The 61,511-nt window shown below is 37.2% G+C and overlaps 2 protein-coding genes across 3 annotated transcripts; both read left to right on the top strand.

The window, feature by feature from the left end:
* The first annotated feature begins 14,007 nt into the window (after positions 1 to 14,007).
* LOC149843961 (uncharacterized) lies at positions 14,008 to 16,176 on the top strand. Its single transcript, XM_090001999.1, has one exon. The coding sequence runs from the start codon at positions 14,344 to 14,346 to the stop codon at positions 15,913 to 15,915; it is 1,572 nt and encodes a 523-aa protein (XP_089858125.1). The 5' UTR covers positions 14,008 to 14,343; the 3' UTR covers positions 15,916 to 16,176.
* Positions 16,177 to 28,544: 12,368 nt separating this feature from the next.
* Positions 28,545 to 53,780, top strand: LOC149843960 (uncharacterized). 2 transcript variants are annotated; one of them, XM_090000194.1, is made up of 9 exons: positions 28,545 to 28,815; positions 30,206 to 30,397; positions 30,578 to 30,657; positions 31,337 to 31,390; positions 51,503 to 51,763; positions 51,839 to 51,901; positions 52,190 to 52,258; positions 53,359 to 53,404; positions 53,492 to 53,780. In XM_090000194.1, exons 1-9 carry the CDS (start codon positions 28,782 to 28,784, stop codon positions 53,560 to 53,562), a joined length of 870 nt encoding a protein of 289 aa, XP_089856320.1. In that variant the 5' UTR covers positions 28,545 to 28,781; the 3' UTR covers positions 53,563 to 53,780. The 2 variants fall into 2 exon arrangements, with proteins under 2 accessions (XP_089856320.1, XP_089856319.1); XM_090000193.1 differs by lacking the exon at positions 53,359 to 53,404 and having other exon boundaries at positions 28,546 to 28,815.
* Positions 53,781 to 61,511: the final 7,731 nt, after the last annotated feature.

The following is a 61,511-nucleotide window of genomic DNA, read 5'->3' as shown; positions in this document are numbered from 1 at the left end:
TTAAATGATATACCTATCACAGGAGCCCGTGAAGATAAAGGTTGGGCCTGGCTACTACTAGATGAACGACCACTGTAACCTCCATGAACCATATTCTAACAAATAACAAATGTCATACAATACATTCAAATAATTGCAATGCATCAAGTATTACAATACATTCAAATTATTCACATCAAGTATTGCAATGCATTCAAATCATTTGTATCAAGTATTACAATACATTCAAATCATTCAGCCAATGATGTCCTAAAACCAATACTATGATTAATGAGATTAGATGCAAGTGCTTCTACTAAACAAGAATACCATAATTTTTCTGAATGGAAACAGAGATTGCCAGCTATGTACATAACTTCAAAGACATTCATAATCTTTTTGCTTGATTAAGCTGAAGAGTTTCATAATTGAGTTCCATGAGATTGAAAAGACCTTTAAACATGTGAAAAAAAGTGTTAATATTTTACAACGCTTTCCTGCTAGACAAAGGTGCAAATCTTAGGAAGCATTTCTGCTTTGTCAAAAAATTAATGTTGACTAGTACAAATTTAGAGACCAAATCACTGATGATAACGACAAACATACATCTAGCTTCTAATTTAGTGTAATTGAATGAAGAAAATGGGGATATTTAAATAGGAAACTAATCATGGTGACATAAGTCCAATCTAATTGATTGCAAAATTTTGAAGCAAGATCGTATGTTACTTTACCTTCAAACAGTCAATCAAAGACCTTATCCAAACTAACTACAGTAAGTTAACCAACTACATCGTTATGAATGCGTAGTGTGCCTTCAGTCAGCAAGGTTGATCATAACAAGAAAATTTGGGGAATTTGGGCTTTCCAACTGCTATAGGTATTGCAACATCTTCCGAAGCTAAAAAGAACTGGGACTAATTGGACTAGCATTTGTTGCACATATTGCCAAACACATAAGAAAGTATATACCACCATCAAATATAACACAATACAGGAATTCAAGCTTGCTTAAGAATTTGATTAAAGGTGCATCTGTAAGATCTGATAATCTATTGGAATCAGCTCACAAAAAAGTTCTAAATATTCAGCAATTTAGGGATGAAAAACTCTAGAAACTAACAAACAAGCAGAACCCAAATTCTACTGGTCCAGTCTCCCAGCCATGCAACCCAAATTCTACAGATGCAAGGGTACCTGCTTCTTCTCGCATAACAAGTGATGATACCTCACAAGGGGAAAATAATTACAACAGAGTACTCAAAATTTTGGAAGTAATGTCAAGGAATAAGATGGAAACATGAATAAACAACCCTCATAAGAGCAAGTAAAAGGCTACACCCACAAAATTTTACAAGTTCAATACTTGTATTTACCCTCAAGAAACAAGCCTAACAAACCTACATTTGAACTGCTGCACTGTACTTCTCTTAACAACACCTCTAGAGCACAACTCATTCAATAATTTCAATGCTTCTTTGGCTTCACCCTCATTTGCATTCACATTTTCATTAGAATTAGTTTAGTTTATGTCATGCTAGATATTGTTCACATTTTTTTATTAATTAGCCTAGTTTGTTTCATTCTTTTATTTGATCATAGTAGTATATAGTATTTTATTAGTTAGTTTATATTTGATCTTAGTTTGTTTCATAAATTGTTTCTTGTTAATTAGTTAGTTTGTTTTGTTAATCTATCTTTTAGTTAGTCAGTTTCATATCAGTTCATGTTAGTTACATAGTTAGTTATACCATTTTATCTTGTAGTGGAGTTTGTCTTGTATGTTAGTTTGTTTAGTGTTTTTGTAATTTTTTTATATTAACCTGTGATTTTTGTGTAGTTTTTCTTCACGTTTTTGTGTTCTGTGTTTTTCTTTTTGCAAAAAAACGTTTAGACGTACTATGAGCCTTACAATGAGCTCTCGAAGAGCCCTTTGAGGTCCCAAAAAAGTCTCCTCAAAGGGCCCTTCAGGCTCTTCAGAGCCTCTCAAGGAGCCCTTCAAGAAATAGAAAAGAAATTGGTGAAGAAAAAAAAGAAGAGAGATCATAACCACTGAAGGACAACGAAGGGACATAAAGCTCAAGCATAAAAGGATGTTTTTCTCCTTTATTTTAGATTATGATTTTTATTATTTTATTATTTAATTTGGGTATGTAATAAAACCATTTATTTATTTATTTAATCCCTCTGTAGAGGGCCACACTCAGTTTAGTTTTTTTGTGGAATACAAAGTACTTTTCCTGTTTTTTGAGTTTGACTCGGACTTCACCACTACTGTGAACCAGTTTTTATAATTTGATGTACGGTTTGCACAAACATTTTTACTCAAAATATATTTTTAAAATACTTTATTGAAAAAGTTACATCAAACTTTTAGAAAAAATGCCCCATTTTTTTCAAAAACAACTATTTATAGTCTTCTATTTAGGTTTTCAAAAAATCTTTCAAAAAGAGTTCATAAAATTTTCAGTAGTTCAAAAGACCTCTCTTTTTAAAAAAAATTTTAAAAACTTTATTAGTTTCTCCAAATTACTCCAAAAAAGCTCAATTTGCTCAAATTATAATTTGATGAAAACTATGAAAATTTTCATAAACAAGCGTTTTTAAATGATTATTGCACATGATCATGCTTAAAAATGTATGAATTTATTCATAAAAATTATGCATGATCAACTATGTTTAAGCCATGATTTAGTATGTAATTGGACCTAAATCATGATCTAGGTTGGGGTGTTGTTTGCACAAAAATATGGATCCAAATAGGTTAAAGTTGTGTCCTAGACACAATGTACAACTTAATCTTTGCAGTGATTGTTAAGACTTTAGGAATGATTGGAAAGAAACTAATATACATAGATTTGTAACTTTGCTATTGCTTTTCCATTAGCACAAGTTTTGCAAGAAACTAAAGGCATGTTTGAATAGCTCAAACTTTAATCCTGGCCATCGAGGTCAAATATGGAACGATTGAGGCCTATGCTAAATTTGAGGGTCATGCAAACATGCAGTCATAAAACTGATGATCTAAGATAGAAAAAATCCTCTAAAAGGCTTATGTTTTTGCTTTAAAGAGTGCATTTGGTGCACTCAACCTAAGTTCCCATGCTCTCATGTCAAAAGATCCCCTGGATGCCCCCAATCACCAGCTAGGGCATCCCAAACTCCTAGTGAAAAGCTCTATTTTTTTAGTTTTTTAATTATTTTTTACTCATCTCCTTCATAAGTAATTTACACATATAGGGATGGCAGTGGACCAGAGCAGGGACAGGGGACAAGGTCTTCACCCACGCCCTATCTCAAAATTTTGTCCTTCATCCCTGCATGGGTTTTGATTTTAACCTTCATCCCCGCCTCCATCCCCATTTCATGTCCTTCATCTCCGGTTCAAATGGGGCGAGGTGGGGCTTTGTTTCTCCCCGGTCCATTGCCATCCCTAAAGGCATTTAATTATTTTACTAATAGGGATTGGTGATGGGGCAGGGAAAAGCGTAAGTCCATCCCTGCCTCCATCCTCGCATGAGTTTTGATTTTAACCTTCATCCCCGCCTCTATTCTCGTTTCATGTCCTCTATCCCTGGTCCAAATAGAGCGAGGCGGGGCGGGGCTCCATTTCTCCCCGTCCACTGCCATCCCTAAAGGTATTTTAGTTATTTTACTAACATGGATCGAGGATGGGGTGGGGGAAAGCGTAAGTCCATCCCTACCTCCATCCTCGCATGAGTTTTGATTTTAACCTTCATCCTTGCATCCATCCCCATTTCATGTCCTCTATCCCTGATCCAAATGAGGAGAGGCAGGGCAGGGCCCCGTTTTACCTCAGTCCACTGCCATCCCTATCTACATGCCCTTGGATCACAAATTTTTATGTGTACATTTGGCTTTTTGGCAGTTAAAAAATCAATAGTAACCTTCAAAGAATCATACTTTTATGTCCAAAGAACAATATGATATAAGGGTTGATTCCTATTATTTTGACCAGGTTGAACACATGGATGGGGTCAGATTTGGTCCAAGCAACCTTCATGTTTAAGTAGGGGGTTTGGAACGCACGAGGGTAGTCAGTATTTTCTCATGATGTATATCTGCCTTATCTCATTTACAATGAGCTATGAATTTTTTAAGTTTAACACAAGTTTTAAGTGGAAAGCATGCCAAAAGACATTTGGATGTCATTAAGCTAGAATATGCAAACATTTTAACATTGTAATTTTTTTAAGGATATCATAATTTTTTTATTTATAACCCTAAGAAATCACACCCTACATGAAGACCTGGTCGCTCTGTCTCAGGCTGCCATACCTATGGCCATCATGTTGGTGGCATAAAACTATGAGGCTAGGACCCCGCCCCTGCAGCCTAATTTTTTGTTTGTGATAGTATGATATATCATAGCATGTTGGATAACAAAAGGGGAGAAAATATTGCAAAACCTCCATCTCATATCCAACCCATTTGGATCTCTATTGTGGATATTGAACTTGTACTCACATTTTTATGATTAAGTTATGAACTCATTGCAACTTTATCGGTCGTGATAAGTTCCCAATAAATGAAATTCATAATAGAATCAGTACAATACAATTATGTATCAGCTTATTTTCAAGATAAGCTAGCCTTCATTTGTTTTTCTTATTTTTTACTTTCACATTCTTTTTTATTATTCAACCATTTTTATTTATATTTTGGCCAAAATATTTACTGTTCAAAAAATAGTTTTGAATACCATGATATTTTTCTGCCAATAATATCTTGAGAACATTTGTAACTATGACCATTATATATTAAAAGAATGCCTAAAGAAGTCAATATGCAAAATAAATTGTAATGATAGGGAAGCAATTGCTTGAATTTGGGTAGTATGTGATCAACATCATATTGGACTACTGAGATGTTGGCTAAAACGATTCAAACTCAGATTTGGATTCGGATGGTGAAAAGTCACACCAAGTTTGTTTTTTTTACATGTAAACATATTCAGATATTTGTCAGATTCAGTAGCAAAAATTCAAAACTATATCCACATCCCACTTATAATTGGATATGTTTTTGGCTTACAAAATCCTATTAATAGCGTCAGATTCGTTCAGACATTGGATAAAATCCGATTCATTGACATCTTGAATAATAAGGTAATGTCTTAATATTTCAAAACTTTCTTTTTGGAAGACAAGGAATCTACTTGGAAATATGGCTACTAACAAAATAAGCGTGAGGTGAGGATAGTGATCACAAGCACACACGCAGATGAAGATGGTCATCACAAGCACACACGATATCACACGAGTAAAGAGCACCACACTTTCTCGTGAATGTATTGGCATTCCTGATTCACTGAAAATGAAAAATCAGGTCCAATCAAAGTGACATAATGGAGGGCCCGACAATGCTGTGGTAGAGAGTAGGATTGTCAATGGCCGAGGGGTGTGTTGAGGCAGCCATGAGAGTAGACATTGGCTTAGCATCAAACGTTGGTTCTTATTAAAAGCTCCAAGATGTATTTTTGTTGGGAAAGAAACAGGTCATTGAGATTTCAAACTGCCTCCAATCCAAGAAAATAATGTCTCCAAGGTCTTTAAAAGCAAATTGTTGCCCCAGATGTTGAATAAATGACTAAACTTTGGTAGGAGAATTCCATGTAACCAATAAATATAGTCAACATAGACTAGAACATGCATACAAAGTTCTCATTTAATCATAAAGAATAGTGAAGGATCCATGCGGGATCTGCAAAAACCATGAGACAAGAGATAGGAGCTAAGCCTCTGAAACAAAGCCCAAGAAGCTTGTCAAAGGCCATAAATAGCTTTAGAATGCTTGCAAGCATGGTTTGAAAGGTGAGAGTTTTGGAACCAGGATGAGTCATATAGACAGTTTCTTCTAAATTACCATTAAGAAACACATTGTTAACATCTAATTGGTAAACTAGTCAGCTATGTCCCACAACAACAGTAGGAACAATCTGGATGGTGGTGAGCTTGATAACACAGCTGAAGGTTTCGAAAAAATCTATTCCCCCATCTTGATGAAAACTATTAGCCACAAGATAGGCTTTGTATTATTCCAGAGAGCCATATGCCTCACGCTTGACTTTGTACACCCACTTGCAACCCACAAGATTTTGAGAGAGATAAGTTGGGATGAGGGTCTAGGTTTGGTTGTAGAGAAGAGCATCATAGTTGGTTTCTTGCGGCTTACCATTTAGGGTCTTGAGAAGCATGTTTGAAGGTGCTAGGTTCAAGGTCAAATGTGAGTTCAGTAAGAAGGTCTATAGGTAATGAATATAAAGACGCAGTGAACACCTTAGGCTTGAGAGTATCATCTTGGGCATGAGTGATCATGTAAGGAGTTTGCTGGGGAGGAGCAATGTTCGATGTGGGAAGAGAGCTATCAGGGCTATCAACAAGAAAAGGGTTAGAGGAGGATGCTGTTGCTAGAGATTGCACTATAGGAGATATGGAAGGTTAGCACTATCATTGGTGAGAGGGTGATGGCACAGCTTGGAACTAAACAGAAGAGATGGCAGACATGGTGTGAGGTTGAATAAGAGGTGCCAAGATGACAAAAGGAATAGATGTCTAACATGGTGAGTGGTTGAATAGGAGGGCTCAGGATGACAAAAGGAATAAGTGGGAAAGAACTAGTGGTATGATTTTTGCAAAGAAAGAGTCTCATAAAAAATAGCATGACGAGATACAATGGTTTTGTTGGACTTGAGATCCAAACAAAGATATACATGGTGTGTATAACTATGACCAAAGAAAAGATGTTTGGATCTAAACTCAAGTTTGTGATGACAGTACGGTCAGAGATTTAGATAGCACACACAACTAAAAGTTTCTAGAAATTTTTAATCGGGTTTCTTACTAAATAACAGTTCAAAGGAAATTTGTGGCCAAGGTTTGGGGTGCAGAGACGGTTTATAAGATAGACAGTGGTTGTGAAGGCATATGACCAAAAATGGGTTGGAACTCCAGCATGAGCCAACAAAGCATTACAACAAAATAGACTTTTAGTGATAGACTTTTCCATCACTAAAAGCCTCAAGGTCTGTCACTAAAAACCCCAAGAGTTGTCACTAAATATCCTGTCACTAAATGTTTTAGTGATAGTTATTTTAGTCACATGAGAGTACCCACAATGATGACTTTAACCGTCACTATAAGTCTTTTCTTTGAAAAACAACATAGTGACGGTTTCAGCCATCACTAATAGTCCTTTTTTTGCAAAAAAAAAAAATCAAATTTATTTATATTTTAACATATTTATATTTGTGTATTTACATAAGAGTTAAATATATTTACATAAATAGCAAGCATGTCTACATGCACAAACACACGAGGATTTTAATCTTAAAAGAAAATGGATTGATCAGTCAATGTTACTCACACACGCATGTCCACACGGGTGTGTGTGCTAACACACCACAAAAAAGATAATTTTATTGCAATGTTTACAAACTCTAAAGATACGCCTTGTCTAACATGGGCATATTTTCTCTCTGAGCTTTGTGTGTATGGGAAAAAAAATGCACATGCTCCGAAGATACACCATGTCTAACATGGGCATATTTTTTCTCTGAACTTTGTGTTATGACTAGATTTTCAGGAGATGCCTCAAGATTTATGCTTCAAATCCCAAACTCCACCTCATGCCTATAAGAGGTGCTTTCAGATTATGAGTTGGGTTCATTATGTTGATATGGAAACTTATGTAACTGAATAGTTTAGAAAAGTCAATGAACACATGTACATACTAGAAGGAAGGAGAGTCTGACATATGTCTACGCTAAACCCAAGAAAATTCACTCGATGAGGCCCACATGGTGGAGGGGGATATTTAATTGAAGGAACAGGGTGGGGCGTCACCCCCTCTCTAAATGTTTGTCAAGTTAGTTAGGTAGAGTCTAATTAAGTTTTTTTTCTCAATTAATTAAGATTTTTAATTAAGTATAAGTCATGACAGAGGTAAGACTCTAGAAGCCTCTCTTTAGTCTAATTCATACTTCACAGTCGGAATCTTTTATTGCTTATTGATTAGTTGAATTCATTGTTAGACTAGGACTTTACTCTAGACCTTCATGCTATTAATAAAGGTTTGGAAAACCCCTTTTAATTATAGAATGAATGAATATTTTATTCTCAAGGCTCTCTCTCTCTCTATAGTCGTCCCTCTCTCTCACTCACTCCCAAGTGTCCCTTCTCCCTGACATCTCTTTCACTCTCTCTCTTATCTAATATATGTGGAAACCAGAGCCTTCCTAGGTTGGTACTTCATCTCTTCCAATGGCTCAAGCCTTTCTTGTACCTATATCTTCATTGTACAATTATTCATATCTTGAAAATTGACGTAGAAGCCCTCTCAGTCATGATTCTATTGGTCAACCTTTCTTAAAAATATATCTCAAGTATTTATATCATTCTTTGAGCCTGTAACACCCCAATTTTTGTAACCCAAAAATGGTGAATTTTTTTTAATACCTTTAAATATTTTAACATATAACAGAAAAACTCATAGAATCTAAAAGTTGGTATGTTACTTCTCTTATTCATACATAACCATACTATTATGAGAACTTAAAATAAATAGATTTTATCTTACATAAAATAAATCAATATCCACAATCATGCAAAATATTAATTAAATTGTTCATTGCCATAAAAATCAAATAATAAATCAGAGTATGAAAATCTTGTAAATGCGAAGGAAAAGTAGACTCGGTTCCCATCGCAACCTCCCACCTTCGCATGTAAGCTATTCCTCATTACTTGAAAAATGTTAAACCATATAGGGTCAGACAAAGCATGTCTCAGTAGAGTGAAATATGCTAAGCTTGCAAGACAGAAATTCAAAGCAAGAATTTTAATAGAAATTTCAATAGAAATTTTATAGTTTAGCATTTGGAATTAACTAAAACAATTACACAACTAATCTTGCATGTTCAAAATTTAAAATTTTAAAAAAAGAGCATCAATTCATACATTCAAGAAATAAAATGCATGAGCAGTTAATATGCATGACTTACCATATGCAGAAGCCCTTCAATGTGTACACATATTCTTATCTTTAATTATATTTTCTTTCTTAAATAATGCATATAATGCCTAAGTAATGCACATATATCTTAAGTTATCACTTCTTAGTCATGATGATACAACATAGGCTTATATTCCTAGATTAGAACCATGACTCAGGTAGTGTTTTACATAAGGGGTGGCTTTAGCCTGGCCAGGCTCATTCACCAGGACAGGGTGATGAACATTAATACGAGAGAGATTCCCAACACCTTTCAACCCAATGCACCAGTTTTCCTCATGAATACCTTACACTCTGCGTTGTAGTCTAATGCAGAGGTTTTTTCATAAAATCGTGGGACGGGAAGAGCAACCTTCCGTACTTGAATCATATTTGCCCCACAAAGTTTTGTACCACCTACCACTCTATCAACAAGTATCTTTGATTTTAATGTCACATGATTACTTGATTACATATATTTTTTTTTCATGCAACATCAAAACTTGAGCCACTTTATGGGTAATGAAAGCATTCTTATAAATCATTGAAATATTTACTTAATCATACTTGTAACATAAACTTGAGCATATGCGTAAATGAAGATCTTATTCATTTTTATACTTCAGCTAACACATATGCATGTACATGGCCAATGCAATGAAGAATATGAATATGAGCATCCATCTCAGTGAAGCATTCATATCATCATCATATATGAGCATACTTGCAGCCAACACATATTCAGAATTTAAAATATAAACTTGCATTCATTGAACCCTTTAATCCTTGATCTTAATGTGTAGGCTTTATTAACTATTCATGTCATAGGCATATTCATATAAGCATTTTCATAGGATCAAACTTGCATATTTATTCACATATTATATGATATTCGAAACAAAAAAACTTACTAAAAAATATGCGAACTATGCATAGGTCGACCCTTGGTCTAAAGACCATTCTTGATTTACGAAACTAATAACTTTGACAGACTGTTATAGAGCTTACAAAAGAATTTATGTTAAGTGAACAAAGTTGATTTTTTCACAGTATAAAGAAAATTTTGTTAGCTTTTCGTAGCCGCAAACCGTTTATAAAAATTCTTCTGTATGAGGGAGTTATGAACATTTTACTGCAAACATGACATATTTTGTTCTGACTATTACAAGGTCTTGCTCAGTCTATGAACAAAGCCCAAAATTTCATAGTAAATGCAAAATTTTGTTAGCTTTCCAACGCAATAAATCGTTCATCAAAACTTCTCCGAACGAGGGAAATACAAATGTTTTACTAGTCGGAGGTCAAGCTAAAAACCTGAAATTCTGGATCTAAGCATTCGGGTTGGACCAAACCGAGTCACCCGAATCTGTACACCCATGATTTTTCTTGCATAATTTTAAAATAAAAACCATAATAAAATACACAGGTAGATCTGATATATTCTATCTGAGATAAGTTATATTTTTCTCAGCCTTTTGGCCAGAAAAATATGCCCATCTCGCATATGTTTTATTTTCTCAAGAATAATTTCGGCAAAATACATAATAAATTAACTAAAATATGTAATATACATAAAATAAAAATTTACAAAAATCTAAAAAAAATTACAGAATATCAACTTAATCATAATATATCAAAAACCATCAAATATTGCATAAATCTAACCACAAAATCTAGATTCTTTCTAAGTTTACCAATTTCTTTTAAAAAAAACTGATATTGCCAAAATCGTAATATCTCAAGATTTCGACCATAGAAATTCACAAAAATTTTACAGAAGGTCTAAAATAACATATTCTACCAATACAAATTGATACTTACAAGAAAATCATAGCATAATTTAAGTATTTATCAAATTAAATTTTTTTTTTCTGAGAAACCGGTTTTTTATGAAAAAACTGATTTCAAAGAAGGTTTTTCCTTTGGAAAAAACATCTTTCTCCATAGATCTGAGTCAAACCCACGGTTAGGAGGGTCTGATCATGGTCTAAACTCGTGAAAAAACATTAAAATCTAGGCCAAGAACTTCGTTCTTACAAGAAAAACATAAATCGCATACCTTTTATCGCAAAAACATTTTTTGAAGATTCTGACGGGTCTTTTTGCATGATCTGGATGATCCGCACCTTTTACTAGAGTGAAAAGGATCTAATATACTCCCTGGAATCACGTAAAAGTATTTCTTGAATCCAAGAAAGAGAATGGAAGGCTCTAAGGGATGTGGAGAAGAGATGAGAGAAAAGATAAAACTAACCTTATTAATCTTTTTCATGACGGCCTCTATTTATAAATCGACTTAAACAAGAGTATCATTTCTAATATAAAAAGTTAATATTTATTAATTTATTTAATTAATAAAATAAAATAATAAATTTTAAGACCTAATTCAATAAATTTTGAAATTACTTAAGATATGAAAGAAAAGTAGAAACTTTTTACCCTGTCTTGGGCTCTAGTGATAAGGTAACCTTCCAGGAGGCCTACAGACCTAAAGACTCATCAAAATTAGTCATTTAAATAGTCGTTTTGATAGCTCTCAAAACGTAAATTATCATGGTGGTCTTAGATTTAATCATACATACAAGAATTGGCAAAAAAATTTAGTCAATATCAAAAAGTGTTAATTTTCGACCTATAATTAAGCATAAACTTCGGTCAATAATAAAATGCTCAAATCAACACCAATTTAGGCATGTAAATAGTCAATTTCAATGCCCTCAAAATAAGAAACTTCAATGTTAGCTCTAATTTAATAGATAAGTCACTGATCAACTAAAAATTCTGTCAAAATAATAATAACATTTTTTTCAACCTTAATTTAACACTCAATTAAGTCTTAATTTAGATTTGAATCAAACTCAAATCTAATTATAATATTTTAGACATATTTTAGCTTTTTCAATTATTCTTGAAATAATCTTTATATCTTGAGACAAAAGTTCATAATTAATCAAAATAAAAAAATCAAGAATATAAAAAAAATAAAAAAAATGAGGAATTCACGATTATAGTCATGAATGCACCAATAATTCATCATTTATTAATTTTAATTATCAATAAAAAATCTTGGGTTTTACAGAGCCACTAGCATACCTTAGGATCAGTCTCCTACCTTTCTTAAAGTTGCTTGAGTTGTCTAGATCAAGACATCATCTGTAGAAACGACGCAATCCTGTTTTGTGGGTTATTTCGCCTTCTCTAGCCATCTGCACCTTACCTAACATTACCTAAAGGTGCATGACTCTTTCAGAGCTTCTTAGGACTATCATACAACCCTTGAAATTGATATCAACTTTAACTAAGACCCTACCCATGTTAGAAACCCAAAACACCAAAAGTGTACCCTACACATTCCACAAAACACGTAGTTTTAACCGTTTGACCTCACATGCCTCTCCAACCCCCCAATCTGACCTTTTTGACCCCCAACACTAGTATCGTACCTAAACACATGTTTTTAGTCTATCCTAGAACCTCAACATCATATGCTTTCATATTTGAACCAAATGTCATGATAAAATCGCTCATCGAACCCAAAATGGTCCTACTTGATTTAGCTGGATTGACCTTATAACTTTTTGTACCTCTTAAACTATCACCATTAAAGACCTTCAGCCCTTATCACACCGTATCAATCAGGGTACAACACCCAAGACACATCAGTTACATGCCTAAGAGGAGCAGAACCACAGGCATGATCCTCTAGCTTTCGTCAAGCTCCAACTAGAGTACACATTTGTTTCAAGCTCGAGGCTCCCTTCAAGTTCAAGTTCAAGTTTCAAGCCGTCAAATCTGGTTCTTAGAGAAGGTGAAATACCTGAACCGAACATATCCGACTTCTCAATGTATTTTGGGATCCATTGTAACCTTGCCCTTAATTGATCTCTTTGCATCTTTTATCGGGACCTGAATAGACTGCATTTAAGAAGGAACTACGTAACTAGAGTACTCTTTTGTTGCAAGCCCGAAGCTCCCTTAAGGTTCAAGTTTCAAGCCGTCAAAACGGATTCTTAAAAAGGGTGAAATATCTGAACCGAACCTAACGGACTTCGCAATGTATTTTGGGATCCATTGTAACCTTGCCCTTAATTGACCTCTTTGCATCTCTTACAGGGACCTGAATAGGCAGCATTGAACAAGGAACTTCGTAACCTTACAAGATTTCTAGATCCAAACCAGGGACGGTATTGGACATGGAGACCCCAACACAAAGGAGGTCCAGACCGGACATGAAAAAACAAACCAGGATCCAACTGTAATGTATCAAGAATCCGGACCCGGATGGGATCCAAACCAGCCCGAACCAGCCGTGATTCTCGTGACTCCTGACTAGTTTGCCACCCAATCAGGACAGCGGGGACAGGACGTGGACCTCGGACGTAAGAAAGCAAAACGCGTGGGGCCCACCACTGCGTGGGACACTCTTGCAGTCGGCAAAAGCGTAACTGTAAGTGACCGTTAACTACCCTTTTTGTATTTTACTTAACACAAAAGATTAGGGAATCAGATCAGGTCATGCTGAACATGAGCTTTTTGCTCATGCCAACATCGTGGCCGTCCGTTTTCATTTTGGATGAATGCCACGTAGCATATAACTGTTTCGTTGAGTTTTTAACTTTTTTTTCAAAATACAAAACGGACGGCCACGATGTTGGCATGAGCAAAAAAAAAAAAAAAAGCTCATGTTCAGCATGTCCAAAGATTAGGTTCCGACGATAGAAATAGAATGTTCCTTTTTTTTTTTTTTGCTTTCTTTTTATAATAATAATAATATGACAGCCTGTCACGTGAAAATATAGGCCACTATTATTTATCCATTGACCTGCCCTTTTAGATTTATTTTATTTTTTGAAGTTACTTAGTCCTGTCATTCCAGTTGTTGCTCTCATTTCCGTCTTACTAATTAAAAAAACTTTCTTATTATTAAATGCCATTATCAATTTATCATACCGTCCATAATACAACATTTTACACTGATACATAATACGGGAACGTAACCGGCATCACCCACCAAACCCCTTTCCTAACCTTTCCCCTCCCCACTTTCTTAGAAAGAGAAAACCAGAGATACAAAGAGAATCCAGGTGGGAAAGGGAAATACCATGGATCCCTTCTGCCTCCAAGCCCTTCTCTGGAACCGAGTCGCTTCTCTTTCCCACATTCCTTCATCTCTCGTCGGAGCCAACCACACCTCCGCTCGTTTCTGCTCTCGATAATCCTTTTCCTTCTCTTTCCCCTTCTTGTGAATCCACACACAGAAACAGAAGAGAAAGAAAGAGAGACCCGATTCTTTTCTTTTCCTTTCCAAACGGTAATAGACAGAATTTTTTTTTTTTCTGTGATTGTGGTAAAATGGAGCCATTGGGGGGTCACAAAGTGACCAGCCCGCTGCGGAGCGCCATTGTCCGCGTCCTTCTCTTCTGCGTTGTCGCCGTCGTCCTCCGGTTCGTCTACGTCGTCTCCACCGCCGACTCCCTCCGCGACGCCGTCGGCCTGTCCTGCGACTCGGGCGAATCCTGTTTCTTCTCCGCCTCTCCGAAGCTCAACCTCGTCAGGGACGGCGGCGACCGGCTCGCGGCGGAGCAATTCGTCGCCGATCCCACCATCCGGAAGCTCTGGACCAGCAAGGAGTGGAGGCGGAGGATCGACGCGCACTCCTCCCTCTTCCAGAACCTCACCCAGCAAGGCCTCCTCTCTCCGCTCTCGAAAGCGCTCGTTGTCGCCGGCGGCGGCGATCGGGAGGAGGCCGCCGCGCAGCAGGTCCTCGCATTGAAGGAGATCGGGGTTTCCGACTCGATCGGCGTCGGGAAGAAGCCGTTCCGCCCGCTCGTCGTCTCCGGGGATCCATTCCGCCGGCTGCCTTTCGAAGATGGGGCGTTCGATATGGTGTTCTCCGGCGAAGGCGGGATCGATTCGGCACGGAAGAATGCGGAAGCGTTCGTGGCAGAGATCGGGAGGACGCTGAGGCCGGGCGGCATCGCGGTAATCCGTGCCCTCGACGCTAATGATGTGTATAGTATCAATTCTTTCATAGATTTGTTCAATTGCTGTAAAGCTTTGAATAGTAGGAAATCTGGTTCTTTTACTGAATTCGTTTTGAAGAAACATTTAATTGGTGGCGATCGCGGCGAGGCCGGAAAACCGGCCGCCCGCGGCGGCGATTCTGACAATAAGAGCAGCATTTGCTCTGTTCCTCTGTGGAAGAAGGAACTCGTCGAAAAGGCAGAGCCTTTGATTATTGAAGAACCATTGAAACCATGGATCGCACTAAAGAGAAATATCAAGAACATTAGGTACCTCTCATCAATGGTGGGGATTGCATATAAGCGTAGATACGTTTATGTAGATGTAGGGGCTAGATCGTATGGCTCGAGTATTGGAGGCTGGTTCAAGAAGCAATACCCCAAGCAGAACCGAACATTCGAGGTTTTCGCGATCGAAGCAGACCACACATTCCATGAAGAGTATGGGAAGAAGAAGGGTGTGCATCTCTTGCCGTATGCCGCGTGGGTGAGGAACGAGACGCTTGTGTTTGAGATCAATGGTGGTGGTGATGGTGATGGGGAGAAGGGGAGGGGGATGGGTAGGATTCGGTCTGGTGGGGAGGGCACAAAGGAGGAATCAAAGGAAGTGTTGAAGGTTCGCGGGTTCGATTTTGCAGAATGGTTGATGGGGGTTGTGAGAGAAGGGGATTTAGTCGTGATGAAGATGGATGTGGAAGGAACTGAATTCGATCTCGTGCCGAGGTTGATCGAGACCGGCGCGATATGCCTGATCGATGAGATTTTTCTGGAATGCCATTATAATCGGTGGCAGAGGAGCAGTCCTGAGAGGACTAAAAAGTATCAGAAGACATACTCTGAGTGTTTGGATCTGTTTACTTCTTTAAGAGAGAATGGTGTTTTGGTTCATCAGTGGTGGTGAAGGCTTGGTTGGAGAAGATTCTGCCCATGCATGATCCTTTTGTTGGCAACTAGTGTTTCTCTGTTATTACTGGAAATACCTTGTCAGTTGTATCGTCCTTTCTTTTCTTTAAACTTTTTTGGTACAGATAAATGTGTTGATGTTAAACAAAGCTTTTACATTCTATAGAATATAATTCCTGCTTCATTTGTTGCATATTTTGTATTTGTTATTCCACACATGTATCAGCAAAAAAACAAAAGAAATGCCTGTTCATTTTAATTTTCTGAACAGAATGCCTGTTGAATTTGATTCGAAGCAATTCACAACTCTCCCTTGTCACATATGCATCATCTACTCATGCCATTTCGAAAGAACCTGTTGAAAAGGTTTCCTGAATCAGTGACTCTACATGTTTCCCTGTCTGTTTTGAAAGAATTAATTTCAAGTACATCATAGTTAAGCAAGTTCTTGAATTCTGTCAATGTATATTTTTCAAGTGTGAAATCCTAAAAGAACATAATTAACTACCACCAGTTCATATTGTTTCTTATTAATTTCTTAATTCTGCTTCCCATTAATTCAAAAGCCGATTCTTATTAAAAAGAGAACATCCATGGCATCAGTTCCACAAAAATAATAATAATACTCGCAAATGATATTTTATGGGTGAGATGGGATTGGGGCAGAGCAATGTTACCAGTATCGACCGATACTCATAGTATCTGTAGAATAATTTGACCATGTTAAGGCTACAGCTAAAAGCAGCATTTTGTTTGCTTTTAATTAAACACAACATATATCGATGAGTTAAAAAAGGGTTAAAGTTTGCTACACTCCTTTGCATGTATAAGGGACTTCACAAACTTTATTATTATTATTATTATTATTATTATTATTATTTTTGTGGAACTGATCCCATGGATGTTCTCTTTTTAATAAGAACCGGCTTTTGAATTAATGGGAAGCAGAAATATAATCAAACCAACATGTAGAATTCAGAACATTCCTATTTTTTCCAGTGTGATATAAAGACTTGTTGCAGATTTCGTACTGTTCTGATTTTTAATTATATTTCTGTTAGCTCATATCGGTCCCAAATCTTTGTGGTAAGGCTTCTTTCCTTAGGATTGGTTTTTATGTATGTGCATTTTCTACATGTGAAAGGCACGTACGGCCATATCCATCTTATTTATAAAGATTCTGGAGAGAAGTTGCTGACCCCTTTTTCCTAGATTCGACTCCCCCCATTTGGTGCCTTTAACTGGTGGGCTCCCTAAGGGCTTGGGTGTTAGTGACCCCACCTGGAGTTTACCTCACAGAGGGCGGGGCCCATTGAGTAACCCAATTCTGGTCGAAGGTTCCTCGCCATAAAAAAACAAAATATTGAACTGTTCAAATTTTTGTAAAAGTTATCGTTGCATTTGTTTCATCTTTTAGTGCCTGCTGCTGGTCATCAAATACCTATCTTTTTTTTTTTCTGATGAGGAAGAAAAACCCTCTCCTGTAACCAGGTCACTTAATGGGCCCGTCTCCCTGCGAGGTAAAATTTCAGGTTGAGGACATGAGCACCCATCACCAAATACGTGTCATGGATACCCAAGTTCAGAATGCTGTAGAATGAGATTTGATCATGTGGGTTGCTGTTTTTTCATTCTGTTTTTGCCTTAATTAGGTGGGAACAACCCAACTTAGCCTTTACAACTTATGTGTTTGTTTGACAATGGGGGCTCTGGGTGGTTGGTAGGAACTGTCAGTGCACGTCTCCTTTGTGGTGGGACGTTGCAGGTTCAAAACCCAGTGGTAAGTTGAATAATAACTGGTGGGGGTCTTGCCTAACCCCAGCTTGCCTTTCAAAAAAAAAAAAACTCCCTCTAGTCATCCTATGGCCACTGCAATTAATGAATCACAACCAAGCATTATCTTTCATTTGTTTATTTGATTCAGCTAAACTTATTTATCTATTTGTGATTTTGAGATTCATGCAATCTGATAATTACACTAAAAGTGAAGCAGAAATATACAGACATTCACTGAAGTGAAATGGCTTAGATAAACCATGCAAAAGTTTTATTCTGTGTACTGTGCAAAATTGGTCGCAATTTAAAAAAAAAAAAAATCGCTACCGATTTGCTCTCTTTCCCTTTCTTTACCCATGCCTGAGATTCTTGTTTTCTGCTGCGCCCAATTAGGATATGAAAAAAATATTATAAGATTATGCCCAGGATAGCATATACCTTGTTGTGTGCAAGCAAAAGCAAGAAATAATGCATTGGGCTAGCTGTTTCTAGGGATGGCAGTGGACCGGGGAAAAGCGGGGCCCCGCCCCGCCTCGCCCCGTTTGGACCGGGGATGAAGGGTATGAAACGGGGATGGAGGATAAAATCCATCCCCGCCGCGGAGGCGGGGCTGGGGTGGATGTGCACTTTTCCCCGCCCCGCCCCGTCCCCGCCCCGATCCCCGCCTCATCCCCGCCCCAACCACTTTTCCCCGCAATATCCCCGCCCCGCCTCATCCCCGTTTGGACCAGGGATGAAGGGTATGAAACGGGGATGGAGGCGGGGGTGGAGGATAAAATCCATCCCCGCCGCGGAGGCGGGGCGGGGGTGGAGGATAAAATTTTTAGGCGGGGCGGGGGTGGAAACCTTGTCCCCCGCCCCGCCCCACTGCCATCCCTAGCTGTTTCTATGGCTGATCTTCATGTCATTATTGACAAAGACGTTGGCTAGATATCTTCTTCGAGGACCACCAAATATCAATTTACTTTTATTTGGTAATATGGTCTAAATTCTATTGGGCCTCCATACTGGATCAAAATGGTGCTATATTTGGTAACTCTCTAAAGTATCCTGGACCATCAAAATAAGCAAGAATACTATTTCTCCATAAAAAGAGAGGACCATGTGAGAGTCACATCTGACAGTGAATAAGGCTCATTGTGAGCGCACCGAGGTATGGAGCCCCGTCGGTCATCGGCATGCAGGTGAGGACCACCACCCCCTCCCCCAATTTTACATTCATTTTCCTGTCTTTTGACCGTCGTAACCCATACAGACCGGAAGCTTCATAGCTGTAGTTGCTACCTTTCTGCCGGCAACCTTCCGATGGAAAGATTTAAACCATTCAGTTGCTGTGCATCAGAAACATGAGCATGGAAAAAAAAAACTGAGGCCCATCCAAGTGATTAGCATCTCATTCTTATAGGCTTGGAAGCAGTGGAGCTATGACAGTATGAGTTGAGATCAAAGGCGAGGTTAAGTGCCACAGCCAATCACATTACAGCATTGCATGGGGTCCACAGTTACAGAGTACATGCCCCACATGAAATGCTGTCGTGTGATTGGCTATGGTACATAGCCGCTCCCTGGATCCCTGCTCATGACAGTATTACCATCAGAGCACACTCTGGCCCAATCCCATCTCCTCCACAAGATGTTATTTGCGAGTATTTTAACTGCAGTACTAGTACTGGAGCGTTAGTTGCTTTCCTCCATTGACTGCCATATTTATACAAAATGATGTAGTGGGTCCTATGAATAATTTGACCATGCTAAGGCTATAGATAGAAGCAGCATTTTGTTTGCTTTAAGCACAGCATATATCGATGAATTAAAAAAGGGTTAAAGTTTGCTACACTCCTTTGCATGTATAAAGGACTTGCGCAATCTTTATTTTTATTATTATTATTTTTTTTGTGAAACTGATCTCATGGATGTAATCTACGTTCTCTTTTTAATAAGAACCGGCTTTTGAATTACCATATAATCTGAATTGTATATAGGTTTTATGGCCATGAAAAAATCAACGGCTATAAAAGCATTGATTTTTCTTGACTCAAAAAACCATGATCCAAGATCTATTCTCACTATACACGTCTATGAGGTTGGATTGATTCAAAACAACTTCGATCTTGAGTTTCTAACTAAATTGTAGCTACAATCGACTGTATTGACTATTAAATATATACTCATTAAAAAAGGGTGTCCATATAAGCATTCATGCTTTTGTGGCCATGGCCCATGAGAGCACATATGTAGGTAGTAGGTAGCCAAAGACTCCAAAAAAAAGAGTTGGAACTCTCCATCTTTCCCCTGTGGGTGGGGTCTTTGGAGGGGGTGTTCAAAGTCTTTAGCTAGTAGCTCCCTTAAAAGAGAAAAGGAGTTTGAACTCTTCACCTAGAGAGGAGATGTCATGCCCTAATTCTACTTGAGATGCTTTTTGAGCATCTTATGCCAACCACTATCATTCAACTCCCTCCAACCAAGCCTACTGTTTAGATTTATGGTGTATAATGTGGACAATGCTGTGAATGTTGTTACTTGTGGGATTCTTTTTCCCAGTTATCCAGGGTTGAGTGACAGGTGGGGATGAACAATCCCAGTTGAGAAATAGCAGCTGTGATTGTTGGTCACAACAATGTCGTAACCAACTTTCACAAGTTACAAGGGAAAAGCAATTACAGCTGGCAATCACAATCACAACTTTGTACTTTTCCATGCTTCATTAACCTTGAGAAAGTGTTGTGGTTATAATGGACAATCATAAGATCTTTGAGAAAATCCAAGAATCACATAGCATTGGAAACATGCCCCTAAAGAAAATTGATTTCCTGTGATGATTTTTCTGTCCACTTAAGGGGTGGATAAATGAATTCATTGCAGGAGAACTGGCTTGAATCCAATTCCTACAATGCCCTTGCGCCTGTACTTGTCCACTGAACTCTTTTCAAAGGCATGCAAACTCATAATTTGGATGGGTGAAGGAAATGAGAAAATCTTTTCTTAACTCCCCTTCTCCCAAACGCCCTCCTTGAAGCCTTGTATTCATCCAAGACTCTTCTGGCCAGTGGCCACCTTCCTAACAGAGCAAGCCTGTGACTTTCATTTCAGGTTTTTTTTTTCGATAACCAAGCTGGTGTTGCCCACATGGAATTCGAACCTAAGACCCCTTGGTTATGATAATGCGACCTAACCATGCAGCTTCTTGTTCAACTTCAAGCTTTGTTTCATTGTCGAAAGATGGAAAATTTATTATTTTTTTCCATGGATGGAAAATTTATTATTTGGTGGAACTAATATTCATTCATTGTTCATAAGCCCACTGACATGGAAATCGACAGCCTAACTTCTATCCTTCTGTCCCCAAAAAGTGCTACTGCCTGGTCACATAAATGTGATGAAATGTTGACCACTACTTTGTCAAAATTCGATCCATATATCACATGTGCTCAGTAAGCAAACTTGACCATGGTTTATGCCACAAACATGGGCTGCGCCGACACATTCTAAAAAAGTGCAATATTTTCAAAATGATCCCTTATTTTGAAAATAGCATGTTTTTATCATGATATTAATGTGATAAAAACATTTTCAAAAAAAAAAAAAAATATATATATATATATATATTATTTATTTTAGACACCAAAAAATTTCCTGGGTTCGAAGAGAATTTACTGAGGATGATATTTGTGATATTCAAAACCCCCACTTTTTATTAGGATGAAAACCCTCATTTTTTCATTAGGAAGAAGACTGTCTTGAAAATGCAGATTGATAACACCGACAAACTTGGTGAAAACTCAGAAAAACCCATGCAATTCATTTTGAAAAAAAGAAATTAAGTCCATTCAGTAGCTGACCTTAGCCAAGTTCTTCTCGTCCTCTTGGCATCCATGGTATTGAGAATTGCTCGGTATATCTTTCCAAAAACATGATCTTTCCTGGTCTCGTGGGTGAATTATGTCAATGATTTGATATTCTTTCATTATGAACACTCCAATTTTGATCAATCATTATTGCATAGATTTTGTTTGAATGTCTATTTTCTCAAAACACGGATGTCTTGTTAAAAATTATTGAATCTACTTTAAATATATTTTTAACATAGAAATTAATGTTTTCAGCTTTGTATTTAGAAGATAAGATAAAGAGGACATCATAGTCTTTAATTTCCAACACACCAAAAATCAACTCAAAAAGACATTAGGATCAAAAGTCATAGCCAAAACAACGTTTTTAGCCTGTTTGGATATGATTCTAGATCCAGATTCATTTCATGTTGTCACCCGCACCCAATTGTCATTCCTATATTGTCGTTCAGACTCAATTCTCGCTCAAACTATTTAGATACGGATCCCAATTGTGGTTCTCAACATGGATTTAGATCAAAGTTGTCGTTTGAGCTAAGTGGATCAGGATCAGATCCATCTTCCTTATAGCCCATGCTATTTGGATATGAATCAGATCTAAGTCAAGTTGTTGTTCTAACCCACTTGTCGCTTTCACTGAGTGGATCCAGACCCAATCCAATCCAAGTTGTCACCCATGTTGTTTGGATCTGGATCAGATCCATACTAAGTTGACACACATACAAGTCCACTTGTCATTCCTAAGAACGGATCTAGACTAGATTCAGATCCACTTCGCTAGAACGACAACCTAGGTTGTCACCAAGCTTGAGACTTCTTATTTTTTGTTTGACTCACACTTAGAAGGTGTTTTGGACCTGCAAACTTGTCAAAACCCCTGAAAATTACCCCAAAACCTTCATAAAATTCAAAACTCACTCTCCAACCCTTCAAAATCCAAAACCTTAGCCCCCTTAGCTTGTCAATCTTGGTTTCTTGTCTCCTAAGGTAAAAACCATGTCCAATAGGATTTTTTCACCTCAAATCTCTAGCAAATCATATTCAAACACCTGCATGGCATCTAGATCTAATTTTTGTGGATCATAATCCACTAACCCTGTCTCTTAATTTCAGGCATCTAGTATCTAGAATCTATGATCTATATCCCCTAGTACATCTCACTTATACCCATCTATGATCTTTAAGCATTTGTGCCCAAGCTTTGTCAAACCTGTCTTAGCCTAGTGCACCCATAATTGGAGCTTGGACCCATACCCCTCATATCTAAATCTTTTTCTCACATATTTCTGGAGACTCTGTCTGCCATTGTGCCCGTCATTGTCATCGTAGAAAGGGCTACCTAAGCCCAAGGTGAGACTTATATTCATTGATTTTTCTAGTTTGATTTGCTATTTTACTTTTGAAGTTTTGCCTATCTATCATTGTGCTCGTTATTGTCATCATAGAAAGGGTTACCTAAGCTCGAGGTCAGACTCATATTCATTGATTTTTCTGGTTTTATTTGCTATTTTACTTAAATAAGTGTGAATTTGTCTAATGATTCATATATTTGTCTTTTAGATCTTTTCGAGCTTTGGTAGTGTTCCTACACCATTAAGCTCACTTTTTTCTTAAGATTTGTGTATGAGATACGTGGTGCTTCACGCTAAAGCCAAGTTCAAATGATAGCCAATGTTCCTGCCAAAGTTGATCCCTTCTCACCAGAGAAGGATAAACCCTCGACTTGCAAGCAAGGATCCCATTTTGCCTTTAAGAAGATTCTGATCTAATTTAAAACATTTCTTTGTCAAACCCCATCAAATCCGCATATTCATAAAATTGGCATGCCTAGTGGGACCCCACTTTCACAACTAAGCCACCTCAAGATCTTGGAATAGCGTGCATATGTCAGTTTGTGTTGTATTTCTCCTTATTTGTGCCTTTGGATTCGGATTGACCTAAGATCCAAAATCTAGTTTTGTCTTGTCTTGACTTTTCACAGTCATATCTTTGCATCTAGGCATCCATTTTTGCATTCTTGGTGTCGTCAGAAAGCTTATTCTTAGTAATTTCTCTATTTTTTTTTGTGAGAACTCGGATTCCTGTTCTAAGGTACCCAAAATATCATAAAACCCAAAAAATACACAAAATTGTTGTTTTTTCTGACACTTTCTTCTAGTTAGCATGTATCTCATCTTTAGTTCATCGACTGCCTATGTTTTATATCTCATTAGAAAGTTGATATTCATCCCTTTCTCTACTCTTTTGGGTGTTTTCCAAAATTTGTCATTTTATACCCATTTTTTGCACCAAAAAATGAACCACAAATCTCTCTTATTTTGTTATGACAAAGCAGTCCATCTCTATAACCCTCTATCTCAATGATCTTGGGACAAAATCCGATGATTCTTGTCCCGTTGAAAATCTATAACAGAGAGTGTTTTCTGTTATATTTTCCATTTTCTCTAATTCTACCTCTAGATATGCATTTTTGTCTTTTTTATTGTGAACATGCATCGAATTGTCTGTATTTTTTGGTTCTTAGGCATGTAAACAAGGACATCTCTTTTCTTGATTGACATTTGCTGACAAGCTTGGTGTCATTAGAAAGATCATAGAGGTTCAGTTTTCTCTATTCTTTTGGTGGCTTTATCATAATATATCTCTATTTGGTGTGAAATGACATCGAATCGATTGTTGTTAGTTTTTGGACTACAAAAAAATTTCTGCAACAATTCTCATTTTGGGACCGGAATCCAACGACTGTTCGCCAGAACTTGGTAATTCTAGTGGCATCAAAAAGTTGTCTTAGACTTGACTACTTTTACTTTTAATTTTTTTATGATTCCTTCTTGGTCTGGCGTGAAATTTGTTCCAATCTGATAAACGTGTTTCGAACTAAGAAAGTCCCACGGTGGGCCCACTTTCCTAAGATCAACTCTAGTTTCCATTTAAAAACCTATTTCCTTTTTAAAAAATTCTTAGTTTCTAAAACAAAAAAGAAAATTTCTTGTGGTGCTTTACTTGCCTTTTTAGGTAGAAATCCTAGGTAGAAAATTGACTGCTTGCATGTTAGAATTTTTTTAGAAAAATCACTTAAAAATTTAGAAGCCCTTGTTGAAAAATTGCATGTCACTTAGTATTTAAGAAAAGTTTGACTTCCAACAAGTTAAGTTTACAATTTGATTGAGACTTTGCTTGCTTTGTATGTGCTCTTTCTTTATTTATCATCAATCTATTAAGACTTTGATTGTAGAGTCATCTTTGTTTTCTTGTAGGAATTTTTGAAAACCCTATCTAAGTCTCATATTTGGATTTCTGAATCCCCCGACCCATACTAGGTATATAAGTCTAGTATATTGGTGGTGGACAAAGGAAGAATTGAATCAATGCATGAAGAGATTAAATTCATGATTGACAATGACGCGTAAGATCTTGTCTCATTAAAACTTATTGGTTGCAAATGGATATTTAAAATCAAAAGAGATTCAAAGGGTAATGTGACAAAATATATGATCCACCTTGTTGCAAAAGAGTTTACTAAAAAAGAAGGCATTGACTACACATAGACTTTCTCATTGGTTTCCACGAAAGACTCTTTTAGGATTATGATGGCACTTGTGCCTCACTACAAGAAAAATGTTAATTAGCGATGAAAATTTACGATGATTTTTTCTGTCGCAAATTTGCGATAGATTAGCTAGAGAAAACTTTCTTCATGAATCCGTCGCTAAGTAGCGATGAAAACTTTCATCGCTAAACTGTCGCTACTTAGCGATGGATTAGTGACACCGATTTTTTTGTCGCTAATTCTCAATACAAGAAAACATTTTAGCGACGGATTTAGTGAGAGAATTTTTCTGTCGCTAATTAGCGACGACAAAATTCTCTCGCTAAATCTGTCGCTAATTTTTTATTTAAACCGAGCACGAAATTTTCCCTCTCCTCGTTTGAAATTTAAACCGACTTCTTCGGAGGACGGCGATGTCGGAGAGTGCGCTGGATCACGGAGGACGGCGAGACGCCAGAGAGCATGCATGCAAGTTCACGGAGGATGACGACACCGGAGAGCATGCCGGTTCACGGGGGACGGCGACGCCGGGAAGCATGCATACCGGTTCACGGAGGACGGCGACGCCGGTTCACGGAGGACGACGACACCGGTTCACGAAGGACGACTACGTCGGTTCACGGAGGACAACGATGAGGCATAGCGATTGTTGGAGGACACCGACGCCGGTTCACGGAGGACGGCAACACCAGTTCACTAAGGACGGTACAAGTCCGGCGATGAGGCAGAGTTGTCGTTCTGTGCAATGCCTGTCGGGTGCGGTATAAGTCTGGCTTATTGCTACCAGAATACCGCCTGCCAGGAATCACTTTTTTTTATTTTATTTTTAAAATTTAGCGACGGATAATGTACGTCGCTAATCTATCGCAAATTAGCGACGAAAGTAACGACAGATAAGTTTTTTCGCTAATTAACGAGCAAAAATTCGCAATAGACGCTATCCATCGCTAATCCGTCGCTAAACAATCTAGCGACGGCTTAGCGACGGATTAGCGATGGATATAGTCCGTCACTAATCCACGATTTTCTTGTGGTGGCTCATTATGACGTAGAGCTACATAAGATGGATGTTAAGACTGCATTCCTTAATGAGAACATCGATAAAACAATATACATGGTCCAACTAGAATATTTTATCTCAGGCGATGCCAAGAAAATGGCTTGCAAACTAAAGAAAGTCATGTCCATATTGACATTAAGTTCATCGAATAACAACAGAAGCTCATCGAAGTCAAATCATATTGACATTAAGTTCCTTGTTGTTAAAGAAAGAGTGCAAAACTGTCAGATAATAATAGAACATATTGGCACAAACTTCATTATTGCGAATCTACTTACTAAAAGTTTGCCACCTAAGGTCTTTCACGAGCATACTGCTGGCATGGGTGTTTTATCATTTTATGATATGTTGGTTTAGTGAGAGTTTGTATTTAGACGTTTTATGATATAATAAAGTTACTTTTACTACTTTGTTATAAAGTTAGAGTTTTAGTTTTATTCTGTAGTCATCATGTTGTGATCTCACTAAAGTTTCAGGAAAGACCAGTTGGAAATAGGAATGGTTAATCACATTGCATGTAATTTTCATGCTTCACATCCATACTGGATCCATGTCATTTGGCTATGTCGATATACATGATCATTGATGGGTCCAATTACATTATTTGTAATGAAGACTACTTTGTTTCTATGTTAACATGGTCAATGGAACAGATTGGTAGAAATATCATTTAATAAGACAATATTTTTGAGCTCATAAGGTTACGTATGTGGCCCAAGTGTGAGATTGTTAGAAAATCGTGTGGGCCTACATACATTGAACCACAAATTATAAAATTGTCCCAAGTTCAGGCCCAGTTTATATGATCTAATTCGGATGAGTCTTATGGTATCTCATATGGTATGGTAGAGACCTGCCTGTCTATAATTCTGTAATGGGTTGAATTAGAGACAGACTCCTAAATACATTAGGTTATGGTCCTCAAACCTTATATAAAACCCCTTTATTTAGGCTTCTCATAAGTCAAAAAGAGTTTCGGTCTCTCTCATTAGGTTTAGAGAAAGGAAAAGAGCCAAATATACATGTTCTAAAAGATCATACCTGTCAACGATTGACCGGAGCGCTATGGATTTAGGCAACACTTTCACATTAAGTTTTATTTTAACGGCTTAACGAAAACATGGATTCTATTCTCTTTTAGTTTTCGGTGATTAATAAATCCAATGCATGTCACCTTATGTTGAGTTGTGAGGTTGCATGTCCAAATCTCAATGGTATGGTTGTATAACCCCAGCTTTGCTATCAAATAAAAAACCAAACCTAATAGGATAGTGCTTTAATCATCCCCACTTATAATGTAAACTCTAAAAGAATGAATCGGCCCTACAGGGTTGCTCCATGCCTGTTGCAACTTTGATCTTATGAGAAATCAAACTCGTAACTTATGGGGGTTTGGATATCTTAACACACCCTAACCAAATAGGCCAACACTGAAGAGAATCCCAATTCTTTACATTTGAATTATTATAAATTATAAGAGTTGCCTAGTAAGCTGACGGGCCCATTAAGTGACTCGGTGCTCTGCGAAGGTTTGTCATAAAAAAATTTACAAGAGTTACAAGGGAAGGACGTGTCCTTGGATGAATTACATGGATCGGTTTACCGGGATGACCTGTACCAAATTCTATAGGGTCTGGGTATGGTGATAAATAAGAAAACCCAGGTCCAGACTCAAAGGTAGGATTAATACATGAAGCCAGGCATAGTTTATGAACCCAACCCGAGTTTTGCTTAAGACCCATAATTTTTCAATGTATAAATGATAAAAATATTGTTTTACCGGGTCTGGTTCATGTAGCTCTTATTAAGTCCGGGTATGGTTTTTCTTATTGTGAGTCCGATTAGACCTGAGTCTGGACCCAATAACATACTCTAAAATTGGGTTCAGACTAGTTCCACCTGAGTCCAAAATTGTTTCACCATTGTTTTTTTTCATAGAGACATCGACCTATTTTCCATGTACACTTTTGGGGTTAGCTGACTAAGGCGTGCCAACCCCGTGGACACAAAATATTTGTAGCCTGTTAGCGACGAACGAATAAAACGGCAAGAAATTAACAACTTTCATATTCCTAGTTTATTTTATCAGCTTTATTTATAGAAAGTTAAAAAAATACTTGAAGAAAAGGTGATGCACGATAAAACGTGTAGAAACGTAGTTGTTTTTCACCCCAAGATATTGCGGATAAGAACGTAGATATCGGTTATCGCAATAAAAAGTAAAAACGAACGTGGCATCTCAGGGTGGATGGTACTTGATTTTTGCGTGTGCTTGAATCGGTTTTAGGACGATCCCCATCATCGAAGTAGTGCATGCTTTTGTCACATGAGGTCTCCTTCAAGCGAAACGTGACATAGTTCATAATTTTATACGATAGAGAAAGCTGGAATCTTGGTCATTTTAAGTGAGCCCCAAAGGCCAGGTGGGGGGCAAGGGCCAAAGGGGGCTTTCAATTGTCTCGCGGGGCGGAGTTTACGACGATTAGCTCAGCTGTTTCCTAGAGCTCTCTCTCCAGAAACCAAAAGAAGTGAAGGGTTTTGCATTCCTTGATACCCATTTGAGGAAGACGGAAGAGTAAGCGAGAGAGAGGGGTGAGAAAGGTGGTTAAGGTCTCTCTCGGAGATCCATCATGGAAGCCTCTGCGGCTCTCTCTTCAACTCGCTGTGAGTCTCTCTCTCTCTCTAAAAGAAAATGCATGATCTTTCTCGTTTTCCCTGTTGAATTTGATTTGGGTACATGGTAACTGTGTTTCTGTCTTTTCTACTGTTCTGATTTGCTTTCTCGTGGATTTCTCTAGCTACCAATCTCTTTTCTATTTCACAGTTGTAGCAAACGAAATGAAATAGATGGGTTTGAGTTTCCTTGGTCACACTTTGATTTAGCACATCTGAAAAATGATTTCTGTTATCCATTTTAGATACACTGGATGATTGCATGATTTTTCTTGATTATTAGTGACTCCCATCTGGAAACCTTGTATTCTGTTGGAAAACAAAGATAATTTCGATTGGCACTGTTACAAGAACAAAGAAAAACTGCTTTGCTTTGAGAATATATATATTTTTTTACTGTTCTACTTTTCAGATTTTCCATTTTTGCTTTCAAAATCTCCTTCCCCCCCGCGCCCCCCCCCCCCCCCCCCCCACCACCACCACCAAACAAAGAAAAAAAAGAATGAAAATTTCCATCTCATTAAACAAAAAAAAGGGTGCCACTTCAGTTTTGTGACTTTGGCTTTGCTGGAACTTATTATATTTTGGGTGTCAGGGATCCTTTTCCCTTGCCACAATGTGCATAGTGTGCCAATTTGTCAGGCGATTGCTCATTAGAACCCAATAAGCAAAAGATGATAGAATCTCAAACGATGGGAACATTGGAAATTATTGCCATTATCATAAGAGTAATATGCTTCATGACATGGTGATGCCAAGTGGGTTCCATGAAACATTAGCTAATATGTCAAATTAGAAGGAATGGTACATAGTTCTTCAACTATATTTTATTTTGAGAATTTGAGATGAAGTTACAATAGGTGAATTGAACAATAAAGTGGATCTGGTCAGATATTTTTAAATGTGATATATATCTTAACTATTGTAGTATCATTGCTTTCTAGATTTTCATAAACATGAATTTGTTTTTTCTTTCTTTGACAAGAGTACCACCTTTAGCTTCAGTAGCTTCTTAGTACCTGTTTTTAGAAGGCTGCAGTTTATCTGTGGGTTGACACCTTTGTGGGACACAAGATTCCTTCCCTGCCAACTTGTCCACCACAAAGGCCCCAACCTTCTCCCAGTTCATATGATTTTTTTCCCTTCATTATGCAAACTTTCTTAGAGGGCGAACCGTAGTTCGTTAACACATATTATTTTCCTGAGTTGGTCAAAGAAATCTGGCATTGATGGATAACAGTAGCTCAAGTATGTCTTCTCATGTTTTGTCCATTGTCTATGTCCAGTTATTGTTACTGATTTCTTTTATTCATAGTGAAATTTTGGTAAATTAATGCATTACTGCCATTTGTGGCTTGTTTCATTCACTGGTGAATCACAGGGCTGAATGGGACTAAATTACATTCTTTTTCAATCTATGAGAAGCCTAATGTACGGAACATATTTAAGGTTGGGCCACATAAGCCATCCCAGGGTTTTGGGAGTTTGTTGATCTCTTCCACAGTGAACCAAAAAAGGTCATCCTTGTCCTATATAAAGGCTTCAGGGACCACGCAAGGATTGGCATCCGACAGTGAGTTTCTTGGCCTTTAGCTATTGCAATCTAATTTTCATCTTACCTTAAAATTCTTAGTGTTCTAACAATGTCCATTCACTTGGGGGTCAAGCATATTTTTTATTCTACCCTACAATGTATGGTGGAAAAACTTCTTAGCAGTTCTCATGGTGTCTTGGTAATTCAATCTAACTGCAGAAGATGTCTCAGACAAGAGTATAAAGGGTGAAAATTTGAATCAAAACCTGCGCGTGACAACATTTCCTTGTGGGTTGGAGGTATGTTGTGTTTGCTAAATTATGTTTTACTTGTTACTGCTCACTAGTTGCAGCAGGTGGTCATTGTGCTTTTAGTTCTGTCAATGTCCAAACTGTTTAGTTTATGAGTAAAATGTGGTTGAATGACTGGAACCTTAAGCTTCTGAATCTTGGACATATTTCTACATCTTCTCAATAATATTTTACCTTTACATAATGGAAAAATATTCATCATCATCATCCATGTTTCCTTCCTTCTCTGAAAAAAACAGAATATTTTCTCAAAAGATTATACATTTCTGTCTCTTGAAGTAATCGTGACAAAAACTGATCTGTGATGGAGTTTTTAGTTTTGTTTGTCATTGCTCATTAATTGCCATAATCCCATGTGAATTTGACATTAGAAGCATCCCTTTTGGGCTTTCATGGTAAGTCTCAGCATCTCTTCAATGTGATTTATTATATATTCGGAAATGAGGCCAGGTAAAAGGCTAGGGGTGAAAGGCAGAAGGAATCAAATGTGTGAAGCAACGGCATTCACTCCTGCTTTTGAGTATAGCATACCGCCATTTGTATTGATATAATGTTATATGTTTGAACTTTCATTTCATGTTCTTTATCTGTTTGTTCTTCTTTCGTTTCTTTTTTTTTACTAAAATCTTCCGTGAGATCTAATTCACATGGGATGTTTTAACTGCAGGCATTGATGCTGGAAGTTTGTGATGAGACCAGTATTGCTGAGCTTAAATTAAAGGTTAATTATTTGTTTACATGTTTTAGCTTACTATGTTCTGAACTTTTGATATACCTAATGGAAATAAATGTCACCAACCAAAAAGATAGAAGAAAAGAGAGGAAACAACATTGAAAAGGTCAATTGGATTTTTATTGTATAAGCAGGTAGTGTGTGACTTGGATCTCTCTGGTTGTCAGTATGTTAGGTGAAAGTATTATCTCTGCTCAAGATGTTTGCTTTTGTCGCTTGACAATTTCTGGAAAGTGAGTTAAGAGAATAGATAGACACTAAACAGGAAAACAAAAACATTATTTGAAATATCTATCTTTTTATTTGGCATTCTGAGCTGTCATTTTAACCTTATTTGATATGCATTAGTTGTCAACTATGCCACATGGGTGCGGGGATGCGGCACTTTAAAAAACCTTGGGTGCGGGGTGCGGCAGGGCAAAAATGTAAAAAATTATATATATATATATAATTTTGAAGTTTTAACATTTAACATTATCATAATATCATTCATCATGCATGCAATATATCAAATTAACAATCTACAATTTTATTCTACATCACAAAAACTAACACTACAATTAAATCAACCTAAATATCAATCAAATAAGTAAAGCAGAAAAGAACTAAATTACATACCAAAAGTATATCTTATAATGTATATGACGATGAAGTAATGAATCTTAATAATTTTCAGTTTCATCATCAAATGTATCATAAGAAGGAAGACAAAGCTCAGATAAATCCATGTTTATCATGTTGAAATCATGCTCTCTCTCTAAGTCACACTCTTTTGGGTTTCTATCCCAAAATTTGGATGTTCCTTGTCTGCATTACAAACCTAATTTGAAAATGTTAAATACAATACAAGTATATTTAAATGAAAAACTAAGAAATAATCAAATAACTAAGAGAGCAAATTAGTACCTATATTCATCATTGGTTCGCTCAGGATCTTGGAGACTTCTCTATTTCTTTTCATGATATGAATCGTGACTTCATGCTCAAGATTCAAAAAAAAGAAATTGCAGAGGCTTTGAAGAAAATGAAATCAAGAAGGGCAGTTCGCCCAGATGGTATACCTATCGAGGCTTGAAAATGCTTGGGAGAGAAAAATTTAGAATGGTTGACAAATCTTTTTAACAAGATTTGGCGGACAAATAAGATGCCTAATGAGTGGAGGAAGAGTACTTTGGTGCCTCTACATAAGAATAAGGGTGATATACAAGATTGCACAAATTATCGTGGTATAAAACTCATGAGTCATACTATGAAACTTTGGGAGAGGGTGATTGAGTCCAGGTTGAGGAAGGTTGTCATAATATCGGAGAATCAATTTGGTTTTATGCCTGAAAGATCAACTATGGAAGCTATACATCTTCTTAGACAACTTATTGAGAGATATAGAGAGAGGAACAAAGATTTGCATATGGTTTTTATTGATTTGGAGAAGGCACACGATAGAGTACCTAGGGACATTCTCTGGTAGACAATGATGAAGAAAGGTGTTTCTCTCAAGTACATTAGTATAATTAAAGATATGTATGAAGGAGTAGTAACCAATGTCCGCACTTGTGGAGGAGTGACAACCAATTTTCCTATAACGGTTGGGTTACATCAAGGATCTGCTTTAAGCCCTTTCCTATTTACTATAATGATGGATGAGCTTACAAGATCAATTCAAGAAAATGTGCCGTGGTGTATGTTGTTTGCTGATGATATTGTTTTGATTGATGAGTCTAGAGCTGGGGTTAATGCTAAGTTAGAATTATGGAGACAGACATTGGAAGCAAGTGGTTTTAAGTTAAGTAAGAGTAAGAATAAGAATATATGGAATGTCAGTTTAGTAAGCAACAAAGTAGTGATGGGAGTGTAGTGAAGCTTGGTGAGCAAGAAATACCGGTGGATGATTGTTTCAAATATTTGGGATCTATCATTCAAAAGTATGGAGAAATTGATGGAGATGTAAATCATAGGATAAAGGTTGGGTGGATGAAATGAAAAAGTGCAACTGGAGTGTTGTGCAATCGTATAATGCCATTGCGGTTGAAAGAAAAGTTTTATAGGACGACTATTAGGCCCGCTTTACTATATGGTACGGAATGTTGGGCTGCCAAGAGACATCATATTCAAAAAATGAGTGTAGCTGAGATGCGTATGCTTAGATGGATGTGTGAAAATACAATAAAAGATAAGATTCAGAACGAGGAGATACGTAAGAAGGTAGGCGTTGCACCCATTGAAAATAAGTTGAGAGAGAATTGTTTACGGTGGTTTGGACATATTCGGCGAAGGCTTAATGATGCTCCAGTTAGAAGGATGGAGAAATTGGAAAATATATTAGTTAAAAGAGGTCGGGGTAGGCCTAGGAAGACTTGGATGGAGATGATAGGAAAGGATATGAATGCTTTGAACCTCACCGAGGACATGGCATTGGATAAAAATGATTGGAGGAGAAGGTTTCATATGGAAGACCCAGAATGATTTTCTTTTTTTGTTCATATCGCCGACCCCAATTGTTTTGGGATGAAGGCGTAGTTATTGTTGTTGTTGTATTCATCATTGGTTCGCGAAATTAGTCGAAGATTTGAATGAACATATACTAAATCCTCTGCACGCTTGCTGGTGGATTTGTTTCTTTTCATGTTGTGGATTTGAGAATATGCGTTCTAATTTCTTTCACAACAAGATGAACTAGCAGGCTGAGATAACAATCTTAATGCAAGCCGTTGGAGAATAGGTGTTTTTGATCCAAATGTTGACCATCATGTGATAGGATCTATATTATCCTCCTCACTCGCGAGTAATGTCTGTCCATATAATCTTGAAGATGCAAATTTTTTAAACTCTTGTGTGACTTGATTTAGAATATGTGCGTCTGAAAAAAGTCTTGTCATGCACATATTTCTATGTCTTGATAGCTCTAGGTCTAAATTTGGAAGGACAATACCACTTTCCTGTCACTTTTTTGCATAATATTTTGGATTAAAGAGAATGTGTCATGCAATGCAAAGGAGTGTTGCTCTTATCCCATCTTTTGACTAAAATTGAATGAATATGGTTAAAAAATTCTGAATCATCCAATGCAGGATTTTTTTCTTCATGCGTTAAAACTACAACTTGTATTTTTTCAATCATATTATCTCATATTTCATAAACTTTGTGAAGCATGGGCTCATCCTTATCAACTTCTCTCAACATTTTCCAAATAGGTTGCGTAAATTGAAGTATACCACTCTGTCCTAAAACTCATCATCAACAATGAATTTCTTAATTTCTTGAGCCTTGACATCATCAGCACGATAGAATGTTCAATTCGCATCAGTCACCATGCTAACCAAAGCATTCTTTACTTTTTTAATCCTCTTCACCATCACAATGATGGACGCAAAACGTGTTTCAGCGACCTTCACCAATTTTAGGTCAGAATGCCTATTAAATATAACATTAGCTTGATGGTGGTTAACAACAAAATTCCTAATACTTTTGACATTTCTTTCTAAATCTTCAATCCATGAACATAAAACATATGCTGGTGAATTTTCTTATTCTTTACGGTTGTAGAGCCAGATTTAAGTTGTGTGCTACACAGAGAGTCCAAAAAATATGAGGGTACTCACTCTCCAAACTCAATGTTGCACTTTTACAAACTGGAGCTTTGTCTGTAATGATTTGTACTACTTTCTGATCATCCACTTCTTTTATAACTTCTATAAACAACCCTTTCAAATACTCCGCATTTTTATATTCCCCAGATGCATCAACTGCTTTCAAGAATACTGAGCCACTAAGCGAAGAAACACTGAACTTGATTAGTGGACGCCTTTAAATATCTGTCTGTTAGAAAATAACATATATATATATCTATACATATTTTTTGTAATACAAGAGTACGATTATGTATGTGTATATGTATATGTATATGTATATGTATATATATGTATATAAATATATATTTAAAGTATATACGTATATCTTTGTAATATTTATTTTTCTGTATTTTTGTTTTATTTCTTTTTATTCTTTTTTTGTATTCTTTTTCGTCTTTTTCTTAATAGTCATAATGACTGTCACTGTACAGTCTGGCTAACTGTCAACAATCAATATTTGACTGTTGACAAAGAGCTGTTGGGAACTATTCCCAACAGCAAAGAGCTGTTGAGAACTATTTCCAACAACTCTAATTAGAGTTGTTGGGAATAGCCTAACAGCTCTTTCAAGCAATGTTTTAAAACTCGCCGAGTCAACTCGTTGTCTCGGCTCGACCCTCCAGCGAGTCAACCCGACAAGGCAAACTCGGTTTGCCAAAACTCGGCCTTGACTCGGCCTGACTCGGGCGAGCTCTGGGATGTTTGAAATTTGATTTTTTGGGTATTTCAGAATAAAAAAAATTTGTTTCTTGCATCAATAGGGAATAATTAATTGGCTTGTATAATTTGATCAGTTGTCTTGAGAATTTCATCTTTGATTTTGTTATGGATTTTCTCACACATAGTATGTAACCCATACTTTCTCTCAAATATCTTTCTATTTTTCAAATCACTAAAATGGCTATAATGTTAATTTATTTTTTTATGATTGCATAAGATCATGACTTTGAAAAGAACTTGTCTTTAGCTATGTGTAGTTGGAAGTGTACACTACATGAGCAAGTTTCATGTGCTTGTTATGACTGTGATTCTTGAGCCTATAGTATGGCTGAATTTCTCTTACAAAGCACATTGAATATCATTTCATAGCTTCATCTCAAAAACTATAAGCCTCGGCCTCTCATTCTGCTGTTCAATATTGTCTTTTATTAGATGATTTCCTTGTGAGTCTATTCTGCATAATCAGATACTGTGGCCAATTTTTTCTGGCAGTCATCTTAGTGCAGCTTAAAAGTGTAATTCTATATTGTACATGGTTACTTTTGATATGTGGGCATGTTTCATAAAGCACAAGTCCAATATTTTCTGAGCGAGGATCAAACTCTGATTTTGAAGTGGATTGGGCCTACTAAAGGTAGAACCTGGTGAACTGGCCATTACAACATTTATGAGTTGGTCAGGTCTCATCAACTTCAGTACAGACCAAGCATGGACCATTTTAAAAAGTCACAACTACAGACATATTTTGCTTAACATGAACCCCTGTATATGAGTTTATCATCTCTTGTTTACTGAAAAACATGGTTTGAGACAAATTATATATTAATTTTTTTTAAAATCAAAAGTTAACAAAACCCGGTCTGAGTCACCGAGTTGACTCGCCGAGTCACGAGTCAATAAAGAACGAGTCGAGTCCCGAGTCACGGGTTTTAAAACCTTGCTTTTAAGAGAACATGTAATCTATAAATAAGGCCATTTGTGCCCATTGTAATTCACTTTTTGTAGAGGGTTCTCCCTCTCAATTATATTCAGATTGAAGTGCTTTTTATGCACTCTTTTACATTTGTGTTGTGAAGCATTTATATGCTATTTTTGTTCTAGCGTATTCGATGAATGTATGTATTATCAAGTTATTTGAAAACTTGATTATTTATAAGTCTCTTTTCATGGTATCAGAGCTTGGTTTATGATCAACAGTGCATTGGTGGGCTGCCTCGTAAAGCGTGCTTGCTCTCGTTCATAGTGGTGGCTCTCTTCTTTCTTTGTGATTCATCATGGGTGAATTTTTTCCACACAATACAAGCAACTCCAACTTTATTCCGCCATTCAAACTTGAAGGAAGCAACTATAACATTTGGGTGGGACACTTGGAGACATTCATAAAGGGTCAAGGTTTGTGGGGTTTCGTAAGAGGTACTATTCTTGAACCTACTCCCAAAATTACATTAGGTGAAAATGGTGTGGAGACTAGTCTTGAAGAAAGGGATAAAGCTATGGAAGAATACTACAAAAAATTGGATGAATGGAACATGAAAAATGCCAAAATTCTTTCATGGATGCTAAGTGGAGTTGAGACAAAAATTGCCTCAAACCTTTTATATTACAAAAAGGCTAATGAAGCATGGGAATATCTTAGAGGTATGTTTACCGAAAAAGATATGACTCACAAGTATTATCTCCAAGAAAAAGTTAGAAATATCAAACAAGAAGATAAGAATGTAAAAGATTATTTTATGAAGTTATCTTCTATTTGGACCCAACTTGCCCATTTTGAACCCAAATAGGAAGGGAAGTGTATAGAAATGCGAAGAGTTTAATGAAGCATGGGAATATCTTAGAGGTATGTTTACCGAAAAAGATATGACTCACAAGTATTATCTCCAAGAAAAAGTTAGAAATATCAAACAAGAAGATAAGAATGTAAAAGATTATTTTATGAAGTTATCCTCTATTTGGACCCAACATATCGCTGACCCCAATTGTTTTGGGATGAAGGCGTAGTTGTTGTTGTTGTTGTTGTATCCTCTATTTGGACCCAACTTGCCCATTTTAAACCCAAATAGGAAGGGAAGTGTATAGAAATGCGAAGAGTTCAAGTTGAAGAAGATAGACTCTTCGCTTTTCTATATGGTTTGAGACCTGAGTTTGAACAAACAAGGGCCTCTTTGCTATCATCTTTATCACCTCCTCCTATTCATGAGATTTTCACTAAACTTAGTGGATAAGAAACCAGGCTAAACATAAGTAAGAATGTTAGTGTACTTGCTACTTCTAGCAATAGACAAGAAGAGGATTGCGCACTTTCCGTATCCAAACCAGGACATTATATCAAGCCATATAAACCTCCTCATTTTAGTAAGAATAGAGGAGAATAAAAAATCATTTGCCATAACTATAATGAGCCCGGTCATATTAGGCCTCAATGTCCTAGATACAAATATAGGCCTCAAGAAAAACGTGTTGCCATTGCACCATCAATACAAGACGAGGATACTCTGAATCTCAAAGACCTCACCAAATCATTATCTCAACTGACGGAAGCATTGCAACCATTGCTTAAAGGATCTACATCAGGAGCGGCTATTGCATCCTCTTCTACTCCTGGTACGTGCTCTTGGCTTCTTGATTCAGGAGCTTCATTTCATATGACCCCACACAGGTCTATTTTATTTGAATGTCAACTTAATTCAAATACATCATTTGTTTCCACTGCCGATGGCACTGCCTTGGAAATAGAGGGTGTTGGAACTTTTGAAAATGATTTGTCAAAACACAATAAATTTCATATTCCAAAAATAAGACTTATACCAAAACTTCATCTTAACCTACTTTCAGTTTCTTAAATCTCGGATCATGGATGTGATGTCATTTTCTCATCAAATAAATGTTGGGTGCAGGATCGCCAGTCCGGGAAATTGATTGGGGAAGGTTCTAGGCAAGGAGATCTCTATTACATGGATTTTCTTTGTATTCCAAAGGAATCATTTTGTAACACTGCCCAAACAAAAGATATACGGACTTGACATCGTAGACTTAGACACCCAAATATAAGGAAATTAAATTTTGTACCTATTACCAAGAATCTTTGTAAAGATAATTTTGAATGTAAAGAATGTTTACTTGGTAAAATGACAACCTTGCCTTATGGTCAAAGAACTTTTTACTCTTCGATGCCTTTTGAATTAGTTCATTCGGATGTATGGGGTCCTGCTCCCGTAGCCTCTAAAGGAGGATTCTCCTATTATGTTGTGTTTATCGATGACTTCACTAGATATTGTTGAATTTACTTTATTAAGTTTAAATCTGATGTGTTTGCAACCTTTAAAATGTTCCATAACATGATTAAAAATCAATTTGAAAGTAAACTCAAAATTTTCATAACTGACTTTGGAGGTGAATATTTGTCAAATGAGTTTAAACATTTTTTAGAAAACGAAAGAATTTTACATCAAAGATCGTGCCCTAGAACCCCACAACAAAACAGAATTTCAGAAAGAAAACATAGACATATTATGGAAACTACAAGGACTCTCCTTATTGCTAAGAATGTTCCTAAAAACCTTTGGGCTGAAGCTGCGTTAACCTCGGTATATCTTATAAATAGGATGCCTTCAAAACCTTTGGTCAATGAAATTCCTTTTGAAAAATTATTCAAATATCAACCTGACTATCAAAGACTGAGAATCTTTGGTTGCAAATGTTATGTTTTAAATGATAAAGGAGATAAACTATCTTCTAAGGCTATCTCCTGTGCGTTCATTGGTTATTCTGAAACACAAAAATGATTTAAATGTTATGATATAAAAAATGATAAACTTCTCGTCTCAAGGAATGTTAACTTTGTTGAAAATAAAAGTGGATTTGAAGAAAATATGTCGCAAGACATAAATTCTGATTACTCTTTTTTATTTAAACTACTGTCTAATGATGAAAATATTTATGTAGAATCCTCTATTGAGAACAGAACAACAATTGAACCAATAGTACACTAGAAGAAATCAAAACACACCCAATGAAAGTGTAAATCAAAGTGACCATGAAACATTAGAAATTCCTTCAGAACAAACCACTATTCGTAGATCTGAACGAACCTCAAGAGTTCCAAATAAATTTGTCTTATGACTCATTCTCTTCTAAACATAGATTCATTCATATTTTGAACCCTCATGTTACAATGAAGCAAAAAAATTACCTGAATGGATAAAAGCTATGCATATAGAATTAGACGCTCTTAAAGAAGCTAACACTTGGGAAATTCTAAATTTACCCATTGGAAAAAAGACCATAGGTTGTAGATGTGTTTTTAAGGTAAAAACCAAAAGTGATGGATCGTTGGAAAGGTATAAAACCAGGCTAGTTGCCAAAGGATATTCTCAAGAATACAAAGTAGATTACGAAGAAACCTTTGCTCCTGTTGCCAGGATGACCACTGTTCAAATGCTTGTAGCTATTTCAGCTATTAAAAATTGGAATATATTTCAAATGGATGTTAAAAATGCCTTTTTGAATGAGAATCTTAATGAGGAAGTATACATGGATGTTCCACCTGGATTGATAATTCCTTCAGGTAAAGTGCTTAAATTAAAAAACGCATTGTATGGCCTCAAACAAGCACCTAAAGCTTGGTTTGATACTTTTAACAATGTTATTACAAGATATGGTTCTAAACCATGCTATACTCTATGTCACATGGGTGCGGGTGCGGGTGCGGGTGCGACACGGGTGCGGCGCAATTTCAAAATTTTTGGACACGGGGACTCGGCTATATATATATTAAAATATATATATATATATATATATATATATATATATATATATATATATATATATAAGACTCGGTCAAAGTTGTGCCCATTAGGGGACAGGTGATGAGTTGTGAAGGCATTCTGTACACTTTCTTCATACAAGAATAATTCACTTTTGGGCACTTTCTTCATACACTGTAATAATTCACTTTCTTCGTACAGGAAAAAACCACAAAAACTTGAGTTGTGCCCATTCTGTACTTAAAACTTGAAAGTGTACAACTTTTTTAGTTGTGATGGGTTTTTTTCCTTACAGCTGTAGCCCAGAAAATTTAAAAAAAAAAATTCAAAAAAAAAAAAATTCCAAAAAATGGACCAAAATGACCCTGGGTGCGTTGACCACACCCAGGGTCGGGTTGACCGAGTCCGAGCCGCACCCGTGTCCGCACCCATGTCGGTGCGTGTCGACGCGGGTGCGGCGACCTTGGAGCCGAGTCCGTGTGACATAGGCTATACTGATACGACTTTATTTATCAAGAATTATTCTGCAGGTATTATAATTTTACTTTTATATATTGATGATATGTTGATTACAGGTAGTGACAAAGAAGGAATCAAGAAAGTAAAACAGTTTTTGAAAAAATCTTTTGAAATGACAGATCTTGGGTTCCTAACATACTTTCTTGGTATAAAAGTATCATATTCTAACAGAGGGTACATATTGTTACAAACAAAGTTTGCTTCAGATATTATTGACAGGTCAAGACTATCAGATGACAAAGTTGTTGACACTTCAGAGACTGTTGGAATAAAGATGCGAGCCGACGATGGAGTTCCTTTGGACAATCCAACTCCATTCAGACAACTCGTGGGGTCTCTTATGTATTTAAGTATTACAAGACCGGACATAGCTCATGCTGTACATATAGCGAGTCAATTTCAACACGCTCCAACTTCAGCTCATATGAATGCAGTCATGAGAATTATCAAATACATTAGAAGCACAATAAATAAGGGAGTTTTTCTATCATCTTCTTCCTCAGGTTTTATTGCATACTTTGATGCTGATTGGGGAGGGGATCCAAATAATAGGAGATCAACAACTGGTTTTTGTGTGTTTCTAGGTGAATCCTTGATTTCATGGAGGTGCAAGAAACAACAAAAGCTGGCTTTATCATCTACAAAAACTGAATATAGAGCAATGACGACTACTACCATGGAAATCGTGTGACTCAAGCAACTAATTTCAGATATGAGAATTCATCTTCAAGATCCTACAAGATTGTGCTGTGACAACAAGAGCTCTATATACATTGCTCGAAATCATACTTTTCATGAAAGAACTAAGTATATAAAGATGGACTGTCATTTCGTTCGTGAAGAATATTTAAAGAAGACTATTGATCTTCCCTATGTAACATCAGAATATCAACTTGCTGATTTCTTCACCAAGGCACTGTGCTCACCAAGATTCAACTTTTTACTTAACAAACTTTCGGTGATCTCACCATAAGTTTGAGGGAGGCTGTTAGAAAATAACATATACATGTATATACTTGAATATATATATATATATATATATATATATATATATATATATATACATACTCTTCGTAATACAAGAGTACGTATACGTATATATATATGTATATAAATATATATTTAAAGTATATACGTATATCTTTGTAATATTTATTTTTCTGTATTTTTGTTTTATTTCTTTTTATTCCTTTTTTGTATTCTTTTTTGTCCTTTTCTTAACAGTGATAATGACTGTCACTGTACAGTCTGGCTGACTGTCAATGTATAGGCAACAATCAATATTTGACTGTTGACAAAGAGCTGTTGGGAACTATTCCCAACAACAAAGGCCGTTTATGCCCATTGTAATTCACTTTTTGTAGAGGGTTCTCCCCAGAGTTGCCAGTCGAGGAAGCGGGAGCGGGAAGCGATACGGGAAGCGGAAGCGGGAAGCGAGGCACTTTCAAAAATTTAGGAAGCGGGAAGCGTGGGACCACTTAGGAGCGAACCGGGAAGCGTCTCGGAAGCGACATAGGAAGCGTCTCGGAAGCGACATAGGAAGCGAACCGGAAGCGACCTAAGAAGCTATAAATTTCTAAATTGTAAATTATAAGCTACAATGTTCTAAACTCTAAGTCTAACCTTAAAATTAACATAATCCACTACTTCACTTCATCATGCAAGATTCAAAATAAAAGTATACCAAAAAAATATTATAAGACCATGACAAAAAAGTAACATAAAAGTTTTTAAGTTGGACAACTCCAACTACATCATAAAAAAAAAATAATAATTCAAGAGTTCATTAATCTGTCATCTTTCTCTTCCCTTTCAAGTCAGCAATAGATCGCGAACTTTCTGCATCATCACGTGCATCTTGTCCTCCACGACCATGTCTTCTGCTCCTTTCTTCATTTCCTATAATGAATACGTTAAAAAGTTAAAATGTTCAAAAACCATAATTTAAAATATAAAAAACACAATATCAACATACCTTGCCTAGGTCTCCGGCTAAAGAAACGATCAATCCGACCATGAGGAACTGATGGTCGCTCTTGTATATCTGCAGTTCTACTAGCTCTGATGGATTGATTTGTATCCTCTTGAACTTCATTTGTACGTATAATTATTGGAGATAATGGAACTCTTGGTTGTGCATCTTTATGTTTGGATTTGGAAATAGTGCTTGATTGTTGTGCACTATCATCCAAATCTCTCCATCGCATATCCTCTAATCTCAACGTATTTTCTTCTACAATAGGAAGTTCTGGATTGATATCCCATTTTCGACTAGGCCCTTCTTCATAGCGATTGTTGCACCTTTTATAACAAGAATATAAAATATGAATGCTAATAAACAATCAATGATAAAAAAAGAGAAAAAAAAATACCAAAATAAAAGTACAACACAGTTTAATTATACCTGTCAATCAATCGAAGATTGGAATGAATATACACTAAGGTATCAGCACGATCTTCATTGAGCCTATTTCTTTTAACATTGTGAATGTAACTATAGGTGCTCCACACTCTTTCTGCAGAAGATGTGCTAATAGGTTGAGATAAAACCTTAATGGCTAATGCTCTCAACTCCGGTGTATCACCACCATAAAAACGCCATCAATTAAGCACTGGCATTGTAGGATTCAGTGCATCTATTCGTGCTGCATTTCGGCTAAATCTTCTACTTCTTGATGCAAAAGCCACAAGTTGTGACCTATAGAGTGTAGATAACTCTTCAAGATATGACTTCAAGCGCAAGCATTGCACCGTCTAAGATATCATTATCCTTTTCTGCAAAAAAAAATGTTTAGTAACTATAGCAAGAGAAATGCAAATGAAATAATAAAATAATTAAATCATTTAACTTTAAACTTTATTAAATAGATAGAATTAAATTTTTACCAGGAGAAACTCGTTTGACCCTTCCTGCTGCTGGGATTTTGAGATACTCCGACTCGTAATATTTTGGAGTAAGCATGTGGGCTAGACTATGGAGAGGCACATTCATTCTGTCCCATCTATTTGAGACAATCTTATGAATCTTTTCATATAAATCTGGTTGTCCTTTTAGATTGTCTTTGATTTCCCCCAACATGTTGTCCATGCCTTCATACACTTCACCAATTATAGGGCCTTCCTGATCACAAAATTTAATCATCTTATAGATGAGTTTTGTAATCAATGATGCTAAATGTACAGAATCCCAATATTCTTCATCAAGAACAGTTGTTTCTGTTGTAACAACCCTTTTTTTCATAATTTCATCCGTGCATGATTGCTTCCAATCACTTCATCTATCTGAAATTACTGTGAGCCTTAAGCTCTCCCTCACATCAAGCAAGCGTTTCAAAATAGTATAATGTGAAGCAAACCTTGTTTTTGCAATCTTTATTAATTCTAATTTTTCATTGCTTCTAAAGATTGCTAGTGCTTTTGAATGATTTGTGATATACTTCACAATTTCTTTACTCTGCAAATATGTTTCTCCCAATCAATGAAACTCATGTGCCAAATCCTTGAAGATCAAATTAAGTGTGTGCACAACACAAGGTGACCAAAAAATATACTTGTACGTTTGTTTTAATTCTTCACCTGCTAACTTGCAATTCGCTGCATTGTCTGTAATCACTTGCACTACATTAGAAGGCCCCACAAGTTTAAATCTCGTCTTCAAAAACTCGGCAATGTTTGCAGCTGACTGTTGCACATTAGAAAAATCGCTTGCATATAAGAACATCGAGCCAAAACAGTTTGAGGCAAGTATATTTATCAAGTGTTTGTTCTTGATATTTGTTCAACCGTCTGAGACAATGGAAACTCCAAACTCCTCAAACTTTTCTCGAAATTCATTTAACTCCCTGTGAAGACACTCTTTCTCACTGTCAAGCAACGTTGTTCGCGCTTTTTCATATAATGGGGGTTTATATCCGGGCACTTTACTAACTGCAGATATCATCTCTTCCCAATATGGTGATCGAAGCACATTGAAAGGTATGCCATTTGCACACAAAAATCTGATAATTTTGTGATCTACATCATCTCTTTCTACCTTTTTAAAGGTATCACTAATATCAACTGTTTTTTGGCTTCCACTAGATGATGTAGTCATACTAATAGGCTTCTTCGGAGTATCAATTCTTGATCTCTTCAACTCAAATGCACTTGATGAAACCTCCACTCGACGAACTTGCCTCTTAATTTTTTTTGCCAATTCTGCATTTTTTGCAACTTCAGGGCAAAAGGCAATCCCAACACTTTGTCCCTTTGGAGATCCCATGAGATGTGCAAAAACTCGAGTATATGACCCATGATAAATATTTTTGCAGTGCCTGCACATAAAAACTTGGATTCCACCTTGCTTTCCTTGCCCACTCTTCTTTTGTTTCAATACATGGCGCCATAGCACTGTTGTTTTATGCATGCTAGGTGGTTCATCATCTTGGTCATCTTCAGAATAGTAGTCATCCAAGTCATATTCTTCTTCATCTTCCTCATCAAAACAATTTTCGTTTCGGTCCTCAAACTGATATGGACAAGCAGAAGACCTCTTCTTGCCCTTCCCAACACCACTAGATGATTCATGCTCCAAATTGTACAAAGAATCGTCATCGTCATCAGAATTATCGTGATCATAGCTTGAGATGGTCATTAATGAAGCAAAGAACATGCAAATATATCTGCATCATAAAAGTATCAGAATCAACCTAAAACACTTAAAAAAAGCTATTATTAACAGTAAATAATGGAGACTGAAGAACACAAAGCATGGGGATGTGAACAAAAGACTAAGCTAAAAAAGGGGGGGAAATTACGTGCAATCTGACTATCACTGAACTAAATACTCAAACAGGCACTTCAAGTTCTAATAAGAAACAAACAACATAAATAACTGAGAATATAGAGAGAGAGAATAGTTTGATTGAACTGCTAAATCAGATCAAGAACATATAAATCCAGTTTTCTTTCAGGACTCCACTAAAGTTCAATACCCGACTCATTGGGAAATTCTCCAAAGTACCCATCAACTTAATTTTGCACAAATGGAGAACATTAAAGTGCTACCAGCCTTGGCAAACATTGATCTCTGAGACAATAGACTTAGAACTGAGGTTCTAAATCATTACGGTTATCTTCTTCATGATAATGTTCATTTACTATTTGTACCAACTCACATCCTCCAGCAGCTCTCAGCCTCTCACTGTACATCGGACTGAAGAAATAGCTTTTAAAATGTGGGAACAACACACTCAAATGCTCTCCAATAAAACAATAATATTGCATATTATACCCGTTATACACCAATTAGCAAAAAAATTATTCATCAGTGTAGAATAGTTAAGATCATTAAAACCATCAACAATATCATGTTATCTCTAATGATACTTCCACCCCATTCGGTGCACTGATTTTCTTTGCCAACTGATGAAGTATAAAATGAACTTCCACATACACTATCACCATCATATCATAAACAACTGAAGAGTTAAATAAGAAGCTACAACACATAATGGCCAATGCAAATTAACAATCCAGCTATATCAGAAAAGTTGTGACGAATGCATACCATCTGTTTAGATAAGAAGTTAATATTACATTGCTTACGCTATCAATAGACTAGTATCATGGAGACAATAAAAAACAACCCACTGCTTCATGCAGAATGAATAAAAAAAACGGCTGCGATAATGAATCAGAAACTAAAAAAACTACAAACAAACCCTTGATCTACAGGAACAAAAAAACCCTTGATATACACCCTGAAAAAAAAAACCCTGCGATAGATCTACACCGAGAAAGAAAAAACCCTTGATCACTTTCCCCAAAACTACCCTATTGGATCCCACTGGTGTTGCTGACTGGAGGGGAGCTCGCACGACAGAGAGATAGAGAGAGTGACAGAGCGTGAGAGAGGGGGATAGCGTACCTGAAGGTGAACATCTTCATCTTCGGAAGTCGGTGGAGGCCACCGAAATTTTTTGAGGTCGCCGGAACTCGCTGAAAACTCGAGAGAGAGAGAGAGAGAGAGAGAGAGAGAGAGAGAGAGAGGAGTCGGAACGCGTGAAAAAACAAAACCCTAAGCCCCTTTTGATTTTATTTTTTCACGGGTTTTATAAAATACCCATTTTAACCTCGGTAAAAAATATATTCATGTGTAAAAAAAAAAAATTTAAGGGCAAACTCGACCTTTCCATAATAGTGTCCCCCTTTAAAGGGGTACGCGTCCCCCTTTAAAGGGGTACGCGTCCCCCTTTAAAGGGGTACGCGTACCTCTTTAAAGGGGTACGCGTACCCCTTTAAAGAGGTACGCGCTTCCCTTTAAAGGGGGACGCGCTTCCCTTTAAAGGGGGACACACTTCCTCAATTGAACCTGCGCTTCCCCTCGCGTTTCGGAAGCGCTGCGTTTCGCGCTTCCGAAACGCGTCCAGGGGAAGCGCGCTTCCCCTATTCTATAGGCGTTTCCGGTAACTCTGGTTCTCCCTCTCAATTATATTCAGATTGAAGTGCTTTTTATGCACTCTTTTACATTTGTGTTGTGAAACATTTATATGCTATTTTTGTTCTAGCGTATTCGATGAATGTATGTATTATCAAGTTATTTGAAAACTTAATTATTTGTAAGTCTTTTTTCACTGTCCACCCATTAGAAACAATAAAAACTCCATTTTGCTCCCATGAATATTTTTTAATCTCCAGCAACCTTTCTACATTTGCCCTCTCTTCTGCAAGAAGTGTGGTACGTAGTTTTTCTGAGCTTGAAGGTATATAGCCTTCTGCAAGAAGTGTGGTTCGTAGTTTTTCTGAGCTTGGAGGTATATAGCTACTCAAATTACAATTTGCCAAAGAAGTTACCAAATCCTTCCAATAAGGATTTTTAGCTACATTAAATGGAAGTGAACTAGAATAAAAATACCTCCCTACTTTTGTATCGTTCATGTTCCTCTACCTCCTACATTGACTTTTTTTTTTTTTTTGAGTATCTTCTTGGTGGCTTTCAAATGGCACACTAATTACACAAGAATCACTCATTGTCTTTCTCTTCTCATATTCTTCTTGTATTATCTTCGCATTGCTTCATCAATTTTTCTGCATCCTGAAATGTCATGTCCTGCTATCTTCAACAAATGAGCCTTAACTCTTGTGTAAGACCCAACAAAATCTCTTTCACAGAGCTTGCATAGAAATCTCTTGTTTCCACCACCTCTTTCTCCAGTTTTTGCAAGCTTATCTACATGTACCCATAGTGGCCCCACATCATCACTTCCACTACAACTATCAGCAACACTAGCAACAGAACTCACATGTGGGGATGAGGATGACGCAAGTTCTTTCCCTTTATCCGTCATTTTTGTCTTGAAAACACAAAAAAAATTATATTAAAATCAATTATGCACACAATCAAGATTTATAATATTAAGTGCAAAGTCAATAACATATACAATAAGTTCTAAAAAATATAGTAGTAGTATGTATAAATAAATACCAAAAGGTACACAAAAAATATATAGCATTCAGTGTACTCAAAATGAGAAAGAACTCATTAACCATTACTTGCTTTATTATGATTATACAGTTAACTAAACAATATATATATAGGACCACCTGCATTTGATTAAAACTGCCAATCCTAAATATCGATAATATTCTTCAGGAATAAAACATTTTGTAGAACCACAATATTTACTTTTTCTTTTTTCTTTTTCTAAAAAATATGTTTCGACCAAGGTTGCCAAACTAGGAAGCGGAAGCAAGAAACGATACAGGAAGCGAAAGCAAGAAGCGAGGCATTTTAAAATTTATACGAAGCGAGAAGCGAAGTTTCAATTTAAAAGCGAAATATGAATAAAAAATGAAGCAATATGGAATCAAACAAGAAACAAATAAAAACTACAATAAAATTGATCATTCTTATATTTCATGATTTTTCTGTAAAAGAGTTAAATTTTTGTTAAAATCCAACAATGATGGTTACCAAATTAAAGAAAGTACATGGAAAGTGAGTGAAAGCGTGAGAGAAAATACATGAAAAAGATAAAAAAAAACGTGAGAAAAGTATATAGTATGCATAGACCATATGTATGAGAAGCATAGAAGAAGCGTGGGGGAATCGAGCTTCCCATGAGTTTCGGAAGCAAGGAGTATCGCGCTTCCGAAGCGAGTTTCTGAAAAGCGAGCTTCCCACCTATCTAATAAGCTTCCGGTAACTTTGGTTTCGACTCAATCTGACACTGTAGATATAATCTACATGTTTTATTTAGTGAATATCGGCCCTTGGGTCAAATTTGTTTTTGACAAAAACTAAAATTTTTGAGTCAAAAAAATTGCAGTTGTTGAATTCTTGATTACTGAAAAAAACTGTTCAGATATCGAAAATCTGTTGATCCAAGGGCTGATCTTCACTGAATAAAACATGTAGATCATATGGTGTCAGATTGAGTTGAAACAACTTGCACCTATGAGTTTCAACTCATTGATACCGTATGGATGTGCATACCAAAGACTATCCTATACATGTAGATTAACCTTGACACTTCTAGATGATCATGCATACTAAAGAACACATTTGCAGATGCAAGAACCGCACGTCTAAACATTAAATGACAATAAATAATCATATTACACGGTGTCTTAAATTGCAACAATAATCATATACGCTCATAAACGTGCAGAGGGAAGGGGTGCAACCCCTTCCCCGTCTTCAGCGAGCAAAGGGAAGGGGCGCAGCCCCTTCCCTGAAATCGAAGCAAAGGGAAAACAGGGAGGTCGGAGCGTCAGTGCTCTCCGGTCGGTGCCATAAAGAGAGGCTGATGGGCTAGTTCCTTCCGGTGGGTGCCAAAAGAGAGAAAAAGTGTGCGGGTAGGGGGATGACACCCCTCCCTCGCAACTTGAGTGCAGAGGGAGGGGGTTGCGCCCCTCTACAACCTCTGAGAGAGGGAACAAGGAACGGGGAGGGAAAACGATGCCCCTCCCCCAACTTAGAGTGCAGGGGGGCCCTCCCCGACATTCTAAGAGGGAGAGAGGGAAGACAGAGAGGAGAGGAGGAGAGCAGAGGGAGTCAGAGAGAAGAGGAGGAGAGCAGAGGGAGTCGGGGGCATACCTGGAGGTCACCGACGCATGCAGGGGGACTCCGACTCCGGCGAGGGTGCGATGTAGGGAGAGAGAGAGAGAGAGAGAAGTCGGGGAGGGAGAAGGAAGCGACAGGAGGGGTTTTCCCTTTTCGTAAAAGGGAGGCCCTCCGTGCACTTAAGTAGAAACACAGGAGAGAGAGTGATAGTGAGAGAGACAGAGCGATTGAGAGAGAGTGAGAGACGGAGAAAAGAGAGACAGAGTGATTGAGAGTGAGAGACAGAGCGAGTGAGAGAGAGTACCTAAGGAGGAGAGATCCGACGGAGCAGTCGTCGGCGGTGTCGGGGCCCAGCAGAGAGCTCGACTGACTTCGGCTTCAGGAGGAGATGGCCGGGAGGAGAAGAAGGGAGGATTAGGACAAAAAAAATTTGCCCTAATCCTCCTCTTCACCACCCTTTTCATCGGGCAAATTTTTTTTTAAAGTCTAAAAACTGGACAGAAATGACCCTGGGTTTGTTGACCACACCCAGGGTCGGTTGACCACACCGGGTTTCGCACCCGCATTGCGTCGACGCGGGTGCGGCACCTGGTTGGCCGAATCCCTATGACTTAGGTTGTCAACAAGTCAATCTTTTAGAGTTTGTTATACGTAAGCCATGAAAAAGTGATACATAATCTTGATTGTGTAAAGCTTCTTTTACCTTGTGAGCTACATGCATAAGCAAACACATACATAAAAGTGAAATAAATAAAGACAAATATACATTCATATGTACATGTATATAGATAAACAGATTCTTTGCTTCGCTCTGTACTTTCCAAAGTGAAAATGTTCTACCTTCATCAGTGGTCTATCTTGGGCCTCTGAAAGCATCCTCTGCAGCATAGTTGGCAAACTCATGACTCGGATTCGGATCGCCCAACCCTTGACTCATGAGTCAGCGAGTCAACTTGGTAACTCGGATGAGTTAGGACTATGCATTTTCTAGTGTCAAGATATGGAAAAAATCAAAATCTGTACTGTATAATCACTAAATTTAACATATGACATCAATGATTAAGCTATATAAGTATTCAACTATACATAATTGTTAATAATTATGACTTAAAATAATATGATTATTTATAACAAGCATTCTTTTATGGGAATTATGCATTAAAACCATAAAATGCATGACAAAAAACACATAAGAAGCATGTAGATCAGTGGTCCTGAATCGGTGACCCAGTTGGGGTCCGATCCAGCACTGGGTTTGCCAACTATGCTCTGCAGTTTTCTGGTACAATGTTTATAGCATTATTCTGGATGAAGTTACCGGAGGTTTGCTGATAACCTTATATATTTTTATTCTAAGTAAACATTTCTTATACTGGTATTCTATTTTTATCATGTTCCAAAATCTTATAGCTTTCTGCAGGTGGGAAACTTTGAGATGCATTTCAGAAGGAGTATAGCATCAACAAAAGCTCCACCACATATTGTGTCTACTTCAGCTCCACTACCTACTCCAACTAAGCCAATGGTAGAACCTGTAGCTGCCGCACCACCAACTGTACCAGGGAAATCCTCCCCATCAACTACAAATCCATTTGCAAATGTCTCACGATCCAAGACTTCCAAGCTAGCAGCTTTAGATGGAGTTGGAACTAGTGCATATGTCCTAATACATTCTCCTACGGTATGTGATGTATTCTCACAGTTTTCAATTGTTGACTGGAACCAATGTAAATTATGTATGCTTCAACCTTATTAGGTTGGCTCATTTCGTCGAGGGAGAACAATTAAAGGGAAGAAACAAGCCCCCATATGTAAAGAGGTATTACTGTCTGTACTTTTGGGTTGCAATAACTGTAGCCACATCACTACCAAGTACCAAGAGTCTAAACATCACGAGGTGTAATTCTTCATCTAAGAATATGTCAACAAAAAATGTAATTCTTCAACGAGAAGACTTTTCCTGTTTCCCTTGTCTTCTTGAAAGATGATTTGAAGAATACTGGTTTACATTTCAAATTCGTTTTTTGATCTTTCCTGTTCTTCTTCACTAATTACTAAGGAGCATTAACTTTTGATTTGTTAAATTTCGTTTGCTTTAAATAACCAGGGTGATATGATCAAAGAAGGACAGGTCATTGGATATTTGGGCCAGTTTGGCACTGAGCTGCCTGTGAAGGTGATTTTCTTTCCATTTTTGCCGTTCCATGGTATCTCTCATCAGTCAACAAGGCCAGTTGATGCTCTGTTTTTTCAAAAGAAGTGCATATCCATCCCTGTTAGATGATGCTAGGAGAACTGGTCCTTTACGCTAACCCATTTAATGCCAAAATGCTTTTTGTGCCTGTTTCTTTTGTTCGATTCATATTCCATGGAAACAAACTTCTGTTTTGACCCATTGGCATCCTCATTCAGCCAGCATTCCTAGCTGCCCTTTTCTCATTTTTGTGGACATGAACATATATTTACATAATTCAGAAAGACTGACATTTTGAAGTTCCTAAAACTTTTCAGTTACTTTTGAGTTGTTGCTGGGCAATTTTGGTTCCCTGTAATACTTTCAAATTTGGTGAGACACGTGCATGTTCCAGAGCATGATGCTCGTCTCACTAAGAATTGAAAAGGAGATGGTAGGAGTCATTTCACACAAAATTTGACTTTCAAGTTAAAATTACTTAGCAGTATGGCCATTTGAAAATTTCCCTTAGCTTTCATTAACAAGAGTGATGAATCTGGCCAAGCAGAATCAAAGTGAGGATCCTATGGATTTTCTAAAAGGTAGTAGAACTGCTAGGTCTTTTTTACAAAAAAAGAAGACATTTTCGGATCTGATATTTCTAAAGATTTGGATAGAGATGGGTGTTTTTTTTCACCAAAAACAGGAGCATGTATACGTGTAGTTGTGTTTTTGAAAAGTGAAAATATTGTTCAAAAGAGATTCACTTTCAAAATCTCATGAGATTTCAAATCTCATGAGACCTCATGAGAAAGTGAATCTCACATAAATCTCATTTTTGGGTTCTGTACCAACTCACTTTTTATGAGTTTGCTTTTGGGGTTTTGTGCAAATTTTTATTTATGTTTGGTTGCTTTTGAGGTACTGTTCAAATAAGATTCACTTTCTAAAATGTATTAGAAAGTGAATCTCATGTGATCGAACCAACGTACCCTAAGAGTAGGAAATGCAGGTTCTGACAGAAACTAGGACCAATATGCATCATTTGCCTCTCTCTCTCTCTCTCTCTCTCTAAATGTTAGTATTGTTTTACTTCTGAGCAGTCAGATGTGGCTGGGGAAGTTATTAAGCTTCTGTACAAAGAAGGAGGTAATCATTGTAGACCCTATAACATTTTCTTTGGTGTGTTGTACCTGTTTTTCCGTTTTTCACTTTTCACTTTTGAATCGTTTGCAGAGCCAGTTGGATATGGTGACCCTCTTATTGCTGTCTTGCCTTCCTTTCACGAGATACTTTGGAAGGCCTAAGAGGCCTCTCCATTGTTTCATGAACCTGGAAGGCTATCTAAACTTGATTTGCATTAATCAGTTATCCGGACTGGCTGACGGTTGTTTATCTTTATTCGGCGTTTGTTTGTTTGTTTGTTTGTTTTAGTTCTCTGAGGTGAAAGTTTTGATTATCCAAGAGAAGGTCGTGGATATTTTCATATTATAATCTTAAACTATCTTATTTGAAGCTCTGGCAAGAGGGATATGCGTGTGTGTGCGCGAGCACGCATGTGTGTGTGTATCACTGTTGTGCTATGGCAATACGGGGTTTCTATTTTGTTTTGTGGATGCCGGTAAGTTATAAATTGTTCTTTTAGCTGTTGGCATCGCTAATGGTTGAGATTTGGATGTCTGCCTATTGCCATCTCTTGAATGCATGGTTCTTTTGTAGTCTGTTCAATTTGTTGTTTCCAATAGCACCTAATATCGTAATAAGGTTTGCCAACCATAGTTAAGGCAGTGCATTGACTTCATCTAAAACGACTGGCCTCTGAATTGCGGGAGCTGTCTTACTCTAGGTTGTAAGCACGTTTCTTCTTATTCATGTCATCAATGATGCAATAGGAGGCTGATAAATCCCAAGCTTGCCCATCAAACAGCATGGCAAAAATGGACTTTGCAATGTACTTTATATTGGCTAAAACAAGTGCTGCAGTTTAGCTTCCAGTTGGTATTACAACTGAGAACCCTTGAAGGCTTCAATTAAAATGTCCGAACCACTTGTTTGCTACAACTTTTATGAAAATTGTTGAACCAAGAGATAGGAAATTGAACATTTTCTTTGATTTTGTTTTTTTTTATCGTATTTATCATTTATCAGCTGGAGTTAATTGCATTGGTAGTTGATACCGTCAATCCTAATGAATGGAGATATGAAGAAATCTGTACAATTTTTTTTTTGTTCCGACATTGCCATTGTATGCAATAATAACGAATACTTCAAAAAGAAAAAAAAAGTTTTTTTTCTTTCTTGGGGAGTATCTATTTGAACATGAATTTGTGCACGAGTCCACATCAAGTTAAAGGCAGTTGTGACATGTATCAGGCATGTTAAGTGTATAGGGATGGTAGTTTAGTTATAACAAAGCCTTTGCTTCCCAACATGAGTCGGAGAGGATTTATATCATTTCTGAATGCCTTTGTTACTTGTTACAGGAAGCAACATATCATCATGACAAATTCTGAAATCGAACCACTGTTATATGAGTGCCAAGCCCAAACCATACCATTTTTGGGATTGCTTAGGCTGTAAATTTATCAGGCCTTAGCTTAATCGACCAAGTAAGCTCATCTGGATCAAATGAACAATTACTAGGCATTATGATGATGTGTGTTCGTGTTTGTGTTCACTAAATTTATCTGTAAGCCACAAAAGATCCATTTCAAATATAGGTAAAGGTTGTGGATCGAAGAGCTGATTGGAATCCAACCAGCGAGTCAAATGAAGTCCATTCTAATTTTTGCATCACATTTGAATTAAGCTTGCTTAGGCTGTCAAATCTTACCTTGCTCAGCCTAATAAGCTCAACTGGATTAGATGAAGAATTTTTTTTTTTGATAGTAAGGGAAAAAAACCCTCCCATCATCGACCAGACATTGGCTGGCCTCCGGTTCCGGTTGGTAAAAACCCTTGAGGTCCCCCCTGTGCCCATGGGGGGAGTACACCCATCTTCGACCTTGCGGAAAGGGACGTCACCCGTGGGTAGAGCTGGTAAACGAGAAGAACAAATCAAACAGGGCATGCTCTCAGGCTCTGCTTGTTTACCAATGAAGGAAGCTCGTGGCTTGGCTCGTGCTCCTGTAGCCAAGAATGAGACGAGCAGGCTCGTGTAAAAACTTTTCATATTATTTAGAACGATTTACATAAACATGTCTGACTTTTTAGCTTGTTTTACAAACACACGCTCAACGTTTGAGTTATTAAGTTTAACAGCCTGTTTTAACTCTCCTCTCCTCTCCTCACAGTTGGTGACGGAAAGTATCATGTTACACATAAAATTACTGTTTTAACCCTCTGCATAATTCTTTGGTTCTACCATCAGCCATTGAAGTACTGAGGTCTTGCGTATGCATCTTAGTGATCTTCCACTCCCTCCTGCTGATGCTACCTATCCTTTGTCGCAATCTGGGCAAGCGGCTCTGGCGTGAGCCCATTTTATCTGTCTAATGTTCTTTTCTCTTGTGCTTTCTTTATTTGTTTTGGCTTTTGTTCTTGTTCAGTTCATGCGTTCAACATTTTGTTGATCTTCAAGGAAATCACAATTTGGATCAAGCTATAATGATGTAAAAACATAATTTTTTCAATTATGATATGTTGATATGTTGCATTTTTTATTTATTAATTTTATTTAGATTTTTTACATATTTAAAAAAAAATTGAGAATTACGCCTCACTTCAGATTTTGGTGGAGCGCTGCGCTAAGCTATGCCTCAACCCTTTCACAACATTGCTAAGATCGCTATGCAGAGGGTAAAAGTAATCTTACATGCAGCAAGACACTTTCCGTCACCAACTGTGAGAGGAGTGACAGTTTGAGAGAAAGTTTCTTAAAGCAGGCGCTTAATATATCAAATGTTGAGAGTGTGTTTGCAAATAAGTTAAAAGTCAGGTATGTTCATGTAAATTACTCTAGGTTATATATATTTTTTACATATTACACTTAAAGTATATATATTTTATATATTATACTTAATAATTCATATTTTATGTATATATTTTTCATGCATCCTTCTCTTTGCATATATATTCTATGCATTCTTTTGTTTATATAATATACTTAAAATATATAATATACACACAGCTATATATATACCTCCAAATGAAAGAGGAACCATGGTCGATTCCCAAAGAGAGTAATAGGGAATTGCTAGTTGTACTTAGTGAAATTTTTTTCATGTTCTTTCGTGGAACTAGCCATTAGATTTCTTTTAGAATTCAAAATTTATAAAAGAATTCTGTTAAGCAAATAGAAATTAAATATATATAGGCTCGACTCCTTTAAACTACACGAGCTGCTAGTGGCTCGACTCACCAGCTATAAGAACCGATCATTAACGAGTTTGTGATGAGCCGGACCGAGTCGAGTCACAAGCTGCTCGGTTCGTTTACCAGCCCTACCCATGCAGTGGCGTAGCTAGGATTCATGTGAGGGGGGGGGGGGGGGGGCAAACAGGGGTTTAGCAAAAAAAAATATTTGTGTGATAGTTGGGGGTTCGGGGCAGCGCCCCCCCAATTTTTTTTTTGAGATAAAATAAAAAATGGCTACAATTATTAATAAAAATCTATTTCATATGGACAAATCAAACTATTTGCTGCAGTCAGGGCTGGGTTGGGCTACAAAAATGGATAAAAATCTATTTCATATGGAATCAGGGCTGGGCTAGGACTGGGCTTTTAAAAAAAAAAATTAACTGTTTCGAGAGGCAGGACTGGGCTACCCCCCTAGCTACGCCTTCGTACCCATGGGTTTCAAACTTGTGGCATCCCGTCAACCTGGTGACATTCACAAGTCGCCGCTACTACTTGCCGCTACTAGATGACTGGAGCCCTTGTCGGCGGATTAGATGAACAATTACTAGACAGATGCATATTATTGTTGCTACTATTATGATGCTATGTGCATGTTTAGGTACACTTAATATGAACTACAAAGGAAGATCCACATCAAATGTAAATAAAGGTAATCGATGAATTGGTTGAGAGCCTCAAATGAAGCTCAACCCGATAATTGGATCAGTTTAGGCTGTCGGTCAGGTCTTACTTGACTCGACCAGCAAAGCTCGTCTTAATTAGTTGGACAATTACCATTCCGATTGGATCTAGTCTAGCTGTTCAATATCAGAGATGGATCTGTCCAAGCTTTAAAAAGATGGTAGGGCATCAACCAATGAACCGTACAACCAAGCAACCTATGGTCAATTGCACAGAATTGCAAACAGGTGCTTATCAGATTCTAGCAAGAATAATAAAAAAAAAAATTAGAGAAAAACCGACAGAGCCCCTACTCCGAAAATGCGAACTCCTTGTACCATTTAACCTATAGTTGTCTAGACATGGAAATTTTACTCGTGATCTGCTGGCTCCAACAGCAGTTTGAGTAACCCCAGTGAGATGGCCACCTGCAAGACCAGACGCTTGATACGCCTAAACAAACACTAAATATTTTTTATGCCGGCATCAAGTGCTACCGCAGGCTGTAACAACAAACTCAATATGAAATGCATAAAGTCAAATTAAAAGGAAAAAACCTACAATCTATTCCGGGGTAATCACAGACGAATTGCAGTTGCATAATGTTCTTCCATCTTGTAATTCTATGCTTCAGCCAAGGAGAAAAATAAGGCCACATAGAGTCATCACGAAAAAGGCAATGATATGTTGGGTTTCCCTCCTTATGGAACCCATTTATCTTAGAAATGGATCGTCTCATAACTGATCATTTATGGCATCATCAATAATTTGATGCATATTCATTATCGCGACAGAATTTTTAAGCACGACACTTGATCTTCTCGAGGGCGACTTGAAAGTATTCGCTGGACAGCGATTTGTAGTAATCCTTACAGTTGAATGACGATTCAGCTATTCAGAGTTTTGAGAATCAACAATTTGTCAATGGCGATTTATGGTTAATGCTTTAAACTGCATAGCGATTTATTTTAGTACTCGTTGGATAGTGATTTGCCGTACTCGTTGGATAGCGATTTGTAGTATTCGCTGAATAGCGATTTGTGATAAGGCAATTCAGGCACATTGTAAGTTGTGCAAGACGTTTAGTCTTCCACATTAAATGCAAGTCTCATCTTCTATTTAAGGGATGGATGAGAGAGAGCTGGAAAAGCAGTGTGAGATACACTTTTAGGGCACCGAAAGAGTGTGTTGTGAACGAATGCAAGAAGTGTTGCTACACTTCTTTCAGGACAACTTTGTGAGGCTGGTTTTTTAGAGCATTTGTTTTTTATTCTTCAGTGAGGTATATCCTCTTTGTTTCTTTCGTTACACCTTTGTTTGTTTATAAGGCTTATGCCTTTTGGCCACTCTGTAACTCTATTTGAAGATAGTGGAAGGTACTGACCTATCGGTTACCGTGGACGTACCTCAGTTTGAGAGGGACCATGTAAATCATTGTGTGTTGTTTTTGTTTCCATTGTTGGTTTACCTTTCTTCTACTGTCATCGTTGTATTGCCTCCATCGATTAACACTTGTGAAAAAGTCAGTTTTATTTTTTTTTCAACATCTGGTATCAAAGCTTTGGTTCCTCTAGTCTCAGTTCGTTATATTTGTGTGTGAAGTCATGGAGAACAACGTCGGTCGTATGATCAATTTGAATGACACAAACTGAATGACCTGAAAAATAAAAATGAAAGACCTTTTGGTTTGTAAAGATTTTGATGAACCTATAGAGGGTGATAACGACAAACCAGAAGAGATGAAAGATGACGAATGAAAAAAGTTAAACAGGAAAGCTGTCGGTTTCATTCGATAATGGATTGATGATAGTGTCTTTCATCACGTATATGCAGAAACTTCGGTGCATGATCTTTGGACCAAACTAGAAAGCCTTTATGATAGAAAGATGGCAGTGAATAAGACCTTTCTATTTCAAAAGCTTGTGAACCTCAAATATAAAGAGGAAAACTCTATTGTAGGGCATCTGAATGAGATCAAAAGCATTGTCAATTAGTTAACTATAATGAAAATCGCTTTTGATGATGAGTTGTAAGCCTTGTTGCTCCTTAGTTCAATTCCTGAGAGTTGAGAAACCGTGGTGGTCACAGTTAGTAACTTCGCACCTGATAGAATGGTAACGATGAGCCAAGTTACCAACAGTCTGCTGAATGAAGAAACTAGGAGAAAATCATCAAGTCCTTCTCTCTTCGAGGAACTTGTGATTGAAAATCGGAGTAAGAGCAAGACTCCGCACTATCGTGATAAATCCAGAAGTCACTCACACTCGAGTTCAAAGAAAGACATTGAGTGTTATTATTGTCACAAAAAACACTACAAGAAAAATGATAATTAGCGACAAACGCTATCCGTTGCTAATCCATTGCCAATTCCGTCGCTAACGTGTTTAGCGACGGATTAGCGATAGATAGAGTCCATCGCATAATCTTAGTCGCTAAATTGCGATGGAATTTATCTGTCGTCGGTCTGTCGCTACTTAGCGACGAATTAGTGATGACTTATTTTCGTCGCTAAATAGCGACGACGTAGCAAGGGAGTATATCCGGATAAATTCCATCGCTAACGTTTGGTCAGCAAATTAGTGACGGAGTTGCGATGAAATATAATCTGTCACAAAACATCAAATATTCATCGCTGAATATTAGCGGCGGATAATATCCGTCGCTAATCCATCATAAAAAAAGAGCCTCGAGGCGTGTGCCTCATACACCTTGAGACGCGCCTCAAGCCGAGGCGTGCGCCTCGTACGCCTTTCCCAGGACAGTGAAATTTTTCTTCGAGGAAACAAATCTCAACCACTTTCCCAGGGGCAGAGGTCTACTTTTCTACTTGCAAATGTGCCCAATCAAGTTGATCAGAGTTACCATAAGTGGTCACAACATGGCCCAGACTAACTCAAAATCAGTGAATGTGTCGACAAGGTCACATACAATCTTCAAAATGAATAACATCAGAACCACCTGTTCTAGCTTCTTCAATTCTGCCTCTTTAGCTTGCAATTCCTTCTCTTTCCTTTTCAAATCCTAAATGTTTGACAACAAATCATATTCAGAAAGTCCAGACCTTATGCAACAAATTTCATATTTGGATGGATGCATATCAATGTTAACCTGAATATAGCAGCATCAAGAGGAATATCAACTGTCGCACTTCCGAAATCAGCAGGTTCACGGGGAAGAGGTGAAAGTCTGTTCATGGTGGATGAAACACTTCCTGGATTCTGGTAAGTGTAGACAGTCCATGAAAATATTGTTATAAACTAAAAGCAAACAAACATCTCACAGAGAGAGAGAGAGAGGATGTCTTAATTCATAATATGAAAAGAAGTAATAAACATCAAAATAATGTTAAATTAATCATAAAAAGAATCAGTGTACTACAAATAATGTTAAACATCAAAACTAAATTAATAAATTAGGAAACCAGTAAAAACTGATAAATTACACAAATGTTTGAGAACAGAAATGAACTCCATTCAATTCCATGTTTAGAATAGAACCAAGAAAGAATAACATATACTGGAAGTTTATCTCGTTCTTCTTGGTAAGTAGCAAAAGCAAAACAACTGAGAAGGAAAATCTCATGAAAAATATCATAGATTTCATTCAATTCCCTGTGTACAAGACAAGAATAATGAGTGGTTCTGATAGATTTCGCTACGAGAGACGCAAATCTAACATCTAACAAAAAAACAAATACGACTAAACAACAGAATTGGATGATTTCGCCATTCAAAACAACCAGAAGACTAGAATTCCATCAGAACCACTTCACGATTCCTCATTTTCTTCCCAGAAACCAACTAGGATAACTAATTTAGATGAAAGAAAACGCAAAAACATGCGGGAAAAATGCAAAATTAGCAAGGATCTGAAGGAAGAAAAATATGATGACTCACAGAGAAGGGGTTCACTTCCTCCTCTTCGAACGAGTTTCTGTCGTACCGTCCGGCCATGGCGACTCGTCGTCTTCTCCCTCTCGGCTATGGCGGATGAGATATGAGGGAAAAAACTTCCGCTTTAAGGAGAAAAAAAACCCTTTGGTGGGAAGCTTGCAGGAGAAGCAACCCACTAAAAACCCTAGAAGGGGCTTCCTCTTCTCCCCCTCTTTCCAATACAAAAGAGACACAGAAAGAGAATCGAGAGAGAGAGAGAGAGAGAGAGAGAGAGAGAGAGAGAGAGAGAGAGAGAACTACGTCTCCCAGGCGGACTACGTCTGGAGGATGATTCTGATGTTCGG

Source organism: Nuphar pumila, chromosome 3 (assembly GCF_984573655.1).
Source record: "Nuphar pumila chromosome 3, dmNupPumi1.hap1.1, whole genome shotgun sequence".
NCBI lineage: Eukaryota > Viridiplantae > Streptophyta > Magnoliopsida > Nymphaeales > Nymphaeaceae > Nuphar > Nuphar pumila.
This window is presented reverse-complemented; position numbering and strand designations above follow the sequence as displayed.

Coding starts and splice junctions, on each gene's coding strand:
- LOC149843960 (XM_090000193.1), top strand. CDS start 28,782: ATGGAAGCCTCTGCGGCTCTCTCTTCAACTCGCT. Junction 28,816..30,205: donor GGCTCTCTCTTCAACTCGCT/GTGAGTCTCTCT, acceptor GGTGAATCACAG/GGCTGAATGGGACTAAATTA. Junction 51,902..52,189: donor AAGCCCCCATATGTAAAGAG/GTATTACTGTCT, acceptor TTAAATAACCAG/GGTGATATGATCAAAGAAGG.
- LOC149843961 (XM_090001999.1), top strand. CDS start 14,344: ATGGAGCCATTGGGGGGTCACAAAGTGACCAGCCCGCTGCGGAGCGCC.